General features: G+C 42.3%; 1 protein-coding gene across 2 annotated transcripts; it reads left to right on the top strand.

Moving 5' to 3' along the window:
• The first annotated feature begins 13074 nt into the window (after positions 1–13074).
• Positions 13075–52148, top strand: RHOH (ras homolog family member H). Of its 2 annotated transcripts, XM_032852914.1 has the most exons (4): positions 13075–13457; positions 16801–16886; positions 50047–50158; positions 50675–52148. In XM_032852914.1, the coding sequence occupies exon 4, from the start codon at positions 50894–50896 to the stop codon at positions 51467–51469; it is 576 nt and encodes a 191-aa protein (XP_032708805.1). In that variant the 5' UTR covers positions 13075–13457; positions 16801–16886; positions 50047–50158; positions 50675–50893; the 3' UTR covers positions 51470–52148. The 2 variants fall into 2 exon arrangements, with proteins under 2 accessions (XP_032708805.1, XP_032708794.1); XM_032852903.1 differs by lacking the exon at positions 16801–16886.
• The last annotated feature ends 19941 nt before the right edge of the window (positions 52149–72089 follow it).

The raw sequence follows: 72089 nt of genomic DNA, 5'->3' as shown, positions 1-72089 counted from the left end.
TTTTTTTACACTGAAACCACATCTGCCTTTTTTTTTTAATTGAAAATTTTCAGCAAAACCAAGAAACTGAAGTGAAACCAATTACATTATAGTGTCACTAAAGAAAGTAAACTGTATTTTTAGTACTTTTTTTTTTAAACATTTTTTATTTTTACTATTTATTTGGCAGAGAGAGTGTATAAGCACAAGCAGGGGGAGTGGCAGGCAGAGGGAGAAGCAGGCAGGAACAGGCTCCCTGCTGAGCAGAGAGCCCGATGAGATGATACAGGACTTGATCCCAGGACCCCAGGAAGGTGACATGAGTCAAAGGCAGATGCTTAACCGACAGAGCCACCCAGGTGTCCCTTTATAGTACTTTATTAACAACAGCTTGCAATGTTTACTTTTCTGATTATAGAATTAATCCTGTTAAAATTTGGAGTACAAAAGATTAAAGAAAAATAAGTGAAAAGATTATCTTTAGTTTCACAAGGGACAATCATTGTTATTATTTGATTTGATTATTTTTGATCCTTTTAGACATACAAATACATTTTTTTAAAGATTTTTTTTATTTATTTGACAGAGGGAGATCACAAGTAGACAGAGAGGCAGGCAGAGAGCGAGAGAGAGAGAGAGAGAGAGAAAGAGAGAGAGGAAGCAGGCTCCCTGCTGAGCAGAGAGCCCGATGTGGGGCTCCATCCCAGGACGCTGCGATCATGACCTGAGCTGAAAGCAGAGGCTTTAACCCACTGAGCCACCCAGGTGTCCCTACAAATACATTTTTATATAAAATTAGGATTTTATTGTACAGATACTTTAGTTTTGTATTTTCTATATTAATAAATCTATGATTCTTTTAAAATAACAGTTTTTCTTAATTTTTTGCCTGTCTCTCTCCAATGTGTACTTTTTTTTTTTTTTAAAGATTTTATTTATTTATTTGTCAGAGAGAGTGAGCACAGGCAGACAGAGTGGCAGACAGAGGCAGAGGGAGAAGCAGGCTTCTTGCTGAGTAAGGAGCCTGATGTGGGACTCGATCCCAGGACACTGGGATCGTGACCTGAGCCGAAGGCAGCCGCTTAACCAACTGAGCCACCCAGGCGTCCCTAATGTGTATCTTTTGCTGTGTTTATGAATCAGTTGGGAAATGTAATTTGTTTCCCCAACTGTTGGGGAAATGCTGTAGAATTTACTTGATCTAGAGCATTCTCTCACTCAGTAGCTGTGAGGCCTTCCGTAAGTTTCTTAACCTTTCTGAACTTTAGTTTTCTTATTTATAGAGGTTGCTGAGAATAATAATAATACTGGTTTTTGCTATTTTACAGTGATCTTTTGATGATCAAATACAATATACATAAAAGTATTTTGTAAATTGTAAATTAATCTGGAGAACAAAAATCCAAAGTTAAAAGAGACCTTAGTAACTTAATGTTTTTCTTCCAAAACATTAAAAAACCTCATTATTTTATATTTAGAAGATTAATTTAAAAGAAAGGAATTACAGAGAATGAAAAAATCTTATTTTATACTTCAAATAATAACACCATAGGAAAAAATAAAAACACCATAGAGATAAGTTTGCTCACAATTACAAAAACCATTTTTAATCTTTCTTTTTAAAAATATTTTACTTATTTATATGAAAGAGAGAGTGAGTACACGTGCACGAGCAGGAGGAGAGGCAGAAGGAGAGGGAGAAGCAGCCTCCCGACTGAGAGCAGAGTCCCATGAGGGACTCCATCCCAGGACCCTGAGATGACTACTTGAGCTGAATGAAGTCAGGCACACAAGTGACTGAGCCACCTAGGTGCCCTGTTTTTTCACTTTTATAATAATATTTATTTGATTCTTCTTATAATAAAATCAAGAAATATTCTTATGATAAAATTTAAAAAATATGTAGATAGGTAACTAAAAAAGGAGAAGAAAATCCCTTATAATCCAATCATTAGAAGAAATTAAGTTAACATTTTAGTGGAAACCATCTTGCTTTGGGGGCACCCGGCTGGCTCAGTCCATTGGGTGACTGACTCCTGATTTTGGCCCAGGTCGTGATCTCAGGGTCCTGATACTGAGCCCGGAGTTGGGCACCCAGTTTGGTGGGGAGTCTGCTTCTCTTGTTCTCACTCTGCCCGTCCCCACTCTCAGGCCCCCTCTCAGGCACATGGGTGCATGCGCGCACTCGCTCTCTCTCAAATAAATCAATAAATCTTAAAAAAAATTTTTTTTTGTTTTTGATAACATATGATAAACATATGTTTTGATAAACATGAAAACTCAACATTTTTACTTGGGAAGTGTTTTAATAGAAGTTTCGCTTTTTAAAAGGTTTTTGTGGCTAAAAAAGTAAAAAGAATAGATATTTATGATTAATCTTGAAATTTTATGTGTCCTTTTCAGTGTCATTTAAACAGAGAGTGTTCATTAAGGAGAATTTACAAAAATACTTCCTTTTCTCCTAAATGCTTAAAAAACAGCAAAACTATGATAATTTAGGTAATACTACTACTAATAAGAAGAAAGCGGAGGGTTTAGTTTGAAACCAAATGTTGCAATCGTTGACTGCACTTGTCACAAACATGTTTTCCTCTAATAAAGCATCAAGCATTTCCCACTACCTCTTTCTTTTTGAGCTCAGACACTGCCGAAGTTTCCGGAAACCTCCCTCTTTTATTTCTGAGTAGTCCTTTATCTTTCCCATGAGAAGATCAAGCTCTTAGATAGCTTAGGATGTCTTTCCCAGCCATGATTTGCATTTTAAAGGAAGTTTAAGACGGGACGGGACTTCGAAGGGGGTTAGTGCAGAAGTCTCTGGGATCCCTTGTTTTTGGAGGCGGCAGGGGAGAGGAATTTGCATCTGGTTGGAAAGAGACCCTGTAGAGACCGAGTGCTGAGGAAGATGACTTTGCAAGGTTCGGCTGCGGTTCAGTAGTTGGCTTGAGAATTACCTGCTCTAACATCACTGGTTATCTTGCAAAACACGGCTGAAGGGTTTATGGAGAAAACTTAGGTAGACTTGCTCAAAGCAGATAAAACCAATAATGATTTTTCCTTCCGGTTTACATAAATCATTAATGCTTATTATAGAGAATTTGGGCTATACCGAAAAGGAAAACAGAAAAATCCCTGGTGTCTTGTTCCTCAGAGGTTACCTCTAATTAACCCTTGCATATGTGCGTATAATAAGTTGAGTTCAAATTCAAGGTTTGTATTGTGCTTCTTGCGTTGAACCGAGTACTGTGAGCACCTTCCCATGTCATTAAATATTTTTTGATTTATAATGACCTGAAATTGCCTGCTTCTTCAGACTGAGCCACTAGAAGCAAAGAAATTAAATCAGTCCCTTCCAGAAGAAAGTCATTGCCTCTGCTGCCCACATCCGTCTCTCTGTCATTGTGCCCATGACTACTTTTCCTGATAAGCCATGCCAACTGGCATCAAGTCTTGGCTGGATGACATGCCTTTTTTTTTTTTTTTAAATCTATGGAACTAATTGCACTTATTATAAATAAGTACAAACTTTCACACAGATATTTCAAGCTCGTTCCCTCCATGAATGTTCCATCAGTAATAAAGGGAATGGAATTCATATTTTCGCTTAGGTGAGTCAACATTTATCATTTGAACAGTGGCTATTCCTAAGACAAGAAGTTAATTGGTAAGGAAGAAGGAATATGTTAATCTGAATCTGGCTTCCCAAAGCGCTGGCCAAATTATTCCAGATTTGCTCATAGATCAAATATAAAATTTTTTATTGACATAAACACCAGCTTAAGGAATATATTACTTTCTGGTAAGGTTAGAGTTCTCCAGCTGGTTTTTACAACCATTTTTTTTTTAAGATTTGTTTGTTTGTTTGTTTAATTCATTTGAGACAGAGAGGGAGAGAGAGAAGGGGGAGAGGGAGAAGCAGACTCCCTGCTGAGCCAGGAGCCCTAGGTGGGGCTCGATCCCAGGATCTGGAGATCATGACCTGAGCCGAAGGCAGATTCTTAACCATCTGAGCCACCCAGGCAGACTTCAACCTTTTTTCTTTTCTTTTTCTTTCTTTCTTTCTTTTTTTTTTTTTTTAAGATTCTTTATTCATTTGAGAGAGAGCACAAGCTGGGGGAGGTTCAGAGGCAGAGGAAGAAGTAGACTCCCTGCTGAGTAGGGAGCCCTACATGGGGCTTGATCCTAGGACCCTGGGGACATGACCTGAGCCGAAGGTAGATGCTTAACTGCCTGAAGCCACCCAACCCTGCCCATTTTTAATGAAAGGGTGGAATCGGAAAACAAAAACAAAAACATGAAACTACATTTATCCAAAGCCAAAAATCTACTTACAAACTGGGCATTTGTGCAAAAAAATTTTTAAACTGCTCTATGTAATTAAAACACCACTGGTTGTTTTATTTTCAACCCATAACATATCCCGAATTCCTTGTGTTTATTTGTTCCTATAAGATGCATTTTATTCATTTAAGAGAACCACCTGTTCAAATTATGAACTGACAAGCCATATCAATTCCAGTCCATGTGATTTTCAGAAGACTGGACCATGCTGCTTCTATAAATCAGTGTGTATCAGCAACGGCTTCCAGAACTTTATTCTGGAACTTTATTCTGGAGCGCATGTGAAGGCATTTTTACACTCGCCCCTCACATTGTCAGCACCACTGTTCAGTAGTGGCTGAAATTCCTCTGGCCTATTTGGATAGTGGCAATAGCTAATAAAAATAGGATCTAAAAATGCATGTGTCTAAAATTCATGCCTATTCACAGAAGCAGGAAATGAGAGATGTCTTGGAAAAAGACAAAAGGAGCAAAGAACCATTCTTTAAAAGCACCAGGAATAGGGAGAGGGCAGAGGAAAATATTTCTGTTTTTTTGGATGAGAATAATGACAGCTCTTGAAAAATCACTCTTCTTCAATAAGCCGTGTGAAATTCAGGCAAACAGGCCGGATACCAGCCTAGGCCACCCACCTGTTGTGAGAGACCCTCCCGATAACTAACAGTTAAATTATATAACTATATCCTGTGGTTAAGGGTACTAAAGATACCGGCAAAATTCCACCCGCTCCCATTGCAAAAATGGTTTATGGAATCAGGTCATGCCATCTACTGCCTCTGTAATCTTGAACCAGATACTCAAGTTTTCTATGCTTCAGTGTCCTCCTTTATAAATGGAGAGAACAATGGTACCTACCTCACACTTGTTAGGATGATTAAGTTAAAAAAAAATGCATATAAAGTGTTTAACCAGAACATGTTAAATGTTCAATAAATGGTAGGCCAGTGTGTGAATAATATTATTTAGTTACTATCATGAACTTGTTAAAAAGAGCAGGGAAGCAAAGGACAAGGCAGCTTGGTGGCACTGTCTTGAAAAGCTCCTACCCACCACCCTGGAATTTTCCATTAGGTATTTAGCTTCAGTCGTAGTTCTCTCTAGATGTCAGCAGTCTTTCGAGAAATGACTTACAAGGATTTAGCAAAGAGACTCAGAAAGGGCAGAAAGGTGGAGAAAGAAGCAAAGTGGAGGGCTGGGGCCGAGGGGAGCACCTACAAGATCCCCGTCTTCTGGTCGAAGAGGGCTGCCTCCCAGAGATGGGCAGTCAGCTCCCCTGTCCCATGGAGGGCACACTAGGAAGCAGAGATTTTAGCATTGAGCAGAAGGCAAGGGCTCATTAAACTTGGGGTTGCTAATGTGAAGGACCATTGAACATTGAAATAGCTATTTGGTGTTTTAGAAACAGAATTTAGGGGTGCCTGGGTGGCTCAGTGGGTTAAACCCTCTGCCTTCGGCTCAGGTCATGATCCCAGGGTCTTGGGATTAAGCCCAGCAGGGAGCCTGCTTCCCTTCCTCTCTCTCTGCCTGCCTCTCTGTCTACTTGTGATCTCTGTCTGTCAAATAAATAAATAAAATCTTTAGGAAAAAAACCAAACAAACATAATTTAACTCCCTCTTCTTCTCAGTGAGGACTTTCTTGAGTTTCATATGTGGATATGCATCTCGCCTGAGCTTTGTATCCCTCTTTTCTGCTTTTTCTTCTTAGCAATTAGCACACTGTGACATACTTTTATTACTAGATTATCATGTTCATTGCATAGCTCTCCAGCAGACGCAAACTCACAGGAGAGAGCAGGCTGTTTTACTTTTGTGGTTGTGATTGCTCACTGCCATCTCTCCAAGGCCTAGCACAGTGCTTGATAAATATCACAGCAGGAATTCAATAAATATTTGTTGGATGAGAAGAGAAAGGACAAATTCCACTTATCTTAAGGTGTTCATAGTGTATGAACAGATGACCTCAGGAAGCATGTTGGAAGATTCTGTGATTGTCTGATTATGCATAAGAAATAAAGTGCCATTAAGAACCTGATTTTAGGGGTGCCTGGGTGGCTCAGTGGGTTGGGCCTCTGCCTTCAGCTCAGGTCATGGTCTCGGGGTCCTGGGATCGAGTCCCGCATTGGGCTCTCTGCTCAGCGGGGAGCCTGCTTCCTCCTCTCTCTCTGTCTGCCTCTCTGCCTACTTGTGATCTCTGTCTGTTGAATGAATAAATAAAATCTTTAAAAAAAAAAACCTCGATTTTAGGGACACCCGGGTGGCTCAGTCGGTTAAGTGTCTCTTTTCGGCTCAGGTCATGTTCCCAGGGTCCAGGATCAAATCCTGCATCGGGCTTCCTGTTGAGTGGGGAGCCCGCTTCTCGCTCTGCCTTCTGCTTCCCCTGCTCATGCTCTCTCTCTCTCTTTCTCTCTGACAAATAAAGAAATAAAATCTTAAAAAAAAAAAGGAGGAAATTGATTTTAAAATTTCTATATCTTTGGAATGACTGGCTGGCTCAGTTGGTAGAGCATGGGACTCTCGGATCTCAGGGTTGTGGGTTCGAGCCCATGGTGGGGGTAGAGATTACTTTTAAGAAATTTTAGACCCTTTAAAACTGTTGAGACAATAAACACATGACATTAGAATCCTATATATGATGTATAAGCTTGTATGACTTTATTCAATCAGAATTTGGGCACTGACAGATCTTCTCAAATTATGAAAGTTAACACTTGTTATTCAAAGAGACAATAGTGGTGGAGGAAAAAAACTCCAGAAGGCAAAAGTCCAAAAGAGGTCTGACTATTAATAGCCACTATGTAATGAGCCATCTACTATATTTCAAGGACTTTACAGCTTTTTTTTTTTTAAACAAAATCCTTCCAACATAGATATTATTATACCTATCTTCCAGAAGGGAAGATCAGGGCCACATCCTTACAATTAAATGGAGATAGGATTTCAATCTTTCTTTGTCTTAGTTCAAATTGACACTTTCTCCAAAATTTCAGATTGCCTTTGGGTAGAGGCCTCAACCCATTCCCTCCAGAACTGGGCAGGAGATCTGTTATTTTGAAGAGAGGGCAAGTTAGCACTCTCCGTTCTCTGCTTTATAACTGAAACGTTTGCAACCCCCGCGCTGGGCAGGTGTGCTGAGCTGCAGTTAAACGCTGTGATGTTTGCGCCCGAACTGAAGATCCCTATCAAGGCAACGAGTCAAATGTGAATGTGAGAAGAAGCCGTGATGGCCTTCTTCTTCTTCTTCCTCTTTTCTCAACAACCCAGTGTTTCTGCATCAGAGTGAAGGTTGCGCCTTTCGAAGGGGTCCCCTGGGAGTTTAATGCACTTGACCCCAGCACGCTGCTCTGACCTCATGTCTCATGCTCTTCTGGCTTTACTCTGAGCCCGAGGCACATTCTTTGACCTCTCTTCAAGGAGATAGCCCATCTTTGTCGTTTTCGGGAGGATGTGATTTGGAGAGACAGCCCTTCAGAACTTCATCCAGTGACCAAGGTGGGTGACCAAGCCAGATGGTGTTTGGAGTCAAGAACACGTTGCAAACAGAGTGTAGTGATTCTGGGTTTCTTCTGTGGTGTACTAAACCGGGTCAGAGGGATATTATACAAAGGTTCTCGAAGCGCTGTGGCTAATGCCTGCAGGGGCGGAAAAATGGTCCAGCTGCTAAGGGACTGCTTTGAAGGGCAATGGTCATCTGACCAAATGAACTCTATTCTGATGGTTAAAAAAAGAAAAAAACCATAACTTTCGAGCCACCGCTTGTAGGACGACTTTGGGTGCTCTCATCTTCTGCTAGGAGGGCCTGCGTTGCTGTGAACGATGATTCTGCAATAAAAAGAACCAGGATGTCAATGTTTGCTAGAGACACACAATTTACACAGAGCACACAAACCCGGGTAAAAATGGCAGTTGAGAATTCTGAGAACCTCCCAGTCGCTCAAACAAAAGGCAGCGTGTTGCATTAAAACAGTCGAAGAGAAGATAGATGAGCGGAGCGGCGGGGGAAGTGATGGTTCTGGCAATAAGTGGGAGGCAAGGAGATGTTTGAAATGATATTCTTATAGGCTGAGGGCGGCTGTTGTTTATAATGAGTTAAAATGCGTCAGGAAGAAATTGGGCATGTGATGTCTAGCCCTACGGCATTTCTAAGATAGCTTAATATTCAGAATTTTAAATGGCGTTTTACATGAATGTATTTTGCACCGACGTATCATACAGCAGGATTAAGCTCTTTCTCTTACAAAGGGCTAACATTTTGCAATCCCCATCATGAAATCTCTCAATCAGAAGGAATGTGTGTTTTGGCTTAATACAGTTATCACGCAGTGGGGAGCTGGGTAAGCATAATTACAGTATGACTAATGCCCTGGGTTTTGAACCATTCAGACAAGGTTTTAGTACATATTTTCCATCTTCAGAACCCACTGTGATATTTTATCTCATTAGGTGGTATATCACAGATGGGGGTCTGTGTAAACTTTAAAAGTTACCCGCTAAATCTAAATCATTTCAGTTAATATGTTAATAGTACGAAGAAGGGGGAGGCATCTTACTAACCCAGGGGAGAAATAATTTAGCAAATGATTGATATTAATTGCAAGGTTCCCAAGACCTTACTGTTAGTTATGATTACCATAGTTATTAAGAGTTCTCTTTGGAATAAATGGCAAGATGTTTTTACAATGGGCGAGAATACCACTTCTGCATGAGTCCCGGGTGCACAGACAGTTTTCTTATTATTTACATAAAAATCCTCAGTACAGAAGGTCCTTGTTCTTAGGAGACTGTTAAAGAGAAAATAAACCGCATTTCTGCCATAGCAAAGGGCACTTCAAACGAAGGTGTTTTTAGAAAGCAAATCCTGGCTTTGTGTCTGGATTGTGTTTGCCTGGGAATCTCAGAGGAGGGGCACCCCGGACACAGGAAATGGACTGGTGGCCCCGGGGGGGCTCTGGTCGCGCCCTCCCTCCCCACCGTGGCCCAGCTTGCCCCATTGGGAGACAGTGGCATGAAGAACAAGGACAGCCGGATGGGGTAAATCTTAGTTCTGCTTTTCATAGGTCATAGAGTTTCAGTCAACCCGCTGAGGTCTCTGGTTGTAGAGCATGTTTTAAAATGTTTACCACATAGAGCTATGGCCAGACTTAGACGAGAGAACCAATCTGTCGTTCAGCAAATGGTTCTCGTGTGACTGACTAGTCAATGCCTAAGAGACGCCAGTGAGCAGGGCTAGGCCTGGGGCTCATGGGCCTTGGAAATGGGCTTCACGAGGCTGTTTGGGGGGTGCTGTGTGTCTGTGGCAGGGTTAACATGGCTAGTGTGGGAGCTCATGGAAGATGAGTTCCCAGAATGTGGCTTTTAACAAGGGTCAGTTAGTTCCCTATTAGGAACCCCATACCCATAGCTTCCTTCCCGCCTGTCACTCTGAATTCCCCGGGATTTCCCCCCACCTTGGTCTCAAGGCCGGATTATGTGGCCTAAGAACGACACCCCGAGAGGTTTGGGTGTGTGTGTGTGTCTGTGAGCATGTGATGTGTACGTGTATTTTAAGGCATTTGCTTTCGTCCCTCAACACGACCCCTGTCTATTAACAGAATGAGGGGGCAAAAGCAAGAGAGAGAGCGATGGCAACAGAGAGAGAGAGGGAGGGAGCAGGAGAGAGAGAGATTGGGAGAGAACCAAAAAGAGAGATTTCCAGAAAAGGAAGGAAGTTAGATTGCTGTCCCCAACCTGCTCCCACCCCCAGCAAGAAAACCCCCTCTGGGATTAAACTGTGTGTGAAAGTTAGATGTGTGGAAGAGGCAATAGGAGAGACATTCTCAAGTCAGGAGCAGGAGGAAGCACAAGGTCTACAGGAGAACACCAGAAACGATAATCATGTACACAGAGTGAGCCAGGCCACCAGAAGAAGAGAGGTTAGCCAGGAGCCATGAGGCAAAGGGGAATGTTGGGAGTGCTTAGACCTCTGGACACACCCCACTTAGCCTGACCCAAGGAGTACGTGTGCCTTTTTGTGGAGACAAGGCACAAGGCCTGAGGTCTCCTTGTAGCCCCTCTTGCTTTGTGTCACAAAGGACAGAGCCTTGCCTCACCTTCTACGGCAGGTGGAGGGGTCTGTCCACACAGGCCGCTGTCCCTGATGCCTCCCCTGCTCTCTCAAGAGATGCTGGGACACAGAAAACTCCTGAGTCTTTTGCTGGAAGTATGACCAATTTTGAACCCTTTGCCGCCCCCAATCTTTCAGAAGCATGGATGAGAAAACTCTTCCAGCCCCCATTTTCTGAAGAAAATCTGAACTTGATCTTCATCTCTGCATTAAATTGGTCCCTCACAGCAGTATGAGGGGTAACATTCCTTGTATTAACTACCACCTCCGGCACACAGTCCCCTACTTGCCCCCCGCCCCCCACCCCCCGGGTTGCTTTTAGTCAACTCTTTCGGGAGATGAAATCAGCCTACATGGAGAAACAAGGCAACGGACCACTGCACAAAACTTGTCGCTGGCTGGGTAAAGACAGTGTTTCATTTCAGCCATGATGTCCTCTCTTTGAGAAGCCAGGGGCCAAGTTCCTTTCTAGTCTCGGCATCTGGAGCAATGATACAGTTATTTTACTGAGGGGGCATTCAACTTTTGATGTTTCATATGGTGGCTTAAAGGCTTAGCACCACGTGACACATCTTTTCTGTATCAACCTCACCCCTGGTTTTAGAATTTCTGTCTTCATTTCTCTAGATGTCATCTTTTCATTTCGCATTTTTAATTGGTTTGCTCTCACTAAGGTGTGTATATTTTTACAAGCCGCCCTAAATCTTTTGATGAACAAAGCCAGAAGTAAATAACTAAAGGATCCACAAGCCCTGTGTTCAGCTTATCTAATAATATCATGATGGTGATCTGGCTTTCCACAGGGAATTTTCTAGAAGGAGATAATGTACTAGTCTGAGAGCTCATGGATCTCACCTGGCAGTTTGAATTCTTCCTGCCCATTAACAATTTGACACTTGGGTTCCTGTAAGAGTCTCTTGTGGGCTTAGTGAGTGTGTGCCCCTCCCTGAGAAGGCTGTTCTTCCGCCCTTTAGGCCCGCCATAGCTGCACTCTAGACATAGTAATCCTCTTCCAATCCCTTGAGTATGGCAAACTCCTTTCTGACTCAGGGACTTTGCACATACAACTGCCTCTGCTTGGAGGGCCCTTCCTTCTGCTCTCTCCAGGCCTCCCTTTCTCATTATTAGAGCAGTAGCTGTAGGGGCACATTAGAATGATTGGGTTGGGGGGTTGGGGGGAGGAGAGTGTATTAATACCCAGGCTCCAACCCAGACAGATTAAACTAGGGGCAGAGCCTTGGTACTGGTATTTTTTTATTTTTTAAAGCTTCCCAAATGATTCTAATTTTTATCCAGGGCTGAGAATCACAGATCTCAGCTTAAATGTTAGCTTCTTAAGAGGGCTCCTTGGGCCACTTCCAGGACACAGATACCCTCTTGCTGTCCACCTCAGCTTCTTCTCTGGTTCCTTTGTCATAATCACTACCATTTGTAATTAGTGCATTCATTTGAATGGTTCTGTTTGTTCCCCCCTCCCTCCACCCAACTAGGACATAGGTGAGGTGACGACAGGAAATCTCTCTGTCTCAGTCTTTGTGCTTCTCTTCAGTACACAGTGTGAGGTGCATAACAGGATTCTAAGTCTACGATGATGAGGATGGTCCTCAAACGATGCTACTGCTCTGTGGGGCCTCCGGGAAGCCACTGAGTCTCCCTGAAATATTCCAAGAGAATCCATGTCAAGGCTCAGTGGCTATTTTAACTGGTAAAATGGTTGTGCACACTTTCCTTTTACCTGACTCCTGTGTCCCAGGATTTTTCCAGTGAGATCTGTAATGAATCCTGATTCGGAGTATCTCCTTTATGTGCATGTCCTTCTCCTTCACTTGATTTTAACCATTCTGAGTGAGGGAGTCCATCTTGTTTATCTTCGTGTTCCCACCCTACTCCAGCACCCCGCACAGAATCTTACACATAGTATGGGCTCTAGAGATGATTGTTGACTTGATTGGAGTTTCTTTTGTCTCTATGGCACATAGATATTTTGACAAAGATTTCACCCTGGACAGTAGCATTTGTCATTATTCAGGGCTTGGAGGCATGGGGAACAGTGAGCATGTCATAAAAGTTCAATTTTTGGTCTAGGCAGCCTCACCATAACCTAGATACAGATGGTCTCTACACCTGGAATGCACAGAAGGAAAAAAAAAGAGTATTTGTGTTTGGAGGCAAATAATGAAACTGTGAGGAGTCTGAAAACAACTCAGTCACCTACCTCACAACACAGGTGTTGGTCCAAAAAAGGGTGAATTCATGGTGGGGCTGCTTGAGCTCTTGCTCTGGCTGAGTCAGTTCTTTCTAAATTATTATGTGAGAGTTATTAATAAATCAAAGAAAAACAAACCACCGACCTACTGTTTTCCTTCCACAGTTAGTATGTTCACCAAGTTGACGTGTATGTTCTAAGGTGTTTTTTTCCCCCTAAACTTAAATTAACTAAGACCAGTTAGAGGAGTGGACATTTTTTCTTTCTTTCTTTTCTTTCCTTTTTTTTTTTTCTGTTTTATTTCACTTCCTTAAGGAATCATCCGTGTTTTTCACTCTTCCTTTCCTCAGTTTTACACAGGAGATTTGTTGGTGGGAAATGGAGAGACCTCTTCTCTGGGGAAGTTTTCATATTGTCACGGAGAGAAATGCACGTGCGCATGCACACACACACACACACACACACACACACAATGGGTAAACCCACACAAATGAGATCCCCTCTTCAGAGAAGCCAGCTACAGGAAATTGACTTATACACAGGAACTTGCTAATCTCTATCGTCACATTCCGATTGTTCCTGCCACCTCAGTCACCGCGCACATGAAACCCGACTGTCTGGGGTTGGATTCTCTACCAGCTCAACTTTTACATTTTTGTTCTTCCAATGCGAATCAGTTATATTCTTGGGGAGGAAGGAAACGATGATCCCAGAAGGAAATCGGAATGGTGAAAGGGCTCGGACAGATTTTTTTTCTTCTTACCTGCCCTGAACAGATTAACTTCCGGAGTCAGTCATTTTGGTGTCAAGAAATTTCTTCGGCATCTACAACAGGTAAGACTCTGGCTTCTTTAAAAATATTTCCTCGGTGTCACAAAAATCTCTCCAATTTAAGTAGCTTCTACTTTAGGCTAGACACAATAATAATCTTGCCCTACATGTTGTAAAGTGTGAAACCATTTTATGGGGGAAAGGGCAGTTGCTCTGGTACCCAACTCCACCTCCCACCCCTCCACCATCCTGACAAGTTGCTTGTAGTTTTTGAAATGTTACAAGTTATAATAGCTTTTGTTTTTTCAGATATTTTCCTAGAGAATTCAAGCCCTTGTGATTGACTGTGACTGAGTTCAAATATTGGGTAGTTTAAATATCACCCTATGTTTGATAAGTAAATATAAAGATCCTCTCAGTTGTACAAATAAGAATTTTTTTAAAGATTTATTTATTTGTCAGAGAGAGAGAGAGAATATGAACAGGGGGAGCGGCAGCAGGCAGAGGGAGAAGCAGGCTCCTTGTTGAGCAGGGAGCCCGACATGGGACTTGACCCCAGGACCCCGGGATCATGAGCTGAGCTGAAGGCAGATGCTTAACTGACTGAGCCACCCAGGTGTCCCTGTACAAATAAGAGTTAAACTTTTCTAAATTAGAAAAGAAACCAACCAAGATCCCGATGATAAGGATTTGGATCTGGAATTCCCAGCTTGTTGGTTTCACCTATTGTCAATGCTCAAGTCCTCTTTCTACAAGCGGCATGTGATGTCCAGGTATTTATTTTTAAATTGAATTAAATTAAATTTAGTTTTTGAGGTGGTTGGATTTGGAGACGTGCTGTGAGTTACCATCAATAGCCTGGGTTGTAGCTAAATAAAACTAGAAAATTGCTAGTTTTAGGTGTTTCCCTAAACTAGAACTGCCATTAAAATATTCAGGCAAGGAATAAATAGTCAATAACCACTTAATGATTCCAAGCTGGTGTGGAGGATATAAGACACATATAAGGAATCCTCCACCCTAAGGAACTTATAATCTAGTAGTAGTGGTGAGATGTGAAATTCAGGAAGCAGTACAAGGTGGGAATTGTGTGAATCCTGGGGTGATGTGGGCTGTAAGTTAGAGGAGTTCCAAGAAGGGGGTCTGAGGGTAAGCTAAAGCGGGTCTGGAAGACATGGCCTTGGAAAGATGTGAGATTTGAGTAGGTGGGAAAGGGGAGGTTAATTAGCATGGGAGTACGTGTGAACAAAGACCCACAGGTGAGACTGATGAGATGAGCGGTTCAGTGGAGGAGACTGGCCCCCCCAAAGAAGAAAAGATTGTTTTATACATTGTCAGGAAATAAGCTTGGAAAACTCGGGTGTAGACAGGTTGCAGAGGACCCTGAGAGGCTGCTGGGTAGAACAGATGCCTTTCTGGTGTTCTGGTCTTCTTAGGCCATCAGGCTCCTCTTCTCAGGTCTCACAGCTCTCACAGAATTCCAGGTGACAGGGAGCCCAGAGATCCTGGGCTCCTCATGTTGGGGCTGCTTTATGTGTCTCCACGTGTGTGACCTTCCACTTGCCTTCCTTCTGCTGGCTTCCCTTACTACACCATTGATGCCGAGGAAGGCTTGTGTGGCTGGGGGTTCCTGTAAGACTTCCATCTCTGGGCCTTACATGTCCAGCATCCAGTATTAAAGTGGCATTCCTCTTGGAAGGATGACCTGTTTGACTGAGTGAGCCTCTAGTCTTCAACAACCAGTGCAAAAATTCCATGAAATCTGTGTTGCTTTCTTTGCGTATCTGAATGAGATGTTATTGATGAGCTGGTACTTTTCCCCCAGTGATTCAGAGCACTTTTCTTTTTTCTGAACTGTGAAAAATTTGCATCCACCTAATAACAAAAATACAGTATGGTGAACAAGAATCCGGAGTTTGGAGCCAGATTACCTTGTGTTGAATCTGGTGCTTTTGCTTCCAAGCTGTGGGATCCTCGGATACACATTCTTCAATCCTCAGATTAAGAACAAGTATCTGTAAAGTAGCTCTAATAACTGAAAATACCTATTGAGATAAAAAATATGTAAAGCATTTAGCCTAGTGCTTGACATAAAATAAACTGTCAAGAAATGTGGCTATTATGGTTGTTATTAAGGACTTGGTGGGGACATGAGAGTGAAGCCGATATGGTCCCCGGTTGGGAACAAGGTATCTGTAAGTAACTCTCTTAATGCCAGGGTTCCTTTAAAAGGAAAAGGGGGCTACTGGGTGAAAAGCAGTAGTTTTTTTGAGCACCAAGTATGGGATAGGCACAGGGTTAGGTATTTTACAGCAATAATATATGTGAAAAAAGGAAAACAAGATTAGAAATGGATTTTTTTGAGCCTCTCCATATCTGATTGTCAGACTTATCAAAGAACTCTCCGAGGGACTGCTGTGTTATATATCATGTTATTGTTATTTATCTGGGGCTGATGTTGCCCTCTGAATGCTTCCGGTAGAATTTTAAAGGTGTTTTTGGCATTAGAGGAAGAGGCAGAGGGTGACTCTTTTTCCCCAGCCAGCTGAAATTAAATTATTTAATTTCATGGTATTTTAATATTACTAATTTTATGGTATTTTAATATTAGTAATATTAGTAACGAGGCATAGCCAAAAATCCATTTCTATTCATTGACCGTGTTGATGAGGAGCGCCCAAAGTGCCTATCTGGGTTCTAGATGCTGGGGTCTTGGGTGAGCCAAAACTGAAAAACATTCTGTTTTCCTGTTCCATTCTCCAAACTAGAGACTTTTGTGTGTGTGGGGGGGGGTGGGTAGTAAGCACCTTTTGGAAAAAAATGTAAATATGGCCATTATGTTCATTATACAGGGATGGCTCAATTATATGTGCAGATCACCTTAGTCAAATAGTAATATCGTTTTTCTTCTAGAACCCCACTCATAACAGAAGGGAGGCAAGAAGTGTGGGGCTTTGTGTATGTGAAGGGGTGAGTCCAAGTCAGGATAGGGTGCCAAACTGGGGCGTAACAGAAGGCAGCACAACAATAGTGGGTGCTGGGGTGGGCAGTGCAGGCAAGGAGGGTGTCCAAGATGGAGAGGGTGGATGGAGGCCGGGGGCTGGGCACTGGAAACAGTCGCCTTCTCTGTGGCTGTTTGGTCCTTTGACTCAAGCAGCTGCTTGAGGCCTCAAGCAACCTCTTGGTGCTTTGTGTAAGAAGACATACTGTTCCCTGGATGTGGAGAGTTGCTCAAAGATGATTTGATTTGTTCAGTTTTGGCCTGGAATCATAATTCCTAAAGTTGGCTGGACATCAAGACCACTTGGGGAATTTTTAAAAACTAGCATTTCTCATGTATCGCCTCGCAGCCCTGGGGTTTGATCCGGGAATCTGTGTGATCATCAGTGCAAACCCTCGCCCCCAGGTGACTTGGAGGCGGTTGATCTATAGATGAGCATCTGAGAGCCATTAATCCAGAACTCTTCGAACGGGGCCCCAAGCACCAAGATGGTAAGTTGAGTTAAGCGCTGAAATGAGGCTAAATGGTCTTCTCTTTGTTGTGATTCATATCGACATACAAAAGTATTTTCCTTTGTTTTCAATTGATTTCTTAGGTGAATTCCTGGGGGTGGGATGACTTGAGTTAAAGGTGGGGACGTGTTTAGAGTTTTCATCAACCACATTTACATTTTAACACTCGAGTGGTAAGGTGCCGCTTTAAAAAGACCGTATATACACGGAGAGGCTGTTCGTTATTACTCAGGGAAAGCCCAGAGGACGGAATTTGCTTTCAAGGGAGAAAGTGCCAAATCACCCTTCCATTTCTCTTTTCCAGTAAAACAGAATACTAATGAATTACCTTTGGAAGAAAATTTCAAAACATTGTAGAACACTTAACTGCTTCTTAGAGCCCAAGTTGGAGCCTTCTTATCTCCACGCTTAGATTCTTGTAATACTGTAGTCAGCAGTGACCTCTTCCCCATTTCGTAGAAAAGAAAACCAAAGAAGAGAGTGGTTAAGTAACAGGCAGTATGGTTCTAATCACATTTGCTGTGAGAACTGCGCGTGAACTGGCACTCAGTCATTGCTTGAGTTAATTAATAATTGGGTGGTTGTTATAGATGACCCCATGAAAAAGACACTAGTGCATGAAGAGACTACTGTCCAAATTGGGAGAGGGTGGGTGGAATTAATTGGCCCAGATAGACCTCCTGCTCTATTTTTTTTTTCTTTATTCCTTATTCATTATATATTTGCATAACTTGCTAACCTAAAAGCATGGTTATTGTTTGTGACAGCAGATGGGAATAGGGTGACTTTTCGATGGCTTCAGTTAAAAAAAAAAAAAAAAAGACGTGCTCTTGCAAAATATTCATGTGAGATATTTGTAGTGGGTGACGGAGCCTGCCTGTGCTTGTTTGCAAAAGCCGATTGTAATATTTTCAGAAATTTTGCAATTTTGTTAAGCGCAGCTGCCGTTAAAGATGAAATTCTATAACTTACAGTTCAATAAGTTCTGTTATAAATAAAGGTAGGAAATGCTCAGAACACGTTACTTCCTAGTTATTTACTACATTTTACTATTATCGATGCTCTTGAACTTATTTCAACTTACCTGTTTGATAGAAACATCATATAATAATATGCTACTGAGTGTCTCTTTCCAACTCTGTATTCAAGTTTGTAGCTTGAACCTGGACATGGTAGGAGCGTTTACACCACGGAAATTGGCAAACACCATAAATCAGGCTCCCCGCACTTGTTTTGAGGGGAGGCGGTTAAACATCTTATCAGCATACCATCAATGAACTATGGAAAATACAAATATGGCAACTTGGCAATATGTGTTAAGAACTGTTAAAATGCTCAGACATTTTGATCCCTTAATTCTATCCCTGGGAATTTATTTGAAATAAATATTTCAAAGAAGGAGGCGATAACATGCAGGAATATAGTCACTCAGAACCTGACTAAGGAATAATGATTCTGAACATTAATTTCATGGAATACTTTGTAATCATCAATACTTTGTGGTAGTTACGAAAATATATTTGGTATGGTGTTAGATTAGAAAAACAGGTTTAAAATTTTAACATATTCTGATTTTGTTATGAAGGAAGATTAAATGTGGGGTGAAACAATACAAGCATTTAGTGGGTTAGTACGGTGAAATGATAGAATTTTGTTTTTATTTCATTTATTGGAGTAATATGTGTGCATTTAAAAAATATGGAGAGGGCCTGTAAATAAGTGATCTTAAGCAGTTTTAACATTTGACTGGGAAGACTATGAGTTTTGTGGTCCAGATGTGGTTTGCCTTTGACATACAGGTATGTGACTCTCTGGGCTAAGTGTTATAAAGGGAGTTTATACCCAGGCAGTCTGGAGTGGTGGATAATAAGAGGGTCCCTTTCTTTCTTTTCTTTTCCTTCCTTCCCTCCTTCCTTCCTTCCTTCTGAGATCATGACCTGAGCTGAAACCAAAGAGTCCGAAGTTTACTGACTAAACCACCCAGGTGCCCCATAAGGGGGTTTCTTTAGGGCAGCTCAGGAAGGAGAAAGGAGTGACTGGCTGGGTATTGAAGATTTGCTAACGTAGACTGCAGAGGCTGGGAAAGAGCCCAGAGAAAATCAACTGGCAAGGCCCAGAGAGAGGAGAGAACATTTCTTCAGAAAAGACAGGGAAATGCTGACCTCAGAGATGAGTAAAATGGATGTGAAAGAAGTTGAATCTAGATCTGAAAACAATAGGTCTCAAACAAGAGGGGAAACGATTCTTCCAAATCAGGGGTTCTCAAATTTTAGTGCATTTAAGGGTCATCTGGTTGGATGGGGGTCATGTTAACAAATGCAGACTTCTAGGCTCATCTTCGTGGATTCTGTTTCAGTTGTCGGGGGTGGGGGGCGTTGTTTGGCTGGAATATGCATTTTTAACAAGTCTTCCCACTCCATAAAGTTTTTTGATACAAATGGTCTGCAGATCATACTTTGAGAAACACTGCCACATTAAGGGTAATGGTTTGGATGGGCTGAGGGCATGTATATCAGTGTGTGTGTGTGTGTGTGTGTGTGTGTGTGTGTGTGTTGGGGGTGAGGCTGTTACCTCAAGGCTTAGGATCTAAGGGCTTATGATGTAAAGGGGTATGACAACAGAGAAGCCCAGAAGGGACAAGTCACTGTGTGGAGTCTGTTGAGACCAACTAAAAACAGGAGGCCATCCTTATGCCACACCTTAACTAAATAGAGTTTGTACCACCAAATTCCCTTCCACCGGGAAGCGACTTTTGTGAGGCATTTGGACCAACTGGAAGCAGCTGTGAAGGAGGGAACTACAAGGAGGTAGCACAGAGAGGAGATCAGAGGGGGAGTCTAGGACCCATCAACATTCTATCTCTGACCACTGGGAGGTGGTCATTGAGAAGAAATGTGAGTAGAATAAGGGGTGCTATGTCCAGAAAACACTTTGGGCCTCTGTATATGATAACATTACATTAAAGAAGCAAACGAAGTCAATTTTTCAGTGAAATACAGTACTTTCTATATAGAATTATAGCACTCAAAATAGTAATAACACCAGAAATATGCCATAACAGCAACATATCACAATATGAACATATGAAAGTAAATGATCTTGCGGTAACAAGAACCATGGCATCGAGATTCTTTGCTTCACCTGGCTTTAGAGGAAATTTGGTGATTGTAATGAGCTCTCAAATAGCCTTTCATATCTTGGGTTCTTCCAGCTTTATCCTGAAGATGAATCTTGGACTTTAAAAAAGTTTCCCATTCGCTATCATTAGGGTCACTAGTCTCTTGGGACATGGCATGATAAATCAAGAAGAAATCACAACCCTTAGCACCAGAGGCACCACTCAGGGTCTGGTGGGTGTGTAAGGATACACCTCTTGACTATCCTACTTATGAAGTACCCACTTAAAAGGGTTTTTCGTGTACTGATTGGCTTATACTTCAGAGCAGTGTTACCTAATCACTTTTTTTTTTGGGGGGGGGGCTCATAAATTCCTTTAAGAATCTGTTGAGAACCAAAAATATTCTTGGGAAAAAGCACAGGATTGTGGGAACATGCACATTAACCATACAACTTTAGGGGACCTGGGGGCCCTCTGAAGCCCATCCATGACTTCCCATGAGTCCAGAGTCTTTATATTAAAAACCCCTGCTCAGAGGCTGTCTGCACAAAAATGGTCTGATTTTTGCTGAGGCTGGATTTAGCTGCCAAAGAGAAATGCTGACTTTCCAGGGGATGGTTAAAATGAAGACAAGATGGCAGATGTACATATAGTTTTCTTGTACTGGATCCTTAACTTGAGTAAACACAAAAGTGGACGTGTGGGGCGGAGTTGGTTTTTAGAGTATCTGTGATTCATGCTCTAAGTCCTTGATTCTCAATTCTCTTCTGTGAAGCCTGAGTTAGTTCCCATCTGGGAATGCAATCTTTCAAAATTCTACTTCAGTGTCTGATTTATGGACATTTTCTATGTTCATTTTGGAAATGCAGGCAGGTTGTAAATACTGATACGGCCAACTCCAGAGTATAGTGACGGGTGTGGAGCAAACTGTCACCCCTCAGTGAATACTGGATACTCATTCAGGCTGCTTTTGGGGGTAAAAGGCCATAGCTTCTGTATAACGTGCTTGGGTCTGCGTGTAAAATGTAGGTTTTCCTATCTGAAGCTGAACATCTGTTTAGGCCCTGATAACTTTAGAGATAAGTCCTTTTCCTCTGTAGCCTTAAACCACAGAAGCCCAGTTGGGTCATCTTTTGTGAGTGGGTACCTGACTTGCAGTTTGGAGAACTGGGTGTTTTTGCGGTAGGTCACGTCTTTGTTAATCTCTTATCTGCTTGGACTGTGATAGGGGCTTGGGCAGGGTCTGGAGATTTACCCGAAACCCAACTGTTTAAATTAGCCAATTCTGTTAAAAGTGATAAGACCATGTCGACACTTTTTATCGTGTCATGTTAGCAGAGGAGGCAGATAGATATAGGATGGGGACTGAAAATGCACTGCATCTTCAACCCTCCAGAGAAAAAAATATGTGCATTTGGCTAAATGAATTGTGAAATAAGAGTCAGGTTTTTCTTGGTCTTGCATAGCATAAGGATTATACATCTTTTTCTTTTTTAAAGATCTGTTTATTTATTTGAGAGAGAGAGGAACGCACAGAGGGAGAGGGGGGAGGCAGACTCTCCGCTGAGCAGAGAGCCTGATGCAGGGCTTGATCGCATGACTCTGAGATCATGACCTAAGCCAAAGGTGGAGGCTTAACTGACTGAGCCACTGGGGTGCCCCAGGATTATACATCTTTTTCAAGGTAGAAAAAGAAAATCTATGACAAATATATTCAAGTAATTAGTGCAGCTCAACTTCTACAACCAGTTTCATTATGGTACGCCCATGATTGGGTCTTCTGCCAATTTCAACTCAATGTATTCAATACAGTCAATTTGTTTTAATACGTTCAATGCATTTTAATAATAATAGTGCATCATAGAATTCTCAGTTACAACCCACAAAACAGAAATAGTCCATGTATACTAAAGGCCAATAGCGAAGGGTCCACCCCTCTTGTCTCCTAGACATTGCCCTCCCTGCTGTGTCCTTCATTCTGGGCCACCTACTTGCCAATGGGGGGAACTGACTGCATGTATCTCTTCCTTAATGCTTTTGCATTCTTTCAGAAGATCCTTTCTTTGAGATACGACCCTACTTTTCCTTTCCTTTCCTCACTGCCCTTCCAGCTGATGCCTTCTTAAGCTCTTCTGAACACACAAATCTGAACCTGAACCTTCTTCTCATTTGCCACAAAATTTTTTTCCTGTTGTTCCAACTGAAATGTTCCAACTCGTTCCAATTGAAAATGATCTCAGCCATGATTGAGAAGTGTAAGAATGCCTGTGATGATTCCTTCCAACAAGGAAAAAGAAAGCCATATATTTCAATTCAAATTTAAATGATGTAAAGCCACTGCCATCAACTACAAAAACCCTTAAAGGATTTAGACATCCCCTTTGGTATACTTTCTTAGGATAAAACTTGGTTTTCCTTAAGCTCCAATAACTTTGGGCAGTAACTTGCCAAAATTTGTATCAGTAGTCTGTCTCTCTCTCCCTCTGGTTGTGATAAGGAAGGGAGTAGAGGAGGGTGTTGGACATACATACAGGAAATAGGAGGGGAAAGGCAGAAAAATCTCACTTCTTGACAATACCAAAATTTCCTACATCTGCTGAAATAATATTGTCACTATATTCTTCTACACAGATGATCTGGTAATATCAGAGAAATATCTGTAATAATGTGGACTTTCACAATATAATAGTAATACATGTTCACCATAGCAAATGTGGCACATAATTTTTAATTTAAATATAGGTGTATATGTTTTATTCGTAAGTATTTAATGAAGTTTTTACATATTTAAAGCATCATCGTGCTAGTGCTTTCCCTCCAAAATGCCCAGAATATATAGAAAGAAGCTCAGAGGAAACATTGCTTCCTAATGGAATTGGGGGGTGGGTACATGTGATGTTTTAATGGATCCCTTGAATTAACGAAGGGCTGGAAACTATGGTGTCTTTGTTGAGTCCTATTGTTACCTTTTCTTTCTTTTCATGCTCTCTGTCTCAGGAAGAGCAGCTTCTAAACGTGGATGGAAGCAATGTTTCTACTCAATTCTAGAGCCCTAAGAACACATGGACAGTAGGGGAGGGAGTTCTATGGGAGACCTGGATCAAAATTTCAAAATCTAAACCAGTAGTTCTGGATTTCCCCCAGGGCAACCCATTTGACATGTCATCCAGGAAAGACCCAACACCCAGATATGTGGAAAGAAAAATAAAAGTTTCTCTTCCAACAGGGCTAGACCCTTGGGGTTTTCAGCGTAGAAACAAGATTGTGCAATTGTACTCATGAGAAAAAATCACCAGCACTTTCAGCTTTAGCTTATGTTCAATTTTGTTTTCGACCTGGGACCAGCTGAACATACAAAGTTATACGATTTTAAAGCTTCCTCTGCCTAGCTGGTCCTTCCTTTAGAGCTTGTAATGATTATAATTTAAAATTTTTCCTACATTCATTCACAGTCCTTGGAATTTAAATGTTAGTGTTCCTCCCGTTACATATCTGGTGATGACTGGTTTTATTTCTCAACAGGTATTTAGCTCATTATTTTAATCTGTCAATCGAAATTACTTTTCTTTTTTCCGCCAATTTTGAGAGTGCTTAACAATTCTTAAATACTAGGTATTTAACAAATTAATTACTAGGATTAAAGTGCAGGATAAATAACAAAACGAATTTGATCAGGAACTTTTAAATTATTATCAAGTTTTTCCTTTTCCTATAAAATATTGGCCAAAGTATGATTTATAAACAATATCACTAGCCAGTCAGGGAAAAAGAGTCAAATGATCCTTTCTTCTCACTACTTAGTAGGCTGTTCTAAATTATGATTTTGAGTTATTTGAGATGGCTGTAGAAAGTCCTCTTTTTAGAAAAAATTGCAAGGAGCTGGGCAGTAGGAATGAATAACCTTAAGATGTTTATAGCCTTTGACTCTTTCTAACAGTTATTCATAAGAAAACAAGAAGTATTTTATTGTAATATAAAGCTTTTAGCACAAAATTTTTTTATAATAAAGAAACCTAAAAATCAACTAAAATGTCCAACAAAAAGTATGATTAAATAAATGACCTTTAAGCCTATTAAATATTTATTAAAATATTTTTTTGAGGGATGTTTAATGACAAGTAAAAAGTTACAGTGTAAAATTATATATTTTTGCTTAAAAAGGCCTACTTAGGTTTTTTATATATGACTTCAGAATGTGAACGTAAATGAATATGTTAAAAATTATCATCTAGTGTGTGGTAAGATTACATATAATTTTAAAATGTTTTTGATTTTTCTTGTAGTTCCTGTAATTAGTGTGTATTATTTATAAAAAGGCCAAAACTCCTTATTTTTTTTAAAGATTTTTATTTATTTAGCCAAAACTCCTTATTAAAATTAAGTCAGTTTGTGATGTTATGCTAACAATGAAACTACTAAAATGATTTTGATATGAGAATTATTTTGACATTTTGAAGGCAACCCTTTGAGAGGTTGCTTTGAGAGCCCTGAACCTATAATTTAATTTTATCTTTCAAGATTTAAAGGGATCTCAAGTCTCTTATATTTTGAAACCTGATACGCCTTCGAAAATCACTTCTAATGGGAGATGTTGAAGTTATTAAATAGGTTTGTGAGTGGTGTATGTTTTTAAAATAAGGGAGAATTAGCTTTAGTTGTAATAAGAATTTAAGCAAAGTAGAGAACACGCAACTGATGAATATAGATGACAATTTAAAAATTTTTATGTGAAGAGTTTCCCAAAGGTATCTGTTAAGAGGCACATTTTCCTGATGCATCTAAATATTTAACTCAGAAATAATTGACTTTTAAATATTTGAAAGACAATACCTACTAGGCAAATCCTAAGTGAATTCATTCTGGTGTAATGTAAGAAAATTACCTTGTAGCCTTCCACGGCCATTTTTCTACACAATAATAAATCCAAAAGTCTATCTATTAGTTTTAAATGCCGAATATTAGTTGGAATCTTTTAAAATTATTTCAAAGTTGGTTAGTTTAGCAAAGCAGAGAGTTTTCCTTTTAAGCATGAGTGTGATTTTGTGTTTGACTTGTGTAGTATTCTTGGTTACATGTTTTGTTTTTATGTGTGATTGTCTCTGGCTTTGGTTTAACAATAGCTCACGATCTCGTCAGGACAGCTCTGATCTGTGAGACGTATCATCTAGGTTCGTAATGATTTCAGCTGCAAGTTATACCATACCTGACTAACAGTAACTTACAAAAATCCTGATTAATTTCTCCCGTCTAACAAGACGTCTCTGTCTCTGTCACTGGTTCAATGGCTCATTGGCTCAGTGATACTGTCTGTGCAGTTCTCTGGTCTTTCATCGTGGTGGCAAGATGGTGGTTGCAGCCTTGAGGCCTGTGCATTCATCATCTATCCAGAGGCGTAGGGCTGGGTGGATACGGAGGGAGGCGAAGTTGGCTGGGGCTCTCTCTTTTCCTAGGAAAGCAGAACGTTCTCCAGACACCTCTCGAACAGGCAGCAGCTTCGATGTTGCTGCAAGATCTGGGTTATATGGCAGCCCAGCTTCGAGGCCTGTGGAGAAATAGAAGATAGAGTTGTTATAATTGCCTTGGATTAGGCATTCATGATGGGGAGGGAGGGACAGGGCTGGGGTGGGTTAGGGATAGTGTGGTGCTTTGATATCATCCCTAAGGGAAGCTAGAGTTTTTTAGTGGAGAAAAGAGGCAGAAAAAATATTTTACTCTTTTTATGTACGAAGATACACAGATACATACAGATATACATACAATATATAAATGGACATATGTATATATGTCCATTTATATATTGTATATTTTACTAGATTGTATTGTATATATTACTTATAATATATATATTATATATTACTAGATGATAATTTTTATTTATATATTATATATATATAATATATAAATGGACATATATATTACTGTATTAAAATTTCATGGGTGGGGCAATTAGGGAAAAAAATGTCTAAAAATGTCCTTGGGGATGATCATGAAAAAAGGTTGAGGGGCACCTGGGTGGCTCGGTTGGTGAAATTTCTGACTTTGGCGCAGGTCATGATGCCAGGGTTCTTGGACTGAACTCCACAGCGGGCTCCTTGCTCAGAGGGAAGACTGCTTCTCTTTCCTCCTTTGCCCCTCCACCCCGCTTATGCGCTCTCGCTTGCTCTCTCTCAAATAAATAAATAAAATCTTAAAAAATTTTTTTTTTTTCTGAGAAATACTTGCCTATGCCTCGCGTGATCCTTTCCTGAGGCTTTGCACATAGTCTTACAAGTAAAATTGGATTTTATTACTAATGACAAAGGGAGGCATAGATACTGAATAGGAAACTAACAGTGCCTGCCACAATGTCATAAATTAAATTAATGAGCAACTTACATGATCTTGTAATAGGCGATCTTCTCTTATTGAACTATGAATTTCTTAAGCATAGGAACTGTGTCTGAGTCATCTTTGTATCTTAGTACACCAGGCCCTCTCTCTATATATGTATATAATATATGCGTATTATATATATTTTTTGTAGATTGAATGGAGCCTAATGTATGTTTCACAGCTGGATCAGTTACCCCCAAACATTAATTTGAACTTATCTCCCCGTCCAAAAGCCTTCGGCAGCTCCCTGTTCCCTCCAGGAACAAGGTCCACCTTGTCGTTCTTGTTTCCTGCCACTTCTGTGCCTGAGAGCTGGGGTCCCCGCACACTGATCTGCTTGGTCCCTAAACATGTCCTTGGTCTGGGTCATCGGTGCTTTTGCCCGTGCACTTTGCTCCCTTGTTAATCAGACTCTTTTTCCCTCGAGAGTCTATTCGAAGTCCTTCCTCTGGGAGTCCTGAGGTGGTTCTGCTTTCCTGGGAGTCCTTTTCCTTCCTCTCCAGCTCTTTCAAATGCTTCCCTGCACAGTCTGGTTTAAGTCCGGCTTCCTCCGGGAGTTCTTGACAGTGCTCCAGCCTACAGGCGTCCCCCTCCTCTTTAAACCCTACTGTGTTTCTACTCTGTGTCATTCTTGGATGTGCCTCATTAGATAACCCAGTGTAGGTAAAGTCTTGTGGCCCGACTCAGGCATCTGTATCTAGTCTCCACAATAGGCTAAATTCCAAGAGAACAAAGCAGCCCCTACAACCCCTGGTGTTGTGCTGCGTGTCCTGGAAACAGTCAGACTTGGTTAAATGATAGATATGATGGATAAATAACAATAAATAAAATGAAAGCCAACGAGTACTTGGTGATTCTGTTTTCCCCAGTTCCAAACCCCACTGTATTTGTGTTTCAACATGAACACATCTGGCATCATCAGGATGCATTTGCAAGAGAAAAATCTCTAACGGTCTTACTGAGGAGCTAGAAGCTGGCACTCGCTCTCTTCTGCCTACCCATTCCAGATGCTCTCTGCAGAGAATCAGAGGTGTGGGAATGTGGGGTAAAGCTCAGGGCTTTGAAGTTAACCAGACACAAGTTATTTAATTTCTCTGGACCTCAGTCATCATATCTATGAAATGGGGCTAATGTGATTTCCCACGTGGGATTGTTGTGAGGATAAAACGAGGTCATACATGAATGCGCGTGGCTTCAGGAACTGATCCCCGTAGGCACTGAACGACTGGTGCTGTGGATAGTTTGGCTTGGCAGCCCGTTTTTTTGGGGGGAGGGCAATGTGTTTTTGCTTCACGGAATTTCCCTCTCGATATTCCCTTGAAAAGAGGTGTACTTTTTAAAACGGTATTTCTATCTGACGAATGGGCATAAGAGTAGTAGCCACATTTCGTAACATTTTGAGCCGGAACAAAACCCTCTTGTGTTATGGATGATGAAAGAAACACTTTAAGACAGTGAGCAGCTTGCTTCTCCTTACAAGGCCAAGTGGCAGAGATGAAATCGAACCCAGATATCCTGATCATGTTTGGAGCTTTTCTTCCTTGTCTAGGGTTGCCAATCTGGCAAACAAAAAAGACTGGAATGCCAGTTAGATTTTGAATGTCAGATAAAGAACTTTTTAGGATAAGTTATATTCCATGAGTTATATTCTCATGGAATGGAATGGAATGGAATGGAATGGAATAGATAAGTTATATTCCATCAGTTAGAGTTAAAACAAACAAACAAAAAAAACCCCAAAAAACCAGACCAACAAACCACACCTATTTGGAGAACAAATGAGAAAAGAACAGATGTGCAGGGGGTATCTGGTACATAGTTATGCTTCTTGCCAAGATTTTTAAAAGGCAGGAAGGCTTTGCCTTTGTAAGGGAAAAATGGCACCTTGGGGAAGTGAGAGTGTTGGTCTTTTTAAAAAGTTGTTTTATTAAAAAAATTAAAATACATCTGGGGCACCTGGGTGGCTCAGTCGGTTAAGGATCTGCCTCCGGTCATGATCTCGGGGTCCTGGATGGAGCCCCATGTTGGGCTCCCTGCTCAGGGGTGAGTCCGCGTCTCCCTCTCCCTCTGCTGCTGCCTCTGCTTGTGTCTGCTCTCTCAAATAAATAAATAAAATCTTACAAAAATTTAAATATATCTAAAAGTCCCCATGCCAATCACCCAAATCCAGCAATTATCAAGATATTGCCATATTTGTTTCATCCTCTTTTATCCTTTTGCTGAAGTAGTTTAAAGTAAACCCCCAGACATCATGTCATTTTACCCTCCATGCTCTACATCTCTAAAATCAAGAATATTTCTTACACTACCATGCTGTCATTATCCCACCCAATAAAATTAGCAGTGATCCTTTCGAATTGTCAAATACCCATTCTATAATCATATTTCACTGACTGTGTCAAAAATATCTTCTCACAATTGGTGTATTTAATTTGATATCCAAACAGAGTCCATCCATTATGTAGGTGTTATGTCTCTTAAGTATCTTTGATATTTCTTATTTTTAGTGACAAAATGAACCGATGAAGAGAGACCCTGGTTGATGTGTTGGGGTAATTTTCTTAGGCTCAGAACAAGTTTCTCGATTGCTCTTCTACAGATGGCAAAACCGAAAGAGGTTTTTTAGTGGTTTTTTATACACAAATGATTGTGTATAAGATGATCAATTCTGATGGTTCTATTGTTTTGTTTAGAGTAGATGAAAAAGGAAGAAAAAGGAGAGAGATTTCATTTTGTCTTGTCTTTTGGGTTAATTGCTTTTTGTGTGTTGAAGCTGATTCACATGTAATATGGGGAGAATAACATGATAAACCTTCCTTCCTAGACTGTAAGGTCAGATGAGAAGCCAGGTGTCTGGGGAAGGTGAGCTGGGCTGTGGAGAAGTGTTTCTCCAACCTGACTGCTTCTGTTTCCTGTAATTCATTACAAATCATTTCTCTGGTTCTTCCCAGACCTACTGAGTGCAAATGTCCCCAAGATGGAAAACATTGAAAACAGCCTCTTAGGGTAATTGTGATGATGATCAAATATGGGGATCACCGACTTTGCCCTCCTTGCACCTTGATTGCTTTATTGGTAAATTGTGAATAGTGATACCTCTCGGGGCTAATGACTCCTTAACACCTTGGTTATGATCTGGATTATGAGTCCAGGTGACTCTTGTCCAGCTGCTGGACACTTGACTTTGGGATGGATTAGAATCCTTCAGCTTACATTTTCCCCTGTGTACCATCTAGTATGGTACCCAGCATGTAGCTGGAGTGTAGTACGTACTGGAGAAATGAATACATGAATGATATTACTGAGAATTCAGATCAGCAACACTTCAAATTATCCACCCACAGATAACACGAAGAACTGGCAGGCCACCAGGGCTAATCTGACTTAGGAAGGGTCCAGACTTAGTTGGGAATGGCCTGGAGAATGGGATTGATGCCCAATAATATGCATCTTCCCGTGTCCCACCTCTCTTTATATACATTTTGTGTTTTGTAAAACTTCCTCCTCATCCAATCAAAACGGGCTTTGAGGAAATAATAAGACAGGAAGCACATCCATATAAATGTGGCAATGGTAAAAAGGCCTTTACCTTTCAAGGAGACTCACATTTGAAAAAAGCACTAAACCTCTAGGAATGCCTGGGTGGCTCAGTTGGTTAAATGTCCAAGTCTTGATTTCGGCTCCGGTCATGATCTCAGGGTTATGGGATCAAGTCCCATATCGGACTTCCCAATCACTGGGGAGTTCTGCTTGAGATTCTTTCTGTCTGCCCTTTCCCTTCTCCCTATGTGCATCTCTCTCTCTCTAAATAAATTAATCTTAAAAAGCAAAGCAAAGCAAAGCAAAGCAAAGCAAAGCACCGAGCCTCTGGAGAAAGAGCTGCTCCAATGGTGGGAGAAATGTTCAGTAAGAAGAAAATTCTCATCACCCTTGATGTCACGCCATTTAGATGTCACGCCATAAGACTGTTCCCTGAAGGAAACACGCTTGATGCCTCCTGTGCCAGCTGGTTGGAAACCTTGAGGTTCAAGACTTTCTTGCAGGGGATTCTTACCAGTAGGGATGACAGCTGCTGCTGGTAGATTAGGAAGCTACTTTCTTTGCCATCTTCCTGTGGGAAAGATTCCCCAGAACTGGGTTTCTTGATTCTCCCAAATCAAGAATGGTGCTGTGAGGTCCTACCTGATGCTTCTGAACCATAGTCCTTCTTCAAAATAGGGTGTCTAGAATACTCAGTTCTGTGCATGCATTAGCAGTGACACTGGAATTCAGTCAGGAGAATATCATTAAAGAGAGAAGATAGTATAACAGACTTTTCATGTGATTAGGAGATTATCTTCTGGGGCATTTCAGTTCACTTTGGGATTGTGGATTTAAGAAGGTTGACCAATGGTAATGTTCAGAATGGTTCTTTTCAGAGTCTTAACTATTGTCTTTGAAAGTAATTTCAGGTGGGTTTGCACCACTAAGACAAGACCAGCATCCCCTAGTACATTAAGGTGGCTAGAGAATCATCTTCAAAGAAGTTGAATTTATATGAAGGGATATTGATCAGAAAGAATGGCCGATCATCCATGGAAACATAACAAGTCTGAGAATTGTACTTCGGCAGTGACCATGCATACATTGTCAATAGAGAATCCTGGCTAATGGACTTCCTGTATTTTGATCCCATTCACAAGACTGGAGGAAGGAAGTGAACCTTAGGCTAAGCCTGTTCTTGACCATTCTGGTACTCTGTGATAAAAGGAAAGAAATTCCCATAAATCCTAACAGTGGTACCCATCTCTATGACACAAGAAACTTCTTTTCTTAGGATCTTAGTTTCCTTAGGAATTTTTCTACCATGTTGAGTAGGCTGGTCTAGGCACAGTTCAAATCCCTAGATTACTTCGGGCTTGTTTGTTTTAACCTGAGTGATGTTCTAGACTGAGTAAGAAAAGGACTTACAGACCCAGAGAGACTTGCTCATCTAACAAGTAAGGTGACAGGGTAGGGATGGTGGGGGGGGAGGGGAGTCTGATAGTTTTCAGGGTCATTTCTTTTGTCCAAGGTTGATCCTGACCCAGGATGCAGGCTTCCTGTGTCACACTTTCTTAAAAGTTAACTATCCAGGGGATACTAACAAATGCTACTTCTCCCCAGGAAGAAACTATAGGACATATTTATATTTTCTTTTACACAGGATCATGAGCTATTTTTGCACTTTTCTTTTCTTTCTTTTTTGGTTACAGAGGCAGAATATGCTTATGAAGGAAATTTGGAAACTGTAGATAAGCACATAAAAGAAAAAAATCTATAATTGTACCAATAAGAATATTGTTAACATCTTGATATAGTTACTTACTCCTCTTTCTATTTTTATTGAAAAATCAGGGTCATGTTGCAAATAGTATTTTGAAGTTGCTTTTTTTGTTTAATGTAACAATGTTGTCATATGCTGTTTTCCAGATTATTAAGTATTTTTCTAAACTAATAAGGAATTTGGGGTGCCTGGGGATGCAGTTAGTTAAGCGTCTGTCTTCAGCTCAGGTCATGGGATCCTGGGATCGAGCCCCCCATCAGGCTCGCTCTTTGGTGGGAAGCCTGCGTCTCCCTCTCCTGCTCCCCCTGCTTGTGTTCTCTCTCTTGCTATGTCTCTCTCTGTCAAATAAATAAAATCTTAAAAAAACCCCAAACAACTAGTAAGGAATTCAACGATAAGAAGATGTGCCCTTTTCCCCCTTTGACAAGTGATCCTGTGTGGCAAGTTGTCTTATATTTAAAGAGTAGAGACAGATGAAGGCAAAAATGAATAAAAATGGCAAGTCAATTCACAGGGAGTGTGTTTTCTGAAAGCCCCTGCTACTAGGAAAAGATTCGGGATTATGCCTTATGGTTCAAACACGCTGATGACAGCTGTGGGAAGATACGAGAGTTGGCATCAAGGGTGAACATCGAAGTCCAGGTAGGAGCTGTGGGTAATGTAAAGAGAGCTCCAAGGCCCTTGCCAAGAGCCGTTGGTTTTCCAGCATCTCTCTCCCTGCTCTAGGACCTGTACTAGTTGCTCCTCTGTGGATATCTTGTCCTTAATTTGTAGTTGTTTTAAGGTTGTGGGGAATGTTCTTAAAAGACTTGAGAACTTTTGCCCTTGATGTGGACATTTGGGAGGGAGAGTGATGTGTTTTTGTTTTGTTCAGGAAAGCCCCAAGGATAACTTAGAGAACTGCTGGGGCCTCCCTGATAATCACCTTTGGGCCCTTGGCCACGTAGTTGCTCTGCTTCCAAGGTCTGTAAATGGGCTGGGTGTTTTCTCTTATCAGTCTCTGAAAACTCTCTAAGGCACTCATTTTACAAGTTCTCTCTGTCACAAATTATTAGGCCAGTGAACTCCCCATTGTACTGGGACATGTTTCCAGGAAAAGAGGTCCAAATTTTGTTTGTATTTTGTGACAATCTAAGACAGCTACTGCTGAACACAGTCCTGAAATCAGAGGCCTGGGGCCCTTTATGCTTAGCTTGGCTCATGTGCCCTTGCTCAGGCCTTTTCAACATGCATGCCTCTGAGTCAAGTTTGGAGGGTAGAAGGTGAAGGACAAGCAAGGCAAGGCAAAAAGGAAAATCCTGGGAGTAGGGAAAGATCATCATAGCAGGAACTTTGAGCTATGCTTCTTACTTTCTTCTCTGTTAACATCTGCTCTCAAAGCCAAGTGTGTTATCAGTGTTTTTGTAGAAACATGAAATATCAGTACTGGAGAGGCCCATTGGAGTTCAGTGCTTAATTTTAGGGATGAGGCAGCTGAAGTCTGGAAAAGCCAACTGCTGTGAGCAAGGTCCTGTGATTAGTGGTAGAGCCAGGATTTGAGTCTGACTCACAGGTCGGGGCTCTGTACCCTGTAAACTGCCTCTCCTTACAATATGGTGAGAAAAAGCCTAAAGTACCACATTGAGCCTCTATTTATATTTAGTCTTATATTCTCAGATTTATCCATAACTGAGAAGGAACTCCTTAGTCCTCTACTAAAGGAATTCGGAGTCAGGCAACTCAAAAATCCATTGATAAGGAAAAAGTTTCATGATATATTATTGGGTAAGAAAAGTAGCTGGGAATATAGCAGGCTGTAATTTGCATATTAAAAAAAGAATGTGTGTGTGTGTATAGGATAATTACAAATACACGCTCATTCATGTACACAAGTGAATACCTATTGTAATGTAATAACTTCGGAAAAATGCATGAGGAACTTAATACATTGGTTGCCTCTAGGAAAATGGCCAGGAACCATGGACAGCAGGCATAAGAGGGAGACATATTTTTCACTCTTATACTCTTTGTTTCATTTTTTAAAGAAATTTATTTATTTATTTGAGAGAGAGAGAGAGAAACCGAGAAAGTGTGTGAGTAGGAGGAGAGGGACAAGCAGACTCCACGCCCAGTGCGGACCCTGACGCTGGGTTTGATCTCACGACACTGACATCATGACCTGAGCTGAAATCAAGAGTTGGACACTCAGTTGACAGAGCCACCCAGGCAACCCACTCTTGTACTCCTTGAATCTTACTATAGGTATGTATTAGCTATTTTTAAAAAAAGTAAATATATACACATTTCAAGATGACATGAGAGCTCAAATGAAGGGTAAAACTAATGCTTCCTGGAAGTTTCTTGAAGGCCTCATGGAGATGTGGCATTTGAGCTGGCCTCTGGGTCAGGCAGAATTTTGCCAGGAAAAGTCAGAGCAGGAAAGATCATATATCAGGAGACGAGAACAGGATGCTTAAGGTTATCAAAGCAGGAAACGCAGACGGAGTTTGGGGGACGCTGCGTAGTCTGGAGAAATTGCCGCAATGGCCAGGGACCTGGGGACAGTGAGAAAGGTAATGAGAGAGATGGCTGGCTGGAGGTCATTTTATATTTAACGTGGAGTAAATTGGCCCCAGTGTTCCTTTCCCACCTCATCCCTCCTCCCCCTGCTGTACTTCGGCCACAAAAGCCAGCCCTCTCTGCTTCAAATGCGCAGACCTTTCCCACTCGTGTACCTGGGCACTGGCCACTTCCTCTGTGTGGTTGCGGTCTTCCAATCCTATTTCCTTTGCCTCCTTCAAGACCATTTCAAATGTCACTCCTCTCCACTCTCTCCACCCCCAGTACCCCAGAGGATGTAAGCGCTCTATCCTCAGTGTTCTCTTGGCATTTGGAATTTACCTTTACTACAGCACTTGTCCACTTAAATTTTAATTTTTCTGGGGGCTGAAGCTGAGCATGAGGTCATTGGTATGCAGAACGTTGTTTCTTTTCTCTCTAATTTAGGATTTTATTCTCTAAGGTCCCAGCTTTATGGAACCTTATTATGATGAAGCGGAGTCATAGCTTTCTGTTTTCACATGGCTATCCCATTACCTCTCCATGAAGTCATTTCTCCTATAGAGGAAAAAAAAGTGAGGGCCAGAGACATTATTAACTAAGTAAGAAAAATGGTTTTTTTTAAAACCTCTAGGCCTCGTCTAAACTATATTAACATTTTCTTTATTATCTTTGTCCCCAGTAGGCTCTTTTAAAATAGCCTAGTTTAAAGCCAATTAAAGGCAGATAGCCTGTCGTTTTTTTTCAGACTTCTATGAATTTAGAACTTAATGTTAATAGAACATTTTATATGCATACATGATGAATTAAACAGTTAAAAACGAAAAGAATTTTGTTCTGGAGTATCCTGACAGGTTCAGGGTCATTATAGGCTTTTTTCTCCCAGTGTCTATAAGTCCTTGATGAGAACTTGAGCATTGAGGGAGATATTGTCCTTACTAGTATGTATTTTGTCTGCAATATAATCCATATGAAAGTACAGACATCTATATTCCAAAAGGGGATTTCAACCCCTTAGGAAAAGCTGTACAAATGTGTGTTCTTAGGTTATTCCTCTCTGTTCCTCTTTCTTTTAGACATTGAGGGAATAGCTGTGGTCCCCCCATGACAGCTCTATCTACAGAGGGACATGTATAAGACACAGAACCTTGTCTCTGCCCAGACCAAGGCCCTTCTGAGCCTTCTGGGTATTCAGGAGCCCCAGAACAAGCTTGTACCTTTATTTTCTGGCATAAATGGGACCCTTGACCAAATTGTTCAACTGCTTATTTTTTTTTCAGTTGCTAATATATCATGGGCATCCTTCTTAGGAAGTACACTCCTTCTTGGGCCATCTTACATAGGGGCTGACCGAATTCTTTTCAACGTTGTATTGGGTCATGCTGCATGGATATGGCAGAATTACGTTAACCACTGCCTTTTGATGGACCGTGCGGTTATTCCCAGTTCTTTTCTTGCTGTTATGGATAACGCAGCAATGCAAGTTCTTGTATATATATCTCGACTATGGGTGTAGGTACAGCAGGATAATGTGTTTAAATAATTGGAATTGCCAAGTGGAAAGGTAGATGTATTTACAGTTTTGAAAGCTAGTGGGGGGGGGGGCGTACCAAAGGTAAGAACTCTGTATTCCTGAGTTTAAATAGTAGCTTAGAAATAAAGAGCAATCGCCCATGATCATGGAGACTATGAAACAGCACTTGTTTTGCTTCAGTTGTGTCATTTGATGTGGCCTCTCAGAGTTTTGTGTTGAAGTTTAAAGCAGTGCAGCAGAGTATAATGTTTTTGATCAATGAATCCAAGTATTAGTTCTTACATGAGACCTTTTGCGACATTTGAATAATTTGAAAATTGCAACATGTTTTTCTTTGCATTGTTATGTGTTTTAAAGCTAAACAATGGATTGAGAAAATGCTGGTTCCTAACCCCTGATTACTGAAACTAATGTTGTCAGGCAGACTGGAGCGGTTACCAAGCGCCTAGCGCCAGGTGTCACATACAGGAAGTAGGCACTGGATTCTGGCATGTTGCCCTCTACAAAGATGTCACTCTTTGGCACATGTCCCAAGGGTGAGAGCACCTGCTTCAGGGAGAAAACTTTCAAATGTTGTTAGAAATCATGAATGTCCTAAGAAAGAAGTCACCTACCTTCTGAAAAATGTCTTTCCAACAATTCCTCCTCCTCGCCCACTTTTATCTTCATCTGTTTAATTGGCTGTAATGATATACCATCGTATTTTATTTCTCTCAGTTCCGGAAAGTCTAAGATCCTGGTGGTAGCAGGTGTCTGGGGAGGTCCAGCTTCTTGGCTCACAGATGGTGCCTCCTCATTGTGTCCTCACATGGCGGAAGGAGTGAGGGAGCTCTCCGGGGTCTCTTTTGTAAGGACAAGAATCTCACTTGTGAAGGCCCCACCCTCATGACCTATTACCCTCAAAGTCCCTACTTCCTAAAACCGTCACTTTGGGGGTTAGATTTCAATGTATGAATTTTAGGGGGACAGAATATTCAGATCATAGCAGATTGCTTTGTTTCATCAAAGTTGCAAAGCTAGATAGGCTTCCCCTACATGAGACAGTGGGAGGGGAGGTCGACACAGCACCATGAATGGGCTCAGAGGCCAGACTGCTGGGTTCAAACCCCTGCAGCTCTCCGGACTAGCTTGTCATCTTGGGAAAGTTCCTTTATTTCTCTGTGCCTTATTTCCCCAGCTGTAAAATATGACAGCAGTGGTATTGACCATATACTATCGTTTAATGATTGATGGGCTAATTTTCATAAAACACATCAAACAGCGTCTGGCTTAGTAAGTACCACAGTGAGTGTTTATTTGTATGCTTTTCTACAAAGGGCCAGACACCCTACTAAGCATGGGAGATAGATTCTTTTTCATTGCCTTAAAAATCCTACGAACTATGCATCATTACCCACATTTTGTTGTTCTGGTTATATGATTGGCCCAAGGTTATACTGCTAATCAGCGATGGGCATGAGAATCTGAGACCCTGACTCCACAGTCTCACCTCTCTGTAAACAATCAAAAATTTGCCATTTCTTCTGTTGAACCTGAAACTACATCCTCTCACTTCATTCTGTGCTCTCAGTTATATATCCAGAACAAACTACCTTCACTTCTTTGATAATCGGAGCAATTTGTACGGTAAGAGTTTATCCTAATTCTAGAGGATGTCGAAAAGCTTAAGGATTGCCCTTAAAGAGACAGGATCTATCTCGAAGGAAATTATGAGAAAGGGAACATCTGTTTGAAAAGTATTTTTATATTAAAACTGGGAGCTCAAAATGTTGAGTAAAAACTCACCAGTTCGGAACATCTATCTATAAGCTATCTATATGCATTTTGCATTTAAAATATTAAGGAAATTAAGTATGGGATGTAGAATGTAGACATCATGGATATTTGAAAAACTCCTGGGTAGATGGAAAGAGTGCTGACTCAGCTGATCCAGTTCCTGGGCCTCAAGTCAGCCCCCAGTGGCTAAACCACTGTTCTGAGCCTTGGCTTCCTTATGGGGGAAATGAGTAGGTTGAACTAGGTGACCTTTCAGGGCATCAAATCATGCTAAGTTTCTTTACCCATCAGGGAACAAGCTATTTTACATTTTGTTTAGTGGTTGCTCAAGGGTGGGGGAGTACCTGGAATTTGGGGGAATTCCCAGAATACATGGGCAAAAAATATATTTTTAAAAGTTTACAACACATTTATTTAAACAAAAAGGATTAGTATTTTAATCTCTAAAGAGATTTTAAGAAATGAAGAAGTAATGCTAGAGAAGTTGATAAAACAGATGACTTACAGAAGAAAAATATAACTGGTTAGTAAACAGATGAGAGAATGTTAATTTTCATCAGTTATCAATGAAATGCAAATGAGAACAAATCAAACTGGCAAATACTAAACCCAGTGACTGCTGGTAGTGTGATAAAGTAAATACTCTACTGGAGTAGAAGTTGGTCTAATTTTATATCTCTTTTGTTCCAGTAATCGTGCTCATATCTATTTATACTAAAGAAATAATTGTATGTTTATACAAATTTATTTTTAGAATGTTCACCCACTGTTATTACAGTAAAAATCAAATATCCAATAATAGGCAATTGATTAAATAAATAATGTTACACTCACATAATAAAACATTATGTAGTTATTAAAACTATATTTGAAGAATCTTAATGATACAGGAAATATTAATGATGTAGGTGTTAAAAAAAGCAAGAAATCAAACTACATATAAAATATGGTATTAGTTTCAGGAAAAAAAAAAGATGTACTAAAAAAAGAAGCAGGAAAGGTACATCAATATCTTACAGCTTTTGGTTCAAGGTGGCAGTTAGCTTTCTCCTTTAGGTCCTTTAGATCATTTGGTATTTTGAAATGTTGTAGAACGTGCATATACTACTTTTATAATCTGAAAAAAAAAGGATATATTAAAAAATGATCCAGAGAAAATGAGAAGTCAGCCAACGTGGGGGGGGGGCATCTCTAGTCTGATTGGATCAGCAAAGAAAAAAGGAACTGCTGGGGCGCCTGGGTGGCTCAGTCACTGAGAGTCCGTCTCTTGATTTTGGCTCAGGTCATGATCTCAGGGTTGTGAGATTGAGCCCTGCCCTGTGTAGGCTCCCTGCTCAGTGGGGAGTCAGCTTCCCCCTCTCCCCACTTGCGGGCACTCTCTCTCTCTCAAATAAATAAATAAATCTTAAAAAAAAAAAAAGGGGGGGAACTGCTGTTCACCACCCATGGCTTGGGTATGTGTGTTGAGTGTTGGTGGTGGTGGTATGGGCATGGGGGGCTGGGGAAACCCTGGGGTGTGATGGTGCTTTAGAACTGGGAGCTGGGCTTGGTGGAGGTCTACGCAGATGTTGGACAGATACAGTTTCACAGTAAGTAAACATCATCAGGTAGGGGTCTGACCTACTTTAGGTCAGAGGGAAAAAAATAAAATCCTAAAGCAAACTTCCCATTGCTCCCTCACCTTTGCAGACAAAAAAGACCCCTAGGGTGGAACGTCTCCCTTATTCTCAGAGTTGCTTTGATTTGGGATCTGGTTTTGTTGGCGTAATACAGTTTCACTCTTGAGTTTCTCCTTTCTTTCTTTCTTTCTTTCTTTCTTTCTTTCTATTTTCATTATGACTTTTTTTGCTCTTTTGCAAAAAGCTAATTCTGCAGAATTGGGGCAGAGGGAGAAGGGAAGTCAGTGAATGTAGTTATACTGGTAAAGTGCTCAGATAATCTCAAAGTACCTGCGAGTATCCTTTGACTGGAGTATTTTCTAGAAGTTTCCCTTACTTTCCCGGGACAGATGATGATGTCCTGTTGAGATGCAGGTAAAGATTGTACTTGAAGCTCATGTTTCTCTTTTTACGACTTGGCTGGGAATCCTAACCCAGAACCATGACTTTTCTTTCCCCAGATCCAACTCAAAGGGAGGTAGGCTCCAAGCCTTTGAACTGTCTACCCTGTGTCACTTATTCCATACACCAGCATTTTTTCAAATACTTGAAAAAGTCATCGTAGCATGAACTATACTTATCTTTTGGTGATCCTTTTTTGCATTTTCTGTATAACTAAAGATGAGAATAAAAACCACAGCTTGCCCAAAATGCTATAGAAAACCAAAGACCCACACCTTTTAAAACTTTCATCATAAAAGAATTTTGAACCTGCAAAAAGCAGAGAGAACAGACTAATATACCCCCCATGGAACTGTCATTCAACATGACAGCAGCAGTTCTCAACATTTTCCCATTTTTCTTTTGTTATTATCCTTACTTCTTGTTTTTGCTGTCTTCTCTGGAATAATCTAAAATCCCAGGCAACATATTCAATTCTCCTGTCAGGACTTAAAAAAATATGTATGACCCAATATGATTATTGCCTAACACAATTGGCAACAGTTTCTTAATGTCATCTAATATCCAGCCCATATGCAAACTCTCTTGAATATCTAAAAAAAACAGAAAAAAAGACTTAAAAAACTCTCATGAGCAAGAAGAGAGATGAGCTTGAGACATTTATGGGAGGCGGCCGAATTACTCAGTTTTGCTTGTCTTCTTTCCACAAAGGAATGGGAAGCCAGAGAGGGTGCTTCTAGGAATTTTCAACAATTTCAGCTATCTAGATCTAGAAAAGGTTTGTCTTTGGACACTTTTGGCGACTCACAGAAATCCTCTATAGCCTCAAAGGAACTCAGATCAGCCTTTTCTTTCCTTTCCATGCAAACTTAAAAAAACAAAATGACACCTGGGTAGCTCAGTCCGTTGAACATCTGAATTTGACTCAGGTCATGATCTCAGGGTCATGAGATGGAGCGCCATGGTGGGCTCTGTGCTCAGTGGGGAGCCTTCCTGAGATTCTCTCTCCCTCTTCCTCTGCCCCTTTGCCCCCTGAGCTCTCTCTTTCTAAATACATCTTAAAACAACGACAACAAATACAAAGCACTTAAAAATGGCTCAGTGCATGCACAGAAATATTTTAAAGAGCACGTAAACAAGGAGCAGAAAATGAGAATCACCTACAATCGTAGGACCGTAGACAATCCAGGTTACTGTTGGTATGTAGTACTCTGGGCTTTTTCAATCCTGTGGAATCATACTGTACCTATCCCTTTGAAACCTGCTTTTGCCTCCATGCAGCTTGTCGAGACTTGCCCCTGGTCAGTTAACATCCTTGTGCACTGTTACTTTAAAAGGATATTGATCAGAAGAATAAACTAATGAATTTAACCAAGAACCACCTGTTCTTACATAATTCTCTCCCCGTTATAAACAACGTAGACAGAACATGTGTGTAAATAAAGATTTCATGTCAAAGTTCGTGGAAGTGTAAGAACTATCCTTCTGCCAGCACTTCTTCCCTTCCCTCCCGTTCTTATCCCTTGTGCTGTGGCCACAGCCCCTCCCCGGCTCATCAAGCAGGCAGCCCAATCTGAAACACCAAACTCTGCCTGGTCTCCTTCAGCATTTCCTGTTTGCCAATGGCTTCCTCCCAGGCCACTGGGGCCTCAGAATCGTCTCACGGAAGGGCTGGGTGTTAGTTCTACTTGAGGGATGTTGCTGGGTCCGTCTCCTCCTTTCTAGCCCTGTCGCGAGCACTCCAGATAAAGCCCTCCTTGTTCCCACCTCTGTATTACTCCAGGAGCTCCCAAACGCACCCCTCTGGGCTTTCTTACTTGTGACCCCTCCGCACATACCACAGGAATGAACTTGCTGGAGCCCCGCCTGGTCTCCCACTCTGGACTCTCCCTGCCAGCCCGGCGGAGCTGCTTGCCAGCCTGGTTACACGGGCCCCAAGTTTCTCTTTCCCTTTCATCTCTGTGCTTCTCAACAATGTCCCGCGCTCTACAAAGCCTTTCTTGGTTCCTGCCCACTGCAAGCAGCACTTTTTCCTTCGTTAGCACTTTGCTTGTTCCTTCTTCAGACATGGTTGAGATTGATGGTTTGTGTTGCCTTTGGATTCTAAGTGTCCTGAGGGCGGGGGCTGTGTCTCCTTGAACCTGGACTCTGCTCCATTTTATGGCATGATGCTTGGCACATAGTAGGTGCTCAAAACGTCTAGTGAATAGGAACTATTTGAGGAAAAAGAGAACGGACTTGTAGGAGTCTACGTGCAAAAGGCCCGAGGATTTGAGTTGGCCGTGGCGCTCATAGTATACGTTGTCGATGCTGACAGCCCAGAAGCCATTTTGGATTATAAGAAAACAAGTACAGGCGCATTTCCCACAATTCCCTCTGCAGTCCTCTTCTCTCTCCCCACCCAGCACCCCCGCTGCAGCCTCCCGGAACCACTTTCCACTTGCCAAACCAAACCTGTACATTTATTTATTTATTTATTTATTTGACACAGAGAGAGAGACAGCAAGAGAGGGAACACAAGCAGGGGCAGTGGGAGAGGGAGAAGCAGTCTTCCCGCTGAGCAGGGAGCCCAATGTGGGGCCCGATCCCAGGACCCGGAGATCATGACCCCAGCGGAAGGCAGACGTGCTTAATGACTGAACCACCCAGGCGCCCCCCAGACCTGTACTTTAATGCTGCTGGGCCTTTGCACATGCTTCCCTCCCTCCTTTGTTTGTCGAAATGTTGTTCATCCTACACACCCAATGTCACCTTTTGAATGTAGCAGTTTCCTCATCACCAGAGAATTTATTGCTCCCTTTCCCGGGGTTTAGAGGACTGTTTCATATCAACATCATCACAGCAGTAGCTCTTTGTCAAACTTATAACTAGTTTATAATAATCTTACATCCACCCTTTAGGTAAATAATAATAACAGGAGATACCTCTGTAATAGTCACTCTGTGTCCCATACATTTTATGTACTTTACATTCACTATCCCATTAAATTCCATCCCATAACCTTTGCAAGGAAGGCATGATCATTGTTGTTTATTTAATTTGAAGAAACGAAGGCTTAGAGGGGTTAAAGACCTTTCATGAGGTCACACAGCCAGTCGTTAGTAGAGTCAGAAGGCACTACAATTCTGGAATCCATATTCTTAACCATTAGGCTATATTGCCTCTATTGACAATGGAACTGAAGCTCAGAGAGGTTAGGTACTCTGCCCCAGGCCACACAGTAAGTGCCAGATGTGGGAGCCAGCCCAAGCTTGCCTGAGCCCAGAGTCTGTCCTCTCTTTTCTTACTCTGAACTGTCTTTCTTTGTAGAAGGGGTTGTCAAACTTTTTCTGTAAAGGGCAGAATAGTAAATATTATAGGTCTGGTGAACTATAAGACCTCTGTTGCAACTTCACGTTGTAGCAAGAAAGCAGCCATAGCCAATACTAAACAAAAGAGCATGGCTTTGTTCCAATAAAGTGTTATTAATGGGCACTGAAATTTGAATTTCATGTAATTTTCCCATGTCATGAAATAAACTTTTTTTTTTTTTTTTTTTTTCCAGTCAGGAGGAAATGTAAAATGCTTAATTCACGGCCATACAAAAACATATGGTGGGTGTGGCCTGTGGGTGAGCCGTGGTTTGACAATCTTGTTTTACAGCAACACTATATCATAGAATGGTTAGATACGCGTGCCTCTTTGCTCTGTCTTTCCTGGAACAATTCAGCTTGGTGCCCAACTGAGAAAATATGAGTCCCTTGGTAATATGGGTGCCCAACTAAGAAAATAGAAGTCCCTTGGTAAATGAAATTTACATAATTAAGAAGACGTTCAGAGAGCACGTGACCTTCTTTGAGCATGGCTCACATAGACCGCACCCCAGCTCCAAACAGTTTTTCAGAATATGCCTTCTATTACTCTGGGAAACGCTATGGTAGCTACATTTTGCCAGCCACCTTAGTTCTGAGATGAGGTTCTGGAGTTCCTTTATGGTGCTCTGGGCAGCTGGCTGGCTGGCTGGCCTTGTTCCTTTCTTGCAGCAAGCTGGGAACTCTAGACCCCTCCTGATGATCTGATTATTGTTCTCCTGGGAATGCAAGGGACCAATCTGGGCAGGGTGGCTGGAACAGAGGAGAGGAACCGTGCCATGCTCTCTGTTTGGCCTGTGGGTCAGAGAAACAGGGCTCCTGGCTCAGAGGCTTCAAGGCTCAGGGCACTGAGATAACCGGAAGTTTCAATCCTTGGTGGTGCTCCATTTTAACTACATTATGACAGGATGAAATAGGGTTTATAATTAGGAATGTAAATATTGTTTAGAAACTTGACTCTGGAGAACACGTATTAAAAGTTGTTATATGCAACTAATGAATCCTTGAACACTACATCAAAAACTAATGATGTACTATATGCTGGCTAAATTAATATAAGAAAAAATGTAAAATAGGGGCACCTGGGTGGCTCAGTGGGTTAAGTCTCTGCATTCGGCTCAGGTCATGATCTCAGGGTCCTGGGATCAGAGCCCTGCATCGGGCTCTCTGCTCAGTGGGGAGCCTGCTTCCTCCTCTCTCTCTGCCTGCCTCTCTGCCTCCTTGTGATCTTTCTCTCTGTCAAATAAATAAATAAAATCTTAAAAAAAAAGAAAAAAAAGAAAGAAAAAATGTAAAATAAATAAATAAATAAAATCTTTATAGAAAATAAAATAAAAGTTGCAAACCAGCATCTTGCAAGCAAAGTTTCAGAACAAAAGCCATTTGAAACAGAAATTATCTTTCTATAAAATAAACTGGGGGGGAATTGGGTGATGGGTATTAAGGAGGACGTGTGATGTGATGGGCACTGGGTGTTATATGCAACTGATGAACCACTAAATTCTACCCTTGAAACTAATAATACAGTATATGTTAACTAAATTGAATTTGAATAAAAAAAAAAAAGAAAAGGAACTCAGGGGTCCCTGGTTGTTTTTGTTGGTGGAGCATGTGATTCTTGATCTCAGGGTTGTATGTTCGAGCTCCACGTTAGGTGTAGGGAACAGTTAAATACAAAATCTTAAAAAAAAAAAAAAAGAATTTCCTTCTTTGATTTTGAAGAGGGAATTTAATCATTATTTGTAGCAATGAGAAACACGTTAAGGGGAATTACTAAAGCAGGGCTGAAAATTAGTGAAATGAACTCTCTTAAGATGAAACTCAAGATAAAATACTACTTGAAAAGGTGGCAACTGCCAAGGCAGTAACCCCAATTAAAGTGTCTTGAAACTGGGTCTGCATAGGAAGCGTGGTTGCATTTGAGATGTGGAGCCAGTGCCAGTGAGAGTTACAGGCTGAGGGGGACATGCGGGGCTGCTGGGGCTCTGGAGTCGGACAGGGGTAGGGCTCACTTTGCCTCTGCCATTTGCTTGCTGTCTGGCTGCAGTCAAGACTTGCCACAGCCTCCAGTCTCTACCGCTGTGAAACAGTTATATCTCTACGTGTTTCTAGTATGCTCTCAGGACACGTTATGGTGCCCTCCACACAGGAAGGCCTAAACAAATGTTTTTTTTTTTTTAATGCATAAAACAACTAATGAGTAATACAAAGCACTTGGTACAGACCCTGAAAGATGCCGAAAAATGTAAATAAAGATCGCAAAACAACCATGGACCCAGTAATGCCACATTTGTGACTATATCCCCCAAGAAATCATCATCCCATATAAAAGTAACTTACATATATAGACATATATATATATACATTTGCATTTTTATATGTAAAATATATGTATATTTTATATGTAAAATATACATTTTTATATGTAAAATAGCACAGTTGCTAATGATGGAGAAATCCTAGGGAACGAACTCAAAGACTTGGCTAACCATGGAGAACGGCTGGGCTCTTGTGGATTATTGAAGCAATGGAAAGCTATTTAGCTAAAACCTGGCAAGTGTGTAGACTGTTGAAAATCGACATTTTTAAAAAATCTGAGAAAATGTTGAGAAGATCTGTAGACGTGTATATTTATTAGAGAATAAAACTGAATTGTAATCTGGAGTGATAACATTTGGAGATAATGACATTTTTCTCTATTAAGTTGCTTAAGAGTTTTTGAATTGGGCCTCACTGGCGCCCCCCTCCCCAGCCAAAGAAAAGAAAGGAAAGGAAGCCCTCAACCCCGTTGCCAGATGGGGAGGTCTCCGTGGGCTCATCCATGCGGGGCAAGGCCTGGTCTCGCTGTGGTGTCCCTGCTAGGCTGTGGAGGGGGTCACTGAGGGAAGGTCCTGTTGGGAGATGGGGTCACTGAAGTACATGATGCTTTTTTAATCATCTAAGTGTGTTATATTTGTGGTAGAATCCATTTCTTAATGAATGAATTGGCTGCTGCTAGTGCAGGACCTCTGCCCAAAGCCCATTTGAGGATGGTGCCTTTCAGATGTAACCTCTGTAATCGAGAGGCCATCCTTGGTTCATATTTTTTGAGAAAGATAGCTTAGGATTCCATTAGCATTTGGAAATAGGCCACCTCAATCAAAGGCCAGATAACCTAGAACTCGCAATAATAATTAGTCAATAATGATCATAATTGTTGCTTTGTTGGTATGATTGCTACCTGATCCTTACGTACTTCCTGCAAGGAAGGCGAGGCAATTCTTATTCCAGGTTTATAAAGGAGGGATAAGCCCAAGAGGGCAAACTATTCTATCAGGGCGTGATGATGGCTACAGGATGGGTCTGTGGGAACAGATTATGACAACACAAGTTGGGTGACTGATCCAGACATGGCTCAGGTCATTAGAAAACATTCTCAAGAAGTGGGTGGGAGTTGGGGGGGCGGTGAGCGAAGGGAAAGGTCTTTGCAGGCAAATAGGGAAGCACAGAGTATGTCCAAAGAAAGATCAGTAGGGAAGAACGGGGATCTGTTAGTTGGCATGGGACCCGAGGCCAGAATGAATCCTGGACTTCCTATTAGATAGCCCTCAGCTTTCCAGGAGATGAAATGGATGAGGGCGACTCATCTATGCCCTCCCTCTTGTCTGCTTCTGTCCTTCTGCTGTAGTGGATGGAGGCTCCCGCCTCACCTTGTTGCCTTTGGGGGGATGAAGACTCACTCCCATCTTCTCTCCATGTGCAACACATCTGGCCCCATTGAAGGTGTACTTTCCATGAAAACAGTGAAAAAAGGAATAAAGGGAGACAGAACTCAAGTTTCTGAGAACTGAGAGCTTCTGAGATTGAAGGTGCATTGATTCCAGTGTGACTGAAGCCCTCACAGGGTCATTTTAGTGGCCTCCCTCATGATTCCACTTGAATTCACTCTCAGTAACTCTTTTCTGCATTGAGAGACATATAATAGGGGCCCTCCTGCTGGTTACCCATTTGTGCAGTACCACAGAAAAACCGCATCTGTTTTTCACCGACAGTCCCTTTTAGGGAGAATTTCTCATTGTAGGAGAAATTCCACTGAAAGCAAGCCCATCAGCCTTCCAGACTGACGATGGGACCCATAACGGCTCTTTTGTGGGTACATGTGACACACCAGCTGGAGATGATCTGTCATGTCTATATAGGGTAGTGCTCTAACCTGGACCGGAGGCCCTCCCCCCACCTCCCAGCTCCATATTTAGCCATCTGCTGAAGGCTACGTGTGTCATCAAGGTTTATCATCTGTCTTTGCTGCTACAGAACAATACAGGGGTTTAGCTTCTTGTATTCATTGAGGCAGGTAATGAAGGTTTCCCCTTTGGCCTCAGTTTTAATAGAACCACAGAGAAAGTTAATATTGTCTAACTGCTTTACAATTTGAGAAACTGAGACCCTGAGAGCTGACCTGATGTGACTCTTAGTGCTAGAGCTGGCTGGGAATGAAGGTCATTGACTTTTGGAAGCTTGGTAGGTGGCAAGGCGCAAAATAGGAATTTATTGGTTCACATTATATTTTTGTTTTCATGCTACAAGAAGAAATCCCCCCTTTTCTGGTCATCATGGCTGGGTGTAAGACTTACAAGGCAGTCTTTGGCAGAGAGAACTCTATAGGGCTACTTCTAATTCCCCACTTAAAATTAATCATTGTTTAGCATTGCATTTAGTGACTATTATCTACCAATGACATTAATAATAAGGACTGCTTACTTATGTAAGTAGGACTTATTTATATTTGCTATGTGTTGACTGCGCACATATAGTATGTTTACATTACGCACTATGCTAGGGACTTTTTACATCTAAACATAGTTAATTGTCTCAGCAACCCGGTGATGTTGATGTTATTACACTGATATACAGAGGAGGAAACAGACTTAGGGAGGATAAGAAACTCTGCTAAGGTTGTTGCATAAGGGCTTGGTTCCGAGCCAGGATTCAGTTCCAGATCCACCCAAATTTAAAGTTGGTGTTCTTCTTGTTGCAGGTACCTACTCAGGAAATTTGGCCTTTGCTCAATCAATCTATTAGAAAGATTTTATTTAATAACCAAAAGTCTGACACATGCACATTTCCCCCTAGTTCCTGTCCTGCTCCATTAGCATCAAACTAAAACTCAAAAATGTGTTAAAATGTCTTGGCTCTGGACCAAGTAATGAGGGGGTCACAAACACATATATTTAAGCCACGTGTAGATCTAAAGAGCTAAAATCAGAGACCTGACAGAACCTCCCAAGGAGACCTCGCTCAAAGGTCTGGTGACAAAGAGGTAGGTATCTAGGACCATGGTGCGTGAAAGTGACCCATTGTGAGTCTCAAGACAGAGTCTAGTCAAACATTTGACATCCTAGCCCCCGTGCCATCAGCATTCAATATTTGGCATTTTATTTTATATTTTTTTAGATAGAGAGAGTGCACACATGAGTGCGAGAGTGATGGGGGGAGGGACAGAGGGAGAACAAGAGAGAGAACCTTACTCCCTGCTGAGCACGGAGTCCTGCAGGGCTCTATCCCAGGACCCTGAGATCATAACCTGAGCTGAAATAGAGAGTCTGATGCTTAACTGACTCAGCCAGCAGTTAAATTTTTATTTAAAATTTAGCATTTCATTTATTTTTTAAAAGATTTTATTTATTTATTTGGCAGAGAGAGACACAGCGAGAGAGGGAACATAAGCAGGGGGAGAGGGAGAGGGAGAAGTAGGCTTCCCACCAAGCATGGAGCCTGATGTGGGGCTCAATCCCGGGACCTTGGGACCAGGACCCGAGCCAAAGGCAGATGCTTACCAACTGAGCCACACAGCTGTCCCTAAAATTTAGCATTTTAAATAAACAGTAGTGGAAATACATAACATGATGGTTCCCTGTAGGTCCCATGCGCCAAGTTCTGTACTAAGACAGACTCTCCACATGCTGAATACTTAAAATAACTGCATGAAGAAACCAGGGCTCCCCAAGGTTAAGTAACTTGGCCAAAGCCACCCAGCTCATGGGTCATTAAAAAATGAATCCGTGAAATTAGTGTGAATTATGTATTTGATTAACTCATTTGCAAAGCCTACTATTTCAAATTAAACAAACAGAAACTATAAGTTGGTAAGAATAAAGATTTCTTGGAAGCGAATGGCAGGATTTAGAGGAGTCATTTTTAAAAGTGTTTTTTTTAATATTTAAAATTTTAAAAAATATTTTAAATTTTTAAAAATTAAAAAAAACTAAACTATTTTTCAATTTAAAATAATATTTTAAAAATTATGTTTTGAGGGATGCCTGGGTGGCTCAGTCAATTAAGCGGCCAGCTCTTGGTTTTGGCTCAGATCATGATCTCAGGATCCTGGAATCGAGCCCTGCGTGCGGCTCCATGCTCAGCAGGGAATCTGCTTGAGGATTCTCTCCTTCTCCCTCTGCCCCTACCTGTCCCCCCTCTAAAATAAATAAATAAATAAATAAATAAATAAATCTTTTAAAAAATTGTTTCTCGAGGCAGACCTATACATTGCTTTACACGCGAGAAGTCGGAATATCACCAATCAGGGAGGTTATAAGCCCAGATTGTCCTAATAACCTTCATTCTGAATTTTGGTCTGAAAGACCTTTCCTTTGTCTGAGGTTGGGCTGGCCTGTGATGACGTCCTTCGGCACACGGGACACTGTCTTCAGGGCTGATCTCACCGTCTGGAGCTCTCACACCAGCAGTGAATGAGAATTTATTTGACCCTCTCAGGAAATTCAGATGCTATCATTTATCCAGCCCTATTTAAGGACACACACTGAGTAGGGTTGCTTTTAAGCAAGTGCTCAAACCGAGGTCATCGTCTTGGTTATAGAGCTTGATTTCAGAGGCAGAAAATGCCAAGGACAGTGCCGTTTATATTACATATATAGCCAGTTTTTGGCGAAACATCAAGAGAAAAACCACAGCCAATTTTTAGAGTTCCGATGATTTCTTTTCTCTGACCTTAGCGCAAATTCCCACATAAACCAAGGACTGGCTGATTAATCAATACATTACGGGACATGCTTATATGGTCACTCATTATTCTTCTCTTTGTCACAGTTCCCAAAGTGGCTGGGATCCATTAGAAACTGAAGCTATTGTCTGCGCCTTCCCCACCTCGTGGACCAGAAGCCAACAGAGAGCTGTTTGAAAGCGAGCATTCACACATCAGGTTGCTACTGAGGTCTTTTTCATGTTGATATCAGAGCAGTTGCTGGTGTTTTTTTTTTAAATCACTGGGCTGATTTAGAGATAAAAACCAGCTTCTGCTTCTTGACTGGGTGGAGTTGTGGGTGTCTGGGCTGGGGTATGTGCACAGCTTTCCTGACCAAAGGGGAGAGTGATTGGACAGTGGGTTGGAGGGCTACACCGAGGGGAGCCCTGTGTTTAATTAGCATGCCAATGAGGAAGCTCCCCGTCTTTAAAAAGGGAAAGGGGCTCCTGAGTGGCTCAGTCTGCTGAGCAACCGACTCGTGACTTTGGTTCAGGTCATGATCTCAGAGTCCTGGGATCAGACCCTGCATCAGGCTCTGTGCGGAGCATGGTTCCTCCTTGGGATTCTCTCTCTTCCTCTGCTTCTCCGCGATCCTCCTCCACTTGCAGGAGCTTTCTCTTTCTCTAAAAAAAAAAAAAAAAAAAATGAAGAAGAATAAAGACTCAATCCTCTCCTCCCCTCTTTCTGTTGCAGCTGGTTGCAGTTGAAGGCTGGCCTTTGGAGGTTTTCCATGTAGAGCATACATCTCCCTCGGATGGACGGGGAGAATTGCTGTCCGAGGTCCTGAGAACACGACCCACTCCACACCCCTGGATTTCATTCGCTGCATTGAATGGCCTTTGCTTCAGCAGCCCACTGAGGGCCCTTTCCCTTGGGGTTCTGAACTTGTAACTAGGACTCCAGGCTGGGAAGATGCTGAGTTCCATCAAGTGTGTGTTGGTGGGAGATTCAGCTGTGGGGAAAACCTCCCTCCTGGTGCGCTTCACTTCAGAGACCTTCCCTGAGGCCTACAAGCCCACAGTGTATGAGAACACAGGTGTGGACGTCTTCATGGATGGCATCCAGATCAGCCTGGGCCTCTGGGACACAGCGGGTAATGATGCCTTCCGAAGCATCCGCCCCCTGTCCTACCAGCAGGCCGATGTGGTGCTGATGTGCTACTCTGTGGCCAACCATAACTCTTTCTTGAACCTCAAGAACAAGTGGATTGCTGAAATCAGGAGCAACTTGCCCTGTACCCCCGTGCTGGTGGTGGCCACCCAGACGGACCAGCGGGAGATGGGACCGCACAGGGCCTCCTGCATCAATGCCATAGATGGAAAAAAACTGGCCCAGGAAGTGAGAGCAAAGGGCTACCTGGAGTGCTCAGCCCTCAGCAACCGGGGGGTTCAGCAGGTATTCGAGTGCGCTGTCCGGACTGCTGTCAACCAAGCCAGGAGACGCAACAGAAGGAGGTTCTTCTCCATTAACGAGTGCAAGATTTTCTAGCCTCCCAGAGACTCTGTCCGCACTCATTTGCTCCCTGCAAAGACTCACAGGGACAGGGAGAGCAGGCAAGCCAACAAGGACTGATGATCTTTCTAGGTACGTCTGTCACAGCACTTCCCTTAGGATGCTGTCACTGATGGGACTTGGCCACTAGCTGTTTTTATGAAATATACTCTACAAATGAAAACCTCTTGCCCCGTCCCGTTGGAAGGTTCTATAATGAAGATTTCCACTTTCGATTAAAAAAAACAAAGTAGTCTCCATCATTTTGGACAATGAAGTGAGTTTTTCCAAGAATTCCATATTTAAAGATGCATTTTATTTAAATGATAACATAGTGTATAGCTCTTGTATACAATTAGTTTTTACATTTGGGAAGTCTTTCCCTAGACGGTCCCAAACACGGACTGCTGTATGAGGGATACAACTCTCTGGGGTTCTGCCAAAGGCTTGTAGTGTTTTCCCCTAAAGTAGTGATTTTCTGGAGACCACTTGCCCGCTAGGTATTACCAGGTAATCAGATTTTAAAATGACCATGGCCGGATCCTTGCATTTACTCTCTCATCTACCTGTTATTCAGAGTTGTATATAAGATACAGTTCAAGAACATACAATTCTTCAATGCTACCTGATTAAAAATTGAAATTTTAAACATCTGTCACTAGATTGCTCTACAATTATATATATATTTTTTAAAAAGCATTTCTTATTTATGATCCTACCTTTTACTCAGAGAAGTCCAATTGTGCACTAAGTCTTCTTCCCTCTTTCACCAAAATAGACGGAAGGGAAACCTTCCAGGTAGGGAATCAGACTGCTCCAATGCAACCAATGCAACAGAAGAGAGGAAGTCTCATTTTCACTTCAGCAACCAGTGCCCTTTGCCTGCTTCTTCCAACACCGTGGTTCCTAGCTGGTTGTAGGTCTTCTGACGACGAGCCGGCTCAAATCTCTGTATGATGGTAATTTAGAAAATTTAGTGATTGAGTGCTAAACTTAGCTGGCATGGCAGCATAATTTATTAAGGTTAGGATTGAATCCAGATCACTGGGAAGGCATCTACCTATATATATGTGTGTATGTGTAAGGGAAAAAAAGGTGGGAACTTATCATTTTTACTTATCATGATTATGAAACACCTGAGTGAAAAAAAGAATTCATGAATTCCAAGCACAGGGAACAGGCACACTGTATAACATTTGTTCAGATAATAAAAGTTATCAGGAGAAATACTGAATACAAAAGGACTCATCTCTACCTCCTCCAACCTCTTTCTGTCTAATAGCTTAAAAGCAACGATATTGCTCAGCTGTTAAAGTTGAGAATAGAGGACTGTGTAATGGGAGGGAGACATTGTGAAGGTGGGCATCCGGGTGTATCATTTGCTCATCTAAATTGAATAAAACTTAGAACTACTCTGAACCATATTTGTTGAAGTCCTTCATTGTTCTAGCACAACATGGTCATCGTGCACAAATGGTAAGAGAGTGGGCATGAATGACTATGAATAACGTATGTCGACATAACCAACACGATTTTTGAGTTTACTTATGTGCCCAGTCCTTTACAGCTATAATCAGTGTTAAGATTAGCTCTGTGCTTGTCCTCGAACTCCTTTCTCCTTCTCCTCTCCTCTCATGCACATCTAGGAAAAGGCGAGGGACCTGGGTCTTAGTCTCTCTCTGGGGCCGGGATTCCCTTAGTTCCCTGGGACTGACCTTTCTGCCTTCGCCCAGACATTTCCAGCCCTTCTGTCCTGTGGCTTGTCCTCACCTCTGTGTCACCCGTGTGCCTGGCTTGAGAGCAGCCATAATTCAGCTCTCTTCACTGCGCCTCCAGAGGCTCGGAGGGCTTGAAAGCCAACCGGGCAGGGGAGGTGAGGATAGCTCATCTCCTCTGATTTCCCTGTTGATCCCAATCCTCTCCTCCAATGTAGGAACAGTCTTAAATCACTCAGGTAGGTTTTCCTTCAGGGGCCCAGTCTTTAGGGTAGAGGGCTATTTAACGTGTTAGCAGGAATGAATTTCTCCTTACTAAAACTGGCTGTTGTGGACATTGGGGAAGGTATGTGCTATGGTGAGTGCTGTGAAGTGTGTAAACCTGGCGATTCACAGACCTGTACCCCTGGGGATAAAAATATATGTTTATAAAAAATAAAAAAAAATAAATTAAAAAAAATAAATAAAACTGGCTATCCCCAGGCTTCTCATTCTTTCTTGCTGAAGGGAGAAGGGAAATGTCTGAGCATGGGAGGGCCCAGGTGCCTGATTCTAAGTGAGGGAGGATGAGGTGATTCCATGGTGGAAGGGGAAGAAGAAGGGCAAGCCAGAGAGGGCAGAATCAGACGGATTTGCCCTCACTCAGGCAGACACACAGATAAGCGCTCTGCCAGGAGCCAAGCTTACAGGCTCCCCCTGGGTACCCTCACACGTGAGAGCAGGAATCCATGTATAAGTCCTCCCCAGGGACCTGACAGACTGGTGTCTGTCTCCTTTGCTAGACCCTGGGTTCTCGAAGGCAGAGGCACCCCCCTATGCATCTTAGTGTCCCCAGAGCCCGGCACAGGGAAGGAACCTTAATTAAAGTTGTGTTGAACTGACTCGGAAAGAGAGAGGGGATTAGGGCTGTTATGCCACAGTGTGGCTACGAGGAGGAAGGAGACCCTCGTCAGCCCAGTAGGGTAGGAAGTGAAAAGAAGTCGTTTTGTTGGGGTCCACGCGGGGTATGCTCTGCCTAGACTCAGGTGTATGCCTCTTGAACTTCAAACTCACTGTACCATGTCATAAACTCTTCTATGCGGATCATTAACAATTCCAAGTAACAATGTTAAATATGCTCGTTTCCTTTAAAGAATTGATTAGAGTGCTCTAGTAATGCATCCTATTTCATTTCTCTTATACTGACTATCTGAATGGGGCAGCAGAGGGGCACCCGGGTGGCCCTGTTGGTCGAGCATCTGACTCTTGATTTCAGCTCGGGTCATGATCTCGGGATTGTGAGATCAAGACCTGTGTTGGGCTCTGCCTGCTAAGCCTGGAGCCTGATTAAGATTTTCTCTCTCTCCTTCTCTCTCTGCCCCACCCCCCCATTTGTGCTCTCTCAGTACATAAATAAATAAATGGGGCAGCAGAATCGAGTGTGATGAGATTGGGCTGAGCCATAACAAAGCCAAAGGCATCCTAATGGATCAAGTTCATTGAGCACTTTGGATGTGCCAGGCTCTATGCTAAGCCCTTGAGTGTGCATTCCCTTATCATATGGTGTCTAGGTGGCCACGCTAATAAATACCATCTTACACAAGGAAACTGAGGATCGGCATGTTGATGTGACAAGACTGAGGCTGGGGAGCAAAGGAGTGACAGCACCAGAGTCTTGAGCAGGTCCGTATGACTACAAAGCTCTGCTCCAAGCCACTGTGCCCCACTTCCTCCCTGAGCAGCCTGACTATATGTATGGCTTGGCCACATCCGATCTCAGGTCGCCTTGTAGAGCCCATCCCCACCAGTCACGTGGCTTAGCATTCGAACATCATTTTTAATAGAAATAGTCCAAATCTGATCTTAGTCCTCTCTTTTTATTTTTCGTTCTGGGAATGAGAACAAGATCTTCCTTATTTTTTTTTTAAGATTTTATTTATTTATTTGACAGAGAGAGAGAGATCACAAGTAGGCAGAGAGGCAGGCAGAGAGAGAGAGGAGGAAGCAGGCTCTCCACTGAGCAGAAAGCCCGATGCAGGGCTTGGTCCCAGGACCCTGAGACCATGACCTGAGCCAAAGGCAGAGGCTTAACCCACTGAGCTACCCAGGTGCCCCCAAGATCTTCCTTATTAACAGAACACTATCATTTGCAAAATGTCTCTGCTGTAATCCTTGGCTTTTAAGTATCATTTCATAGGTTGATTGTATGTGAAATGGCAGAGATGAAATAAATACATTATGATATGATGCTATAAAGCTTGGAAAATACTCTCTTTTTCTTACCTCACTTTTCTGTCTCTCAGGTTTCACGTATTTCCTCTGAATGAGGGAGTGACAAGGGAGAGAAGAACCTGGCTCTGTTCCTTTAAGGATTTGGTAGCAAGGAAGGGCACTGACCCAGCATGAGATCTATAGGGTTATGATAGGCAGGGGACGGGGCATCCGTGAGTGTTCATTCCCGACGTGCGGAGAAGGCAATCCTATGAATTGAGTAGGATCAGAACGGCTCAAGGATAGGGCTTTATTTTTGCTCAGGTTGTATTTCTTCTGCTAAAGCAAAACATAATCACTGGCCAAGATCTTGGGCAGTTTCTCACCAGAAAAGATAAAACGAACCCTAGAATTTACTTGTGATGTAGTTCATAAAGTGTACTGGATTCAGCCTGAAGTTCACATTAACTTTTTTTGGTTGATTCTAAAATATACCCTCACATGGAACTTAATACCTAATGGTAGAAGAAGTAAGAGGCCAGACAATTGTGGTTTATTTTGGAGTTCAGAAAGTCTGGATCATATGCCTTTAGTCTCAGTCTCCCTGTCTTAAAAAAGATAAGCATTCCTGGGTTACTTTAAGTATAATTAGTACAATAAGTTGTACTAATTGTGGAAGTGCTTTATGTTTGTAAACTATTGTTCAAATGGTGGTGGCATTTTGTTTTTGGTGGCTTCCTATGTGGGAAGGGAGAGTATGTTGATTAATCTGAATAAGCAAAAGAATAGTTTTGGGATAGCGATGTTCAAGAATTGTGTGTCTTCTAATGACATGTTTACATATAAGAAGCTCTGCTCTTATCCACAATATATAAACAACTACTATGAATCAATAAGAAAAAAACAGCCTATCTAAAAATGGACAAGTGTCAGAAGAGGAAATGTGCATGGCCTGACCGATAAACAATAGAAAAGGCCCTCAATTTCATGAGTAGTCAGGAAATGAAAACAAAATTCACACCGAGATATCATTTCCACACCACTACATTGGCAAATAATTAAAAAGTATCACTCTTAAGGCTTGGCAAGGATATGAAACAATTGGAAATCTTATATGATGTTCCTGGGGGTGTCAACTGGTATAACATTTGGCAACACTTATTAGTGCTGTCTAGCTTATATCCTTGACCCAGAAATTCCACGCCCTAGAAATACACTTGCGCAGATTTCCTGGGAAGCATGTATGAGAATGTTCTTAGCATCATTGTAGGTAATAACAAAAACTAGAAACAGCCCAATGTCATCAGCAGAAAGTGGCTGAATAAATATTGGTATATCACACACAGAATACTACACAACAATAAAAATGATGAGCTGTAGCTGTATATATCAATATTGGTGAATGTAGACAATGTTGGGGAAAAAACCCCAAGTATTGAAATAATATATCCAATATGATTCCATTGGCTGAAATTCAAATGCAAGCAAAGCTTTATTTATGTATTTATGCATTTATTTATTTATTTTAAAGATGTTATTTATTTATTTAACAGAGAGACACACAGCGAGAGGGGGAACACAAGGAGGGGGAGTGGGAGAGAGAGAAGCAGGTTTCCCGCTGAGCATGGAGCCCGATTCGGGTCTCGATGCCAGGACCCAGGGACCATGACTAGAGCCGAAGGCAGATGGCTAACTGACTGAGCCACCCAGGAGCCTCCGAAAATATAATATTTAAAGTAAAAAAAAAAAAAGAGTTTTAAAGCATGGGAATGATGAACACAACATTGAAATAAGTGGTTACCTTTTCTGGGCAGGGAAGGGAATACGCCTGAACAGGTCCCCCAGGGATGTCACAGGCATTAGTAATGTCTCATTTCTTGATTTGAGAAGTGGGCACATGGGCGATCATTTTAATTTTTTCTGTTAGTCTTCAAAAACTTTCTTATGTGCATTATATACTCTTTTGTGTGCCTGATATCATTCATTTGAAAAGTTTTCTGAAAGTTCAGAGTCTACAGTCAAATTTGGATTTGAATTCCAAAACTGGATTCTAAAGTTGGATTTGAATGCCAAAGCTGAATTTGAATTCCAGCCCTGCTCTCACCAGCTTTGCAGCCTTGTGCAAGCTATCTAACCTGTCTGTGCTTCAGTTTCCTCATCTGTAAAATGGAAACAAAAACAGAGGGCAGGGAGGATTAAAGGAATTCATACAGGTAAAAACTGCACAATGTCTGGCACATAGTAAAGTGCTCAGTAAATGGCAGCTGTATCATTGACCTCTCACATTATCTCCCTCAGCAGGGAGGAGGCTCCTGCTTTCAGCAGGAGCTTAGTGAAGACACTAAGATCTTGGAACTGTTTTGTACAGAAACAGTTGTACAAAAAGTAAAACTGTTTTGTACTTGCCCAAAGCTCCATGAGTTGGTGGCACACCTAGACCAACCTCACTCTTCCTGCCTCCCTGTTGGGTACCCTTTTCTCTAAGCTTCACCAGTAGAGATATTTTCTTTCACTTGTTCACTTCTCATAAATCTGCTTCTCAATCCAGATTTCCTTTCTTTATAATTTGTAGTATTGTTTCTTAACACAAAGCAGGCACATCTTGTGTCTTACAGAAGGGATCGACAGAAGCTTAGTTCCGTAAGTGGAAATAGACCTCTGTTCATTTATTTATTCATTCAGCATGGACTAAATGTGCTAACTTCTCCATGGGGGGGGGGCGGATCAGAGAAGGGGAGACTCAGTGACCGTAAGAGGTAATGACCGAGCATGTCTCCACCACTGAATTTACCGTGTTGTTTCCTAATTATGTGTTCTTTCCCCCATTGGACTATGACCTTTTTAAGATCACACCGCAAACAGCCAAAGTTTCTGCTTCTGGGGAGTTTAGAATCTAGTTGGGTAGGGATAAGTGTGTATGTGTAGATAATTACTACGTAAACAAATCAGATGAATGTGGGGGTGGGTGATCAGTGCTATAAAGCAAATAAATTAGGGAAAGGGAGATAATATTCAGTAGATTTTTTTTTTAATTGAGAAGAACCCTAGATGGTGTAGACATACCGCATCATTTAAAAATAAACCACGCCTCTGAAAAAGAAAGCAGGCTTAGCCTTTTCACTGCTGTCTCTGAGAGAGGGATGCCCATGTTTTCACAATGATCCGAGTTCAGTACCCAGTTCCCTTCAGAAGCGACTGACTTCGCAGGGGATTCCAGCCCCTCTGTCTGTTGGGTTAGGACAGTTCCGTGGGCTAAATTGGCAAACAGGCCCTTGCAGAAAGTGACATGATTTACGGAAGGAGGGTAGTGCTGGGCCTGACACAGGCAAGTGGTTTCCCCCAGATTCTGAAAACAAGGAAGGAAATGACTAGAACGCAGGGTCTAGAGAGGAGTCAAAGCAGAGCCCAGAGCTTGCCTACTGGGCCTGACAGTTCCAAGAATCTGCGTGGAACTGGCCTTGTGGGTCTGAGAGGCAGCAAGGTTACAGCGTCTGGGAGCCCATCTGCTGCCCCCCCCTTTTTTTTAAAGATTTTAAAAATTTATTTGACACAGAGAAAGAGAGCACAAGTAGGGGGAGCAGCAGGCAGAGGGAGAAGGAGACTCCCCGTTGAGCAAGGAGCCCAAAGCGGGACTAGATCCCAGGACCCTGGGCTTATGACCTGAGCGGAAGGCAGAAGCTTAAACGACTGAGCCACCCAGGCGCCCCTGTACTGGCCTTTTTGGATCGACCATAATAAGGTGCCCCAACCTGTCTGTGGAATTTTTACACTGAGGGAAACAGGCAAGGGTACAATTGACAAGTGAGTCACCAGAGTTAACCCAAGGCAGGGCTGTGGTCTCAGGGAACTAGGATTTTGACTGAACATATTAAAAAAAAAAAAAAAAAAAAAAGATTTTGGAAAGCCCCAGTAATCACTGCATAGATGTCCTTCTCAAAGCAATCCCCCTCTCTCTTCCTCTTCCTCGTCATCATTTTCTCTCTGCAGCTGGGGTCCCCCTCACCCCCGATTCCTCTGGCATCTGGATAGATGTTGAACTCCGTTCCTTCCTCACTGTCGTCCTCTCACGTGTTCATTCATGTAGCTCTTCAGAAACGTCCAGGCGCTTCTCTGTGTCTCATGTGTGATGGCCAGTATGTACTTAGCGTTGGGTGCATGATCAAGGACACTGTGGTCCTTGTCTCCAGCGACCTCGTGACAATGCTGTGGGTGATTATTGGGCTCACCTTACAGGCAAGGAAGCCAAGGCTCGGGAAGGCTGATGCCTCATCTACACGCACAAGAACACAGAAGTGAGAGAGCTGGGGCCCAGGAAGGCCGAGGTGACTCGACTGGGCCGCACACCCAGGTACTGACCGGAAGTGAAGTCTCCATCTCCAAGGTCTGGCTGTCATTGTGAGCCTCCTTATTAGCAGAACACATCTAAAAAAAAAAAAAAATTGGACCCACCACTGTGTAATTGTCTGCCAAACACTTGTGATGTGAGCCAGCATAGATTATATCTTTGTTTGACAAATGGAAAAGTCTGAAAGAAGGAAACTATCGGTTAATCCAGGCCCAAACCCTATTTGCATTAATTTTCTGAATACTGCATGCAAACACAGTAATTTCTGTCTCCCTTCTGTTAGTGTATGTTTCCACTGAGGGTCTGATACTTAAATCAACAGGGCTGGAACATTTTCTTCTGCTTCTCTATTATTTTTATTATAACTATCATTATACTATATAGTATTACTATTTATGTGATATTTGTAACATACTATGTTATATGTTATTACTATTCTTCTGTTATCAGACTCACACTTTGGGACGTCAGGAAGAACTGAGCCCGGCTTCCTCACTTTACAGATAAGGGGACTAATCTTCTGGTTGCCCACAGACACACAGCTGGTTTTAGGCAAAGCTGGGACTTGAGTACTCAGTCCTGGGTGCCCTTCCCTCTTCTCTCAGGCCCCCGGCCTTCTAGCCTCTACCTTTGAGCTATGGACTCTCTGTCTGTTTCAGGTTTCAGTGACGGACATTTAAAGGTTTGCCCTTTACTTAAAATGTCAGGGTCATTGGCGGTTGATTAACAAAGAAAATGTCAGAGACAAAGGCCCCCACATGAAACCAGCAACAGCAGAGAAGCAGGAAGACACAGGACACACGGCCAGATAGCAGCTCTGCCTTGCCTGTTACTAACGAGCTCAACATTCAGAGCTGCGGGCCCAGAACAGCTTGGAGCTGGGGCTTGAAGGGTCCAAAGGGATCGTGAAGGATGCTCTCCCATCTTCCACCCACATGCTCAGAGGGGAAATCTGTAAGCCAGCCTGGCTGGGACAGGTTAAAGGAATCATAAAGGAAATAAATTCTTCGGATAAACATATGGATCTCTCTATGTATCTGTTTCCCTGAATTATACAAATGTATGTTTTGTTGAAAAGCATGTATACTGTTGAAAAGATTAGAAAAAAAAACAGCAAAGCAAAAAGACAATAGTGAAAATCACTCTGATAATCAGGGTTAGATCATTTTTTCTATTTATCCTTCCAGAATTTTCTTATACACATGTGTGTGTATTTTTGCAAAAATAGGATTGCCTGGTATAATCTGATTTCCAATCTGCCTTTTTTTTTTTTCACTTACTGTACTGTGAACAGCTTTGAATGTCAGCACATTAGTGAATACATCTACCTCCTATACCATCGTGTATAAAGGAAGGACAGTAACTACCCCAGATTTTTCCAAGGAACCTATAACCACATGCTTGTTCATTGCATCTATGGCTGGCTATTGAAACTTGTACTGGAAATCTCAGGGTGTGAGTGCGCACGCGCGTGTGTGTGTGTGTTTGCGTGTGCGGCCTTGCTCAGTGCTGTAGTAATGACCACAGATATATTCCGCCCGATGTGCTTTACATACATTGATTCATTCATTTGTAAGCACCCAAGATAAAGGTGCTGACTGTTATGATCTCTATTTTGCAGGTAAGGAAACTTCCACACACATGTGAGCCAGGGCTCAGTCCAGGCAGTCTGGCTCAAGCCCTTGCTCCCGACCATGACATTTCCAACAGTGGTTCCTCGTATTGGCTGCCCCACTCCAGTTCCTTGGTTATCTAACTGGGAGGGCCTATGGGAACATACAGACCCAAAAGAAACGTATGACAGATGTGAAGTCCAGAGATTTCTTTACTTTCTTAATGAGCCGCCTGTAAGTTCATCATAGGCTTTGACAGCCATCCCTCCAGTTCTCTCTATGGTCTTTCCTGCCTATACTTCCCCCTCTGCCCCTCCCCCACCTCCATTTCCTCTGCTCTTCCTGCAAGGTTGGTCTCCACGTAGAAATTCCCTGGAGGAAGTGTAAGCTATTCAGAGAAAAACAGCTGTGAGACAAACATTCCTTTTGTTCCTGTCAACACCTGTCAGACAGAACTTGTGCCCGTCGTTAGGCTGTCATGGTCACGTTCCTCCATTTTACCAGACTTCCTCCCAGGAAGGGCTGGGAGGGGGCCTGGGGAGAAAGCTAAAGGGGGGGAGGGGGAGAAGAAAACCCCCATCCCGCCACAACACAGAGCCTTGGATTTTGCTCTGCCTTGACGCTATCGTCTCTGATTCTCCCTGATTCGTTCTGAAGTTTGTGGGGAGGCGAGGGAGGAGACCGTGAGAGCGCCGAGCCTCCAAGCTACCGTACGGCTCTAGGAAGCTGCAGATGAAGAGGTGGGATGGACACTTCTATTTCTCTCCCCTCCAAAAAATGACTAGTCCTCTCAGGTGCGGCTGCTGTTAGAGCTCACTGGCTAGGGGTTGGAGTAGGGTAGACTCAGGATCTCTTTCTCTACCAGGGTATTTTTTTTTTTTTTTTCAGAATGGAACTTCTTGTGTGATAGAGTCATCTGGCCTTTCCAATGTGTCTGTGATCATCTGATTAAACTGTTGTAGTAAAAGAATTTCTTTTTAAAAAATTTCCAACATTGCAGACCAATACTGTTTAAAAGCATGTGGAGGGGTGTCTGGGTGGCTCAGTCGGTTAAGCATCTGCCTTCGGCTCAGGTCATGAGCTCAGGGTCCTGGGATCGAGCCCCGCATCAGGCTCCCTTCACCTGCCTGCAACTCCCTCTGCTTGTGCTCTCTCTCACTCTCAAAAAACAAAAACAAAAACAAAAACAAAATGAAAATGAAAAATAAAAGCATATCAAATTCCTAGAAGAAAATACACAGAATTAATACAAAAAAGGAAAGAAAAAGGGACCTAGACAATGTAAGTCCCATTGTTTTATTACTAGATTCAATAGACATTATCCAATTGCTAAACGACTTTGAATATGTCCTCTTGATTTCTGTGCTTATGTTGGGGTGGCCTGGTAGAAGTCTTTAGACCTACCCTGCCTGGTCTTTGGATGACACTTGGAGCAATGTTGATCTAATTCACTCATTTCTCTTCTGTTTGGGAAAGTTTGTGCATTCGCTTATTCATCCTTTGATTAAACATTTAGGAAGCACCTGTCATAAGCCAGACATACAGGTTGGTGCTGCCTGAGGATGACTGTGACACCATGATTATGTGTTCTTACTGCATAATTAGATTGCACCGGTCATGGACTATATCAGTATAATGTGATGATCACCATAACAGCATTGAGAGAAAAATTGTCCCAGAGATGGTCTGGGACAGACCTTTTCTGTGCATGATGTAATTCAAAACCTTCTCTTGGGAAGAAAATCTGTACTTCTGATAAAATACTCATGCAATTTTCTGATGGGACTGTAATGGAATTAACTTGTTCTGAGAAACCAGTCACCCTCACCGCCCCCCAACCCCATCCCCAGTTGACTGTCAGACAATGTCTAGTTGACTTTTTTTTTTTTTTTTAAGATTTCACTTATTTATTTGAGAGAGAGAGAGAGACAGTGAGAGAGGGAACGGGGGAGTGGGAGAGGGAGAAGTAGGCTTCCTGATGAGCAGGGAGCCCTGTGTGGGGCTCGATCCCAAGACTCTGGGATAATGACCTGAGCCAAAGGCAGACACCTAACCACTGAGCCACTAAGGCGCCCTGTCTAGTTAAGTTTTACTCAGACATTCTTTCCCTTTTGTCTAGTCTAACAATGGCTATCTGGTCATTTTTATCAAGCGTGGATCTTTGAAATGGACTCCTAGAGGCTGCTTTCCTTGAAGAAAGGAATAGAGTTTGACAGATGTCCGTATCTAAAGAGGAAGGAGGAGATCCTTTTGACTGAGTTCATGGAATGTGCAGGAGCTGGTGACCTTGCTCGAACTTAACAATATTTCTGAGTCTCAATTTTTCTCTTCTCTGAAATGGAGGAAATAGCTCCACAGGAGGTGGCCTTAAATTTGGTGAGATGTGAAATAGAAAGGGCTTGGTATCTAGTAAGTGCACCATAAAGGCTTGCCATTATTCTGATGCCGACTGTGGGCCCCTGGTCACAGCTTGGAGGAAAAAGCCTCGTAACACCAGGTTACTGCTTGGTTCAGAATCGAGCTCTGGGCCTTAACTAGCTCTTGCAGAAATGGGACTAGCAGGAGCAGACCCAGACAGGCCGGAGGCGGGGGTGGGGGGCGGACCATCTATGGCAGCTGGAACCTAGTCCCCTGGAGGGGGGGGGCGCTGCCTGAAGCGAGGGAAGCCAGCTGGGCTTGCCTGTGGGGTAACACTCGCATTTCCCACACTTTCAAAGCTTCTCTTAAGGTGGAGGGGGAGGGAATTTGGCAAGATTGAATTTGGGGCTTATTCCAGCCCAAAGACTTAGCCCGGAGCCTGGGCCCAAGCAGGTGTGTGTTCTGGAACCCAGCCAAGCCTGTTCACACCCACAGCAGTTGTGGGGGGTAGGGCGCACTGCTCTCCTGTGGTTTCGATTCTGTGGCAGTTACTCAGGTACCATTTATGGGCTGCCGTTTTTTACAACTTTTCTCTTAGCTCGAGGCTTGGGCCAAGGAGAGGAGTGAGGCTGCTCTATTCCATCTGGGTCGATTTTCTTCTTTCTGCTCTTGGTAGAAGAAGCACACTTGTCTGGTAGTGAGTCGTTTCCCCCCCTTCCACCTCAATCTCCTTTGTTGAGCTAGAGAGGTCCATGTGTAAGAAGCTCTGGGAGGAGGGTAAGTGTGGGATGGAGGAGCAGAGTAAGGAGAAGGAGGAGGGGAGATGGGAGTCTGGTCCATGTTTCCAGCCCACATTATATTGTAGAGACTTACAAATTGACAGGTGTCTAACAAGGCCCTTGCAGTAAAGGGAAGGGGAGGAGGCAGGTGAACAGAAAGGGTGTAGATGCCCCCAGGATATCTTTGTTGGAATTCGAACATGGCTCCTGCTCTGGGTGCACACGGCCCCAGGCCAGTGCACAGAGCTCAGGCAAGCCTAGCACAGGCTGGGTTTCAGTCTCCCCTGCGCCCTGGGCTGAGAGTCTTGCTCAGTGAACAGCCTTCACAACTGTGACAAGCAGTCCTGACCAGTCCCGAATGCTGTGGAAGGCTTCAGAGTGGAATTTCTAACCCCAACCTCTCTGCTGCTGCTATTTACTACCTCTTAGAAGAAAACTCTGGTGCATTATTCTGCTAAAAACCATTCTTTTTTCTTTCTTTCCTCTTACCAAATGACAGCTATTTTTAGAAAGAAAGAGAAAACAAGCTAAGAGGGTTAAGAAACATGAGAGTGAAGAAAATCCTGCCTCGTTACACACAATGTTTTGCTTTATTTCATTCCACTCTACCTCCCCCAGAGAAAATATCTAAGATTTTCATCAGATTTGCAAAAAAAGTCCATGGCCCTAAAATTTCAAGAGCTGCTATTATGCAATGATTCATGAAATCCAGACAAAAAGGGCAGAGGATGTTCGGGGAGCGTTTATTGAACTTATTCTACCCACTGTCTGATGCCCAGTGAATTATCTAATTTCTGATAGACCATCGTCACGAACACTGTCACTTATTTTCCTGCCTGGTTTGGATGCCGACTAGCAAGCATCCCATTCTCCAGCCCCCTATCCTCCATCATGACACCAACATTGTAATCCTAAAGCCTGCCTTGCATCATCTCCCCAACAGACTCCAAACAGCAAACTGGGGTTAACCTTCTCCATGGCCTGGCCCAGCCAGCTCCTCTGACCTTATCTTGCTCTGCTCTTTAGCCAACCCCTCCCTGCACAGGCCAGCCAGGCTGGTCAACATACTGTCTACCCCCTAGGCATCACCACCTGCCTCCAGATCATCACTCTTCATCTAGGTCCTTGGTACCCTTGCCTTCAGTTTTCCAGAACTTTCCCATCACGTAAGGCCAGCTCTCTGAAGTGGGGTGCCCTGTCTCTGTGTTCCCCTCTGTGTTTCCCCCATCACAACCCTTTTGTCTGCCCTGTGTGTCTCTCCCACTGGTTGGCGAGCCTCTTCAGGACAGGACCTGTCTGGCCAATGTTCCCACCATTGCCTGGAACTCGGTGAGTGCTTGATAAGTGTTTGTTGGGTAACTGAAGCCTTTTCTGACAACTGTGGTGCAGACTCACCAACGGGTCGTATTTCCCCAGACTTCTATTAGGTGTATATTTCTACTACTGACTGACGATCCCAATTACAGGTGGAGTTCTTACAAAATACAGATTCTTAGAACTCTATCCCAGCTCAGCTGAATCAGAATTGGGGTGGGGGGGGATGCCAAATCTGTATTTTCACAAAGTTCCCAAGAGATTCTGATCATTTAATTTGTTTCATTTCTGCAGTTCTCAAACTTTCTGGTCTTGGGACCACCTTACACTCCTAAAAAATCATTAAAAAAACCTAAGGAGTTTTTGTTGATATGAGTGGTAGCTATTAATATTAACCAAATTAAAATTACAGTGGGTAAATGACAAAAATATTTATCTAGGATTTCATTTGAAGTAACAATATTGAATTAACATTATTGAAGTAACAATAATCATACATTAAGAGTTAACATAAATGACACATTCATAAATGAAAGAAATCACTGTACTTTCCTAAATGCAAAATTGTAATGAGGAGAGAACCATTGTTTTAGGTATTTGAAAATTGCTTTAACGTCTAACTTACCTGGATCTCCCATCTGCTTCTGCATTCCGTCTGCTGTAATCTGTAATGTGCAGCTTTGGATGCAATCTGGGGAGAAAATTCCGCTTCAAAAACAAAGAGGAGTACTCTCATAGCCTTTCCAGATAATTGTAGATAGTTTTCTTTGGTAGTACTCTAAAAATGGAAAAGTTACAGTCTTTTCAAGGTTAGTCGCAATGTGGAATCTGAAACCATAAATATCAGTGAACTCTGTACATTGTAGAGAATGAATGAAATAGACAAGGAAGGTTTTAGCATGATTATAAAAATAGTTTTGACCTTCTGGTTTCCTGAGAGAGGCTTGGAAAGCTCCAGGCCCCTGGATTATGTTTTGAGAAATACTGCTCTCTTCCACAATGTTCAGCCTTATGTCTTGTTCTCAGACTCATTCACTCAACTCATTCACTACTCATTCACTCAACAAATACTTATCGAGTGCTATGTGCCAGGTGGCGTTCTAGGCATTGGGGTTCTGCCTCTAACTGATCTCACAGCCACATTATATTGAAGACAAAGGCTCAATTTCAGAGCTGCTGCTGGGGAGCCCTGTTTCAAGGCTGCTGCTAGGCCATTTGGCAACTTTGTGCAAATTAGAAAAAAGTCACTTCCTCTGAAAAGACACGTCTCTTGGGCACACACCTATGCAGGCAGAGTCCCTTCCTTCAGGTGGATATAACCCTGCACTAGACACTGGGCTCGGTGAGAGGAGCATGGACAGAGCATGATTTCTCCTCCCTCGGCTTGGCACCTTAATGCAGAGAGAATCTTATGCAACTCCTCCTGACAGCCTTGAATGTTTTCTGTTTCTCTTGTTCTCTAAGCTCGTAAAGCCTCAGGCCAGCATCTGAACCTGGACAATGAGGTTTCAGAAGGTTCCAGTAAAATCTGTGACCTCAACCACAAGCGATACAATTCCTGATGCATTCAGCATCATTCCTGGCTCACCAAGTTGCAGGGGTATGGAGAGCGATTGATGATGTTATATCCTTTTAGGGTTAAAGGATTTCTAACAGATTTATGCAACTTGATGGATTTGGTACTTCCTAAAGACCATAAAAAAGCTCAGTTGAGAGGCACCCAGCTGGCTCAGTTGATAGAGCATGTGACTCTCGATCCCGGGGTTGTGAGTTCGAGGCCCACTTTGGGCACAGAGATTACTTAAAAATAAAATCTTAAAAAAAAAAAAAGGTTGAGAAGAACTCTATGTTAAGAACTGAACTTATTTCATAGAGGAACCTATACACAGTTAACTTGAACATAAATATATATTCAACAGCTCCCGAAAATGCTAGTCTACTTTGGTGTTAACCACCAAAACATGGTCAGCCGGGCATTGATGAATCGCTCAGAAAAGTGACAATATTTTCTGGGCACCAATCCTTCTTCGGTTGTGTCCAGTGCTACCGAGATGCAAATGAAGGAGAACTGAGACTTGCCCAACGACGTGGTAAGTACAGTAGTGACCTTGGCAACAGTAGCTCCATCCAAAAGGGGTTGGCCAAAGCTTGACTGGAGTCAAGCAATGGAGGATTTTCCATTTGGGTCTCGCTGAGACGTGTCAAGAGTGGGGCTCTAACCTGCTATATTTGCCTAGATCTCGCTCTTCTCTTCGGTTTTCTTTCGGGTCTTTGCTCCTGCATGAATCTATGCAAAGGCTAGAGAGGCATTCTGAGGACCTCGGCTGCCCTTGTCTTCCGATGTGGGCAGCCGTTCTGCAGCAGAGGGCTAAGACTACCTGGAGTGTGGCGAGCTGAGAATAGCTGGGGTCTGGGCGGGTGTCTCTCATGATTTAATTAAAGCTCACACCTGCAGGTCTTCCTGCACCTGCCTGCAGAGCTCTGTGAAGCAGACGGCCCAGCAGGAACACGCAGCTTGAGATGACCGAGGGCCCAAGGATGTGGTTGATGGGGGCAAGGGGAAAGGGGAGGGAGACTGGGAGGGAGGGGGGACAGGTACGTTTTTCAAGGCTTCCAAGGACCACCCGAAAAGAGATTAAAGTTCTGTGGAAGGGTGCAGGGGTGAACTAGGTGAGGCCTGGCAAAATTGGGCTTGGACTGGAGCCTCTGTGACTTGCCATGACCCCCTGCTCTCCCCGTGGCAGTGTCTTCAATTTTAAAAGGGGGTGACTCGTTGCTGTGACCGCAAAGGTCCCTTCTGGGGCTCTGAGCTAGTATCACAGGACTGCAAGATCCCTGGGTTGAGAACTATTCTTTTAAAGAAGGCTTTTTTTGTTTTGCTTCTCCACAAGCAGGAAAGAATGTTTCAGAAATGAAGTTTATTTTGGAGCCCAATACTACATCCAAAGGACAATAACATGAAACTGTTTCCATTACTCTACTTTTTTTTTTTTAAGATTTTTATTTGAAGAAAGAGACACAGTGAGAGAGGGAACACAAGCAGGGGGAGTGGGAGAGGGAGAAGCTGGCTTCCCATTGAGCAGGGAGCCCATGCGGGGCTTGAACCCAGGACCCTGGGATCATGCCCTGAGCCTAAGGCAGATGCTTAAACAACTGAGCCACCCACGCGGCCTTCATGACTCTTCTAATATGTCTCTTCCAGGCTTTTTGAGCATTTCACATGATTTCCTATGATTTTTAAACATTTACTCTCGAAGTATAGTTGACATACCATGTTCTATTAGTTTCAGGTGTACAAGTCTAGTCTGACAATTCCATACATGACTCAAAGCTCACCATGACAAGTGTCATCACCTTCTGTCACCCCATACGATGTTATTACAATATTATTGCCTGTATTCTTTGTGCTGGAATTTCCACGCCTGTGATGGATGTATTTTATGTTTGTCCCTCTTAATTCCCCCTCACCAACATGTCGCCCACCCCCCACCTCCACGACCCCTCTGGTAATCACCAGTTTGTTCTCTGAGTTTATGAGTCTGATGTTTTACAAATGGACATCAAGGAGATAAGGGACAGAGGGTAAACCCAGGTTTTAGCATCAGCAGATGGAGCTGAGCCCCAGTTCGTTCATGGCCATTTGTTAGTGGTGTGACCAAAGGCCAATTATGTAGCTTCTCTGAATCCTTGTTTTTTCAAATATAAATTGGGGGGTAGTGCAAATACCTTTCATAAGGGTTTTTGTGGGGATTAAGTGAGATAAAGGCATGTGAAGAGCTTAGCCGAGGGTCTGAGACATGGTAGGCATTCATTAGCCTCTCCACACCACCATCACTACCCCCTGAGAAGTAGGAAAGGACAAAAGAATCAACCTATTTTACAGGTAAGGAAACGAGAGTCCACATGCAACTGGCAAGATATGGGAGGAGAATGGAGTTCCACCTTGCTCCTCAATGAAGCTGTCTTTGGTCAGTAGCTCCTTTCCTCCATTGTTTATGTAAACCACAGAAGCATTCTAGCCCTCCTCATCCTTGGATGCCCTCAGCATCCAGAAAGAGGGAGCTCTTCCTTTCCACATGAGCCAGAGTGGGGTATGCTGGAAGCTGGGTGTGACCGAGACGCGCTGGTAGGGAATATTCTATCAGACAACTCAGAACCGGGAGAACAGGGGTCATCCTGTCCTGCCTGGTTGGCTGAACACCCTGTCCTGCCCTCACTGCAGGGTGAGCCATGAGGATGACATCTGTGCTCATTTCTCTTCTTACAGTTTGATCGGGGGCTAGAAGTATTGGAATTGTGTTTTGTTCCCTTCGGTTTTTAACGAAAGGATGGATGAATGTGGGTTTGGGAGTGGGAGTGAGGGAAAGACCCTGTGTATAAGCATTCCGATTGCAAGTTTTAAGAAAACAAAATTGGGGGGCCTGGGTGGCTCAGTTGGTTAAGTGTCTGCCTTGGGCTCAGGTCATGATCTCCGGGTCCTGGGATCAAGTCCCGCATTGGGCTCCTTGCTCAGTGAGCAGTCTGCTTCTCCCTCTGCCGCTCCTCCCGCTCACACTTTCTCTCTCGCTCGCTCTCACTCTCTCTCTTTCTCTCAAATAAAGAAAGAAAATCTTAAAAAACCAAAAAAAAAAAAAACACAAAAAACACAAAAAAACGAGGGCGCCTGGGTGGCTCAGTGGATTAAAGCCTCTGCCGTCGGCTCAGGTTATGATCTCGGGGTCCTGGAATCGAGCCCCGCATCGGGCTCTCTGCTCGGCAGGGAGCCTGCTTCCCTTCCTCTCTCTCTGCCTGCCGCTCTGCCTGCTTGTGATCTCTGTCTGTCAAATAAATAAATAAATCTTTAAAAAAAATTATTTGCTTATATAATAGCTTGTTCTTATGTCCACCAATAATCATCTAAATTTATTGCTAAATACTAATATAATACTGTGCTTAATTTTGAGTAATGGCTTACACTTACACTTTTTATGATAGTGTAGTACAATGACCTACATTTCCCAAAATTTAAAATTATAGTATAGTTGCTAATTTTTTACCAGTAATTAAAATTAAAATTATTAACTATTATTAAAATCTGATGAACTTAAGATGGCACTTGTATGATCCAATATTCTTTCCCAGTCATTTTCAATATGTCATTTTAATGTGGTAAAATTGTAATTAATGTGTGTATGCTATTTTATGTACATGTGTTTTTTACCTAACATTTTTTTCTGCACAGATTTCCATGTTTTTTATTTATTTAATGGTGATATTTATTCTGTGGCTAAATATTCCACTGGCTAAGTGGATGCTGTAAATATCTAAGTGTTTTTGCCTTTACATTATTTCTCTGGGATATTTTCAGAAGGCATTTATACTTTGATGAAAAGGCATACATATTTCATAATTCTTATAAAAGTTATCTAATACTCAGCAAACTGACATTGTTTTGGTCCCTATCAGTTCTCAGAGTAGTTCTAAAGTAATAATCTTTACAGTTGGCTTTGATTGATAGGGACATACTGGAATAATGTACAGATTAGAAATAATTTTTACGGGGGGACACCTGGGTAGCTCAGTGGGTTAAGCTTATGCCTTCTGCTTAGGTCGTGATCTCGGGGTACTGGGATCGAGCCCTACATCGGGCTCTCTGCTCAACAGGGAGCCTGCTTGCCCCCTCTCTCTCTGCCTGCCTCTGCCTCTTTGTGATCTCTCTCTCTCTGTCAAATAAAGAAAGAAAGAAAGAAATCTTAAAAAAAATAATTTTTACAGGGGAAAGGGACAAAAGTATCTTTATTATACATCTATCAGAAGTAGTTTGCTTCCCTCCGGGCACTATGCAAAGATTATGTTAAGAAGTGGTACCTGTACCCCTGGGGCTAATAATACATTATATGTTAATAAAAAAATTTAAAAATTATAAATTAAAAAAAAAGTTAGGAAGTGGGAAATCTGGGATTTAAACCCTGGCAATCTAGTTTTAGAGTTTATGCACTAAACCACTAAACTGTTCTGCTAAACTGAACTCAATTCTTAAAGAGTCCTCTGAGGTGTTTGTCCTTCCCTCCATTTTACGGAGAATGCTGAGGCCGAGGGGGTGAAGTCAAGGGCTCACACTGAGAGGTTCATAAATGGAGTTGATGTAAGAAGATATTTTGTCCTCCGTTCTCTCATTTTGATTAGAATACATAGCCCTCTTAATCCCTATCGATAGTCATGATTTTAAAAACTATTTTAGTTCGTTTTTAACACAATGTTGAGAAAAACCACCACTCAGGATTGATAATTACTGTCATCTATCATTCAGCTACTGGGTCAAAG

Source organism: Lontra canadensis, unplaced genomic scaffold (genome assembly GCF_010015895.1).
Source record: "Lontra canadensis isolate GAN:19392208 unplaced genomic scaffold, GSC_riverotter_1.0 scaffold1, whole genome shotgun sequence".
NCBI classification, from domain to species: domain Eukaryota; kingdom Metazoa; phylum Chordata; class Mammalia; order Carnivora; family Mustelidae; genus Lontra; species Lontra canadensis.
Note: the sequence above shows the minus strand (reverse complement) of the source record. Positions and strands in the feature narration are given on the sequence as shown.

Coding starts and splice junctions, on each gene's coding strand:
- RHOH (XM_032852903.1), top strand. CDS start 50,894: ATGCTGAGTTCCATCAAGTGTGTGTTGGTGGGAGATTCAGCTGTGGGG.